The sequence below is a fragment of the Pleurodeles waltl genome, chromosome 7 (assembly GCF_031143425.1).
Source record: "Pleurodeles waltl isolate 20211129_DDA chromosome 7, aPleWal1.hap1.20221129, whole genome shotgun sequence".
NCBI lineage: Eukaryota > Metazoa > Chordata > Amphibia > Caudata > Salamandridae > Pleurodeles > Pleurodeles waltl.
In genome coordinates, this window is record NC_090446.1 from 893,752,014 (window position 1) to 893,824,102 (window position 72,089).

Here is a 72,089-nt window from a genome sequence, read left to right on the forward strand (position 1 = left end):
AGGGTTGATGTCCTCCCGGGGGAATCTGAAAGGCAGAATTAGAGTTCAACATGCTGTGCTCAGATTATGACTTAGACAGGAAATAGTCCATAAATCCTAGTGGCAATATGATAGCATTATTCTTGTACTTCACTTTCCTCGTCACCATTTTAATATTGTCATGTTGTGTCGTCCTGGTTATTGCAGCTCACGCTTTGCTATCTAAAATGCAGTCATTTTATTAAAGTCATTAAAGCTCATACTGCTTCTTATTGTCATTTATATATGAGACTGAATTGTGAAGGAGCGAACCGGATGCGACCTGAGAAGCCTACTATGTCATGCACTTGGCTGCCCAATCATCCCTATCTTCTGGTAGAGATGAGGCACTGCTAGTTAGCCAGAGCAAAACCCGGATTTAGAGCGACAGGTGTCACCCACAGTGGGTCAGACTCAGTCTCCCACACCGTGGACGATCTTGCTGCTCAAAATCCAGACGATTCATTAGAATAATGAGAGCCTACGCGACACTGTTGTCCGGTGCCTCTGTCCCCTGAACTGTGTGCCCACTGCCACTGACTCCAGGCCCCTGATTGCCTTGTGGGTGAGGTGTGCCCTGGGGTCCCTGTAGTGGTAGACACACTGCTGATTGGCAGGTCCTGGGGACGGAGGTATGGGTACGCTGGGTGGGTGCTGTGGTGGTGTTTCCTGAGGGGGGAGGCTCTGTGGTGGTGTGTGGCTGTGGCTGGGTTACCTACTGTCCAGAGGTCCCTGATGGGCCAGGTTGGTCATCCTGATGCAGGCGTCCAGAGTCGCTGTCATCATTGTGGGCCTCTTCTGTGGGAGGACTGTGGGAGGACTGGATATTGCTGGCACCTCCTCTCCGGTGATATTGGCTGGGGTACCTGTGGGGATGTGAATGCAGAGTTATTGTTTCTGTGTGTGACATATTATACATATTATACATCTGTGGGTTGCCCTCTTTGGTTGTATTCGCCCTGGCAGCTTTCACTTGTGTACGCTGGTGTATGGAAGGATGATTTGTTCTCTCTAGTGTGCATACTTTAGTGATAGGTGTCCATGCAGGTTAGTGGGTGGTGCCCATGCATTGGTCTGGCATGTAAGGCTTGGCATTGGATGGGTGAGATGTGATGGTGGGGTGTGCGGGAAGTGGTGGAGTGATGGGAGTGAGGGTGAGGGTATGTGATGGCATGCAGGTAGGGGGGGGTGATAGGACTAGTGAGTTGACTTACCAGAGTCCAGTCCTCCTGCTACTCCTGCCAGGCCCTCAGGATGCATGATTGCCAAGACTTGCTCCTCCCATGTTGTTAGTTGTGGGGGAATAGGTGGGGGTCCACTGCCACTCCTCTGTACAGAGAGTTGGTGTCTTGCTGCAATGGAACGTACCTTCCCCATAGGTCGTTCCACCTCTTTCTGATGTCATCCCTGGTTCTTGGGTGCTGTCCCACAGCGTTGATCCTGTCCACAATCCTCCACCATAGTTCCATCTTCCTAGCAATGGATATCTGCTGCACCTGTGCTCCAAATAGCTGAGTCTCTACCCAGATGATTTCCTCCACCATGACCCTTAGCTCCTCCTCTGAGAATCGGGGGTGTCTTTGTGGTGCCATGGGTGTTGTGTGAGTAGTGTGGGTGAGTGTGTGTAGGGTGATGTATTGGGGTGTGTGATGTAAGGTGCGTGGGTAGTGTATAGGTGATGGTGGTGTGTGGGTCTGGTCTTGTCTGTAGTCTTGATGTCAGTCTGTTGGCAATGATTTGTATTCGTAAGGGGTTGTGGGTAATGTGGGTGTGTGTTTTTCATTAGTGTGGATGTGTGGGTGTGGTGTGTGTATGTGTGTCAGGTGTGTGTTGTTTGAATTGTCCAATGTGGTGTTGTTTTGTATGTATGTGTGTATTTTGAGCGCGGCAGTGTGTACCGCCACTGGTTTACCACGGTTGAATGTCCGCTGTGGTGATTCGTGGGTCATTATGTGGTGGGCAGAGTTCTGTTAGCGTAACCGTGTGGGTTTTGATACCGCCAGTTTATCACTGACCTTCGGTGTGGCTGACTTGTGTCTGTGGCTGAATAGTGACGGATTGGTGTGTGTGTGTCATAATATGGTAGGTGGATGTCTGCCGTGGCGGCGGTAGGTTGGCGGCAGTCAGCGTGGCGGTAAGTGGGATTTTCCACCAGTGTCATAATGAGGGCCTTAGTGTTTAGTTTTCTTTCTCTGACTTCAAAGTGAGAGGGTTTATGCGACAATCTTGCTGGATACTGGGGTTACGAATGCGTTTTTTCTATCACATGACAACATTTAAATAAACTTCATAATATATCAGAATTAGGAGTACAATTGAAGCCCATTTTGTTAATTCTGAACTGTGCTGGAAACAAATACCTTTATATGATTAAAATAAATCATTGCATTAGGTGATGCAATTTCCACACATCATCGTCTATGCACTGTATAGTTTTATTTGACAAACTTTATGTCTGTGCAATGTAATGGTCAAAAACGTGTTGTCTGTAATGGCAGTGTGTTACCACATCATGAATACTCCACTCCACTCTGCTCTGCACCACTCCACACCACTGCACCCTACTCTGCATCACTCCAATTTACACCACTCCATGCCACTGCACTGTGGGACACTGCACTCTTCTCCACTCTATGCCACTGCACTCTGTGCTACCTCACACTACACCTCTCTACTCTACTCTGTACCACTCTATTCTATGCCAATGCACTTTACCCCTCTCTACAACACTGTGCTCTGCGCCTCTGCACACTATACCACTCCAGTCTAGGCAACACCAATCTGGTCAGCACAATTCCACTGTATGCCACTCTGTAACACTGCACTCTATGCCACTGCACTCTATGCTAATACATTCTATGCTAGTGCACTTTACTCTGTAACATTCAACTCTATGCTCCTACACTCTACATCAGTACACTGTCCGTCACTTTAACCTACTCTATGCCACGGCAGTCTACACCACTTCACTCTATGCCATCACACTCTGTACTACTGCATTTTGCACCAATACACTCTATTCCACTGCACTCTATACCACTCTACTGTGCATAACTCCACTCTACGTCACTGCACTTTACAGCACTTTACTCTGCTCTTCACTGCACCATTCTACACTACTCCACTCTGCACCACTCTACACCACTGCACTCTATGCCACTCGAGTCTACTCTGCACTCTATGCCACTGCACCACTCTACACTACTGCACTCTCTGCCACTCTATTGTATACCAATATACTCCACTGCATACAATGCCACTCTATCCTGCCAATGCCACTCTATACCACTGCACTCTATGCCAATGCACTATAAACTGCACTGTGCACCACTTCCCTCTACTCTGTACCACTGTACTCCACACCACTGCTCTCTGCCACCTTACACCACTGCACTGACACTCTACTCTGCAACATTGCACTCTCTACCACTGTACTCTATACCACTCTACTCTGTACTAGTTCACTCTACCCCTCTGCAATCTACAATACTGCACTCTACAGCACTGCACTCTACAGCACTATACTCTACTCTGCACTGCACCACTCTACACTACTCCACTCTGCACCACTCAATACCACTGCACTCTCTGACATTCTAGTGTATGCCACTCTACTCCACTGCACTCTGCCGCTCTACTCTGTCCCATGCCACTCCATGCCACTGCACTCTAAGCCACAACACTCTACACCAAAGTACTCTAAACAACTGCACTGTACCCCACTGCACTCTACGTTGCACCACTGTGCTCTATCCACTGCTCCTAAGCTACTGTACTCCACTCTACACACTATGCCACTAACGTTTAGCCATGCAGAGCAGCAGCCACTCTGGTGTATAACATGGTAAAACACATTGACAAAGCCAATTACTCTTGTGTGGACGAGACCTATTGGCTGTGCCAATGTTTGTTAGTACTATGAGGTACCAAGGTCCCTGAAAGAACTGTAAATGTGTAAGTCCTTATTTTACACATGCATTACACATAGCATAATATAGGCTGCTACAAAATGTGCAAATACATTTTGGTTAAATTGAAAAAAATATTCTAAAATACAGATTTGAATAAGATATAGTTTATACCTAGTACTAACATTTTTTATAACAGTCCAATAAAACCACACACTCCACAGTTCACCTTGCAACAGCCTTAGAGTACCTCACTAAAAGAAAATATCTTAGTCACCAGAAAGCTTCAAGTGACTCCTTTGATTAAAGTCAATGCAGGTTTCCAGGCCCCTTTACATTTGCAGATTTACCAATTGCACACATTTGCATTTCTTTAGGGAAGGAGACACCCTGGCAAGAAGGCCTTTTCTTCTCTGTCTGCCCCTGCCTCCCGCAGGGCAGACACATATCTCCCTGCCTTTCAATCCAGCTGAGAAAACTGATCTGTGCTAATTACATTTTGTCCTTTAGGTGAAAGGCTAAAATTATGGACAAATGCTGTCCGTTAAGCCTTTCACCACGGACAACGGATGGCAGAGCGCAATTACGAGCAGTCCGTGAAAACTACGGACGGGTGGTCACCCTAGTAAGGAAAAGTGGGAGATGAGACATCCACCATTTTTAGGTCTTGTCTGTGACAGTGTATTTGCTTCATGTGCTTTTGGTTGCAAGGGATATTGTTAATGATAAAGGGCTTGGAGCCATCCCATTGCTTACCGTTCATTGGCTTTATTGCCACACTTATTTGCTACCTTCCAATTGGCCAGGAGTGCCAGGTATCTCTTTTTTTACTTTCTGTGGAGCATGGACCAAGCACAGATTGATTCAATGTAATTAATGTCCATCTGCTGATTGTGCTATGATTCAGACATCTGTTGCAGGTAATTTCCTCTTCTTCAAGTTTTCCTGCTGCTTTCTCCATTCATTATTTTTTCAAATACATTTTTGGATCTTGACAATCTATGCCTCCATCTTTTGGCTGATTCATGCAGCTACAATATAATGACATTTTAAATGGGTTGATTTAAGCAGTTATAATGCATAAATGCCACATTAACAATCTATTCACACCTTCATGATGCTTGCCACTGCATCCCTATTTTTGGTACCGTTTCAGCTATATATCCCTTTTATGCCTCATACCATTGCATTACGTTTAGGTTTGGCTCCTTTATTAAGTTGCAAACACAGCTGTACTAGTCTACTCAACTCTACTACACCCTAGTCCACTCTACACCACTTCACTCCACTCTACACAACTCCACTCCACTTGCACCACTTAACTCTATACCATGCCACTGTATGCTATTCCACTCTATGCCACTTTATGCCTGTTTACTGTGTGTCACTCCACTCTAGTCTAACCCACTTTACTCTCCACTACACCACACCTCTCTACACAACTTCACTCACCACTTTGCCATTCCACTCTACACCACTAAACTCTACACTACTCCACTGCACTCTACTCTGCTTTGCTTTACACAACTCCATGCCACTCTATGAAATGCAGTGCCAGTCTACTCCATGCTACACCACTCAACTCTACTACACTCTATGCCACTCCACTCTGTGCCACTCTAATCTACACTACTCCACTCAATGCTACTCAACTTGGCACAACTCCACTCTACATCACTTCACTCTATGCCATTCTGCACCACTCTACTTAACACCAATCCACTATATGCCACTGTACTCTCTGCCACTCTACTTTATGCCAGTCCACTTTATGTCACTCCACTCTACACTATGCTTCTCTAATTTACTGTATGCCACTCCACTCTCTGCCACTTCACTCCAGTCACTTCTCTCTTCACCACTCTATTCCACTTTACACAATCCACGCCGCTCTGTGCCATTCTGTGCCAGTCCACACTAATCTATGCCACTCCACTCTACATCACTCTACTCTTCACCACTCCACTTTATGCCACTCCAAACTTCTCTATGCCACTCCATTCTAATATATGCGGCTCTATTTCCCACCATACCACTGTATTCCAAACCACTCCACCCTACTCTACATCACTCTGTGACACTGCATGCCACTACACACCACTTTACAAAACTCCGTGGCACTCCACTCCGTGTCACTCTACTTTACACCATTCTAATCTACACCACTTGATGGCACTCCACTCCACTCCACTCTACACCATTCCATCCAATGCGACTTCACTCCACTCTATACCATTCCACTCTACACCACACCGCTCTACATTACTTTATTCAATGCCACTCTACTCTACACCACTCCATGCTACTCTATGCCATTCTGTGCTATGGCACTCTACTCCAACCCACTTCACGCCACTCTATGCCACTCCACTCTACATCACCCTCTATGCCACTCTACATCACTCCACTTTATACCTCTCCAGACCACTCCACTCTATGCCACTTCACTCTACTCAATGCCACTCCACTCTACCCCACTACATGCAGTTCTACACCACTCCATGGTATGTCACTCTACACTACACCACTGTATGCCACTCCACTCTATGCAATGCTAACCTACTCTGCTCGATGGCACTACTCTATGCTACTCTATGACACATTACTCTCTGCCACGCCACTCTAAGCCACTTCAGTCTATGCCACTCTATTCTTCTATGCACTCCATGCCACTCTACACCACTCCACTCTATGCCACTCCACTCTATGCCATTCCACTCTACATCATGCCACTCTGCACCACTCTCCTCAACACCACTTCACTCTACACCACTCCAGGCTACTCTATGCCATTCAATGTCATGCCACTCCACTCTATGCCACACCACTCTACATCATTTTACACCACTTCACTCAATGGCACTCTACTCCACTCTATACTACACCACTCCAATTAACGTCCCTCGACTCCACTCTGTACCTCTCAACTCTATGCCATGCCACTGTACAGTCTGCTCAATACCACTTCACTGAACTCAAAGCCACTCCACTCTAGGGCACTCCACACAACTTTACGCCACTCCACTCCACTGATTGCCATGCCACTCTACACCACTCTTTTCTACTCCACTCTACACCACTCCACTTTATGCCACGCCATTTTATGCCTCTTCACTCTATGCCATGCCACTCTATACCACTCTAATCTACACCACTCCACTCTATGCCACTCCAGTCTATGCTATGTTACTGTACTCCACTCTACTCTATGGCACTCCAGCACTACTTTACACCACTCTATAACACATCACTTCAGTCTATGCCACTGTGTGCCAATCCCCTCTTTGCCACTCTATACCACTCCTGTTGTGAGGCATGAAGCTACAGTTTCCTGTAATTTTCGGCAAAATATGTAAAAGACACACTCACAGGATGGGGCAAAGTTTTGATTATAGTGGTGAAATTCCTGAATTACAGGATACAGGAATAGTGCTACATTCCTCATAATATGGCATTACCCTTAGCAAAACGTGCATTATTTCATGACACATTAGATATCCCAGATGCATCATCCAAATGCAGACGGTGGACCTCCACTTCGTTGACTGTTGCCACTGGAAATCTCAACATACGCTCTTGTATTAGGAATGGTTGTTGGAACAGTACCATAAAGCTTCCGACTAATGTGTTATTAAAGTGTTCAGGACATGGTGGGCGTTTGTGACTGAATATGGTTGTCCTTAGTAGGCAATTAATGAATCCCTGTTTAGGGCATTAAAACGTTTCCTCTTCTATGTCAGTTATTTATTTTCCTTGTCACCACCTAAAACATGGCCTCACATGTATGACTACTGTGATCCCACCATGGGAAAAGCATCAAAAATCAGACTCATTTTTTTTTAGTAAGGGAAGTCTTACTTGGCAACAGACCTGGCTATTCTACCTGAACCATGCTTCTCTAGGTGCTGATTTTTATGGTGTACCCATAGCCCAGGTTGTTTGTGCTCAGGCTTGGACACTACTCTCTTCTCTACTCCTCTTCCCACTGTTTTCAGTTCTGTAATTCGTAATACCCACTGTTTGGCGATTTTGTTACACTGTATTGCGGTTTACAATTCAGTAATGGGTGCTACGGTATTTTCCATAGAACTGTTCAATGCTCAATTTAATTCTGTAACTGCAGCTACTACTGAATGGATATTTGTTGTTTGTAATTCATAGATCCAAATAAACAGCTGTTTACAAATAAAACTTCCCTACTCCTAAAGTTCTCCAGACATGCCTCCTGTCTGACCAGTAAACTACCCTCCGCTCTCAAAGGCCCGTCTATCATAATCGGACACCTCTGACATAGGTCATGCCGCCTTCCCCTATCCCTCTCAAGCTACCAGGGCACACAAGCATGAGGGCCTAGAGGCAGAAAATGGCGAGTCAGGGTAAGGGTGGACTGAGGTGACAAAGGGGGAGAAGTCTGGAAGGAAACAAAAGTATTAACGAATTTGAAGTCTGCAACTGAAGTGCACCTTTTCAACACAACACTTTCCAATCACCCTATAATAAATTGGAAGGCAAGGTCACTTCATAGCCTTACCTGTTTTTCACTCTGCAAGAGTAAAGAGGGGGTCAATCTCCACCCCCCAAAACGGATACATTTAGACAGTACGGGAAAACCCTTTCCTATGTCTATCCGTAATAATGACCTGTACTTTTTACGCAATCTTTCAGGGGCCCTTCTAATCCCATAAGGTTTTCCCAGCATCTCCGCCACTGAACTAATTAGAGCAGCCTTTTCAGTTAATAGGCTCCTGCGGTAATGGATTTCTCCGCTTCTCCTAATTGAAATGCGAAATAATAAAATAATTATTTTTTCAATGCACACCAGAAAGTGAAATGCCAATCGCGAGGACGAGAGGCCCTCAGGAAGAGCCGTGTGTGTGTAATCTTCAGCAGCATAGGCTGCCTTTCTTCTCCTTAATGTCACTTGTGATGTTAATAACACCACGGGGGAAAAATCGTTTGTTCCCTCTGTACTGTGAATTTTCAGCGCGCTCGCCAGACATCAATAGGAACAGAGTGGCCCGTTTCAAGCACTTTCTCTCAGGGTCCTTCCGCTCTGTTCCCATCTCTGGGTGCCCACCCGTCTTCCTTGCTAGACTGTCGCCAGTGTGCATGCCCTCCTTCCCTCTACTACCAGTTCTATTGTTAAGGTGCACAAAATCTGGATAATTTGCTTTGGGAGATTTACATGAAATTCTGCAAAAATACACACCACTATGAGAAATGGCATTTAGCACTTTATTTTCATGTGAAATATCTCACTATATCCCTTTTGTAGATGAGAGTGCAGGCTGAGCTAAAACAAAATAGCACAAATACCTGGCAGTCACTCCTGGTCTGGTCATTTGCATTGTTCAAGTGAGCCTGCACTAAAAGTTTGCTACAAATGTGGTGTAATTCTGTCGTGTGTCACAATGGTGTAATTTAAGGAATTTCGCATAAGAAGGCCAGTACGAAATTAGTGAAATTACATAAGATTGCGCTGGCATAATGGAAATCTCGCGCAGGCCATTTTCATTGGTGGCGAGTGCTCTTGCTCCTTTCCCGAACACCAGGCATGAGTCTCCCCGTGAAAGCAGGCATACGTATTGCCCTTCAGTTGTGTCCTCTTCACACCTTTAAACGCAGCATCTTGACAGCTGTCTCAGAACTCCTTAACTGCAATTTTGTTAGGTAGAAAGTGGCCCAGAACAGTTGACACCTGCCCAGTCAATTGGAAACAGAAAATTGGAGGAGCTGAGAGCTGGCCTGTAGCCTCATCTGTAAATGGGAGCAGGGGTTTAGGGAAGCAGTCAGCTATTCTTCACACTAGGAAAAAAAATGGCAAACCCAATAGGCCTCACCAGCACAATATCTATTGGCTTTGCCTAAGTATTTTAGCCACGCTGTACACCAGTGTGGCTGCTGTTCAGCATGTCTGAAAGTTAGTGGCATAGAGGAAAGGAGAGTGGCATGGAGTGGCTTTTTGTAAAATGGAGTGGCATAAAGTGGAGCACAGTAGTGCAGAGTGCAGTGTAGAGGCATAGCGTGGAGGGAAGCATAGTGGAGTAGAGTAGTGTCATAGAATGGAGTGGCCTGGAGTTGAGTAAAGTGTCATAGGCTAGAGCGACATAGAGTGGATTAGAGTGTCATAGAGTGGAGTGACATAGAGTGGAGTGACGTAGAGTGGCATGTCATAGAGTGGAATGTCAAAGAGTGGAGTAGAGTGGCATAGAGTGGAGTAGAGGAGAGTGTTGTGGGGTGGAGTGACATACAGTTTTGTAGAGTAGAGTTTTGTAGCATGTTGCAGAGTGTCGTACAGTGGAATGGTGGAGAATGGCGTAGAATGTGTTAAAGTTGAGTGTCGCATAGTGGAGTAGAGTAGAGTGGCGAAGAGTGGAGTACAGTAGAGTCTCATAGAGTGGAGGAGCACAGAGCAGAGTGTTGTGTTGTGTTCTATCATGGCATAGAGTGGCACAGAGTGGAGTTGAATAGAGTGACGTAGAGTGTCATAGAATGAGTAGCCATGAGTAGAGTAGAGTGTTGTAAAGTTAAGTGTCATAGAGTTGAGCAGATTCAAGTGATGTGGAGTTTAGTTGAGTGTTGTAGAGTGGAGTGGTGTAAAGTGGAGTACAGAGGTGTAGAGTGCAGTGGAGTGCCGTAGAGCAGAGTGGCATAGAGTGGAGTAGACGCTCATACAGTGTACTGAAATAGAGTGTCAGAGAGTAGAGAGGCATAGAGTGGAATGGCATACAGTGTTGTAGAACAGAGTGTTATCCAGCAGAGTGGAGTGTTGTATATTGTTGTATAGTGGCATAGAGTTGCATTGATTGGAGTGTCATAGAGGGGAGTAGATAGAGTGTAGTGAAGTGGCATAGAGTGGAATGGAGTAGAGTGTGATATAGTGGAGTGACATTCAGGGCCCGATTACGAGTGTGGTGGTCTGGACCACCACCAACGCAGCGGTCCGATCGCCACATTACAACCCTGGCAGTGGGGCCACCAAGGAACCACCAGCTCCACCAGGATCTCAGATCCCGGTGGATTGGAGGTTGGTGGTGGTCCTAATCCATCAGGGGTTTCATGGCAGTAGCCCCACCATGAAAAGGTTGGCAGAGAACAGGGCGGTACAGAGGCCCTCCTGGTCTGCAGACAGTGAACCTTGCAAGGTTATTGATGCACCCTCCAGCACTTCTGAAGCTTGATTATGACCTGCAGAAAATGCTGTAGCCTGTTTCCTGCTAGGCCAGGGGACTGAAACTCAGGTCTCCTGCCAAACTCGCAGGAAACTCTTAATAAATCCAGCAGGGAGATTGCAGCGTGGGCGGCGACCACCCTGTCGAGAGTTTGGCAGACAGGCTTTCCCATCCGCCAAGCTTATAAAAGGGGCCACAGTGTCTTGAAGTGGAGAGCTATATAGTGCTATACAGTGGAGTGGCAAAGAGTGGAACAGAGTGCCATAAGTGGAGTAGAGTGATGTAGAATGTAGTGGAGTAGAGAAGAGTTTCATATAGTGCAGTGGCATAGAGCGGCGTAGAGTATATTGCCTTAGAGTGAACTGAAGTTTGGTGTTGTAGAGCGGAGTGTTGTATAGTGTTGCAGAGTGTTGTACAGTGGGGTGGCAGAGAGTGGAGTAGAGTGTCATAAAGTGGAGTGTTGTAGAGTGGAGTACAGTGAAGTGGCGCAGAGTAGAATGGAATAGAGTAGAGTGTCATAGAGTGAAGTAGCATAGAGTGGCATAGAGTAGAGTGTTTTAGAGTGTTGTATAGTGGCATAGAGTAGAGTGTCCTAGAGTGGAGTAGAGTAGAATCACATCGAGTAGTGTGGTGTAGATTAGAGTAGAGTATACTGTCTTAGAGTGGAGTGATGTACAGTGCCTTAGAGTGGAGTATTGTATAATGTCGTACAGTGTCATACAGTGTAATAGCAGTGAGTGTCATTAGGTGGTGTGTCATAGAGGGGAGTAGAGTAATGTAGAGTGGTGTAGAGCAGGATTTCAAAAAGTGGAGTGGCATAGAGTGGCATAGAGTGGAGTGCTATATAGTATTGTGTAGTGCCATAGAGTGCTTTGAGTGGAGTGTTGTAAAGTTGAGTAGAGTGGAGTGGTGTTGTGTTGTGTAGAGTGGCGTGGTGTAGTGTAGTGTGCCATTGAGTGGAATGGTATATAGTGGAGAAGTGGTTCTTTTGACTGTTGTAGAATGGAGTGTCGTAGAGTGGAGCGGCTTAAAATGGAGTATAGTGGAGTGATGTAGAGTGTCTCTGAGTGGAATGACATAGAATGAAGTTGAATAGTGTGAAGTGTCATAGAGTGGAGTGGAGTGGAGTGGATTAGAGAGTCATGGAGTGCCAGAAAGTGCAGTGGAGAAGATTTTAGTGGAGTGGTGTAGAGTAAAGTAGAGTGTCCTAGAGTAGAGTGCCATGGAGTGGAATGTTGAAGAGAGTGGAGTATCTTAGAGTGGAGTATCCTAGAGTGGAGTGTCATACTGAAGAGTAGAGTGTTGTAGAGTGGAGTGGACTGCTGTAGAGTGTTTTGGCTTGAAGTGGAGTGGCATAGAGTGGAAAAAAGTGTCACAGAGTGGAGCGGCATAAAGTGGAGTGGAGTGGAAAAGAGTGGAAAAGAGTAGGGTGGCGTACAGTAGAGTATCATGCAGTGTCATAGAGTGGAGTAGAGGGTCTTAGAGTGGAGTAGAGTGCTGTAGAATAGAGTGGAGTGGTGTAGAGTTTAGAGTTGAGTGACATAAAGTTGAGTGAAGTGTCATAGAATGGAGTTGAGTGTCATACAGTGGAGTGACACAGAGTGGAGTAAAGTGTTGTGGAGTAGAGTGGCATAGAGTGGAGTGAAGTGGTATGGAGTGGCGAAGAGTGGAGCAGAGTACTGTTAAGTGGAGTGCCATAGCGTGAAGTCCCCAAAGAGTGAAGTGGCACTGAGTCGAGTGATGCAGAGTGGAGTAGCGTGGAGTAGTGTAGAGTGGCATAGAGTGCAGTGTCATAAACTGGAGTAGGGAGTCAGAGTTGAATGGAATAGAGTGGGAAGGCATAGAGTTGAGTGTCATGGACAGACAGAGTGGCATAGTGTGGAGTACTGTAGAGTGACATACAGTGGACTGGCAGAGTGGAGTGGCATAAAGTGTAGTAGAGTGTCATGTTGTGGAGTGGAATAAAGAAGAGTGGAGTGGCACAGAGTGGAGTATAGTGGAGTAGTCTGGAATGGCATAGAGTAGCATAGAGTAGAGTAGTTTATAGTGGCATAGAGTAGGGTAGCACAGAGTGGAGTAGAGTGTCATAAAGTAGAGTGGTGTAGAGCAGATTAGAGTGGCTTAGAGTGGAGTAGAGTGCAGTACAGTTGAGTGCTATAGAGTGGAGTGCCGAAGGTGGAGTACAGTTTTGTAGCGTGGGGTGGCATAGAGTGGAGTGGCATAGAGTGGCATAGAGTGAAGTGGCACAGATGGAAGTAAAGTGTCATAGAGTTGAGTAGAGTAAAGTGGAGTGGAGTAGAGTGGAATAGAGTGAAGTGGCATAAAGTGAAATGGCATACAGTGGAGAGGTATAGAGTGGAATATAGTGGGTGGGTTGGCGCAGAGTGGAGTAGAGTTACATAGGTGGAGTGGCATACAGCAAAATGGCACAAAATGGAGTAGAGTTTACTTGAAAGGGGTAGCATTGAGTGGAGTGGCATAAAATGTAGTAGAGTGGCATATAGTGGAGTGGAGTGGAGTGGTGAAGAGTGAAGTGGCATGGACTTACATAAAGTGGCAGGGCATAGAGTGGAGGGGTATAGAAGGCATTGAGTAGAGTAGAGCATTGTAGAGTGGAGCGGTTTAAAGTGGCGTAAAGTGGAGCAGAGTGTTGTAGAGAAATAGATTGGTTTTTAAATATTTGCCACCACAATTCAGAATTGCAACAAAATGTGCTTCTTTTTTGTGATTTCCTAATTCTAATTCTGATATATTATGACGTTTTTGTGCAGTTGATTCACTGCCATTTACATTTTTGTTGTGTGCTAGAAAAAAGCAACATGCTTTCCCTTCACACCCCTACTACCCAACAAAATATATCCACTCACTTTGCAAAAGTAAACACCAAACGCCTTCAGAATACAGAGCCTAAGATTTAGCATTTGTCTTTGAATGTACAGCAAATTTGACAAGATAAATACAAAATGTTAAGGCCTGTTTATTGCTTATCCCTTTTGAACTCTAGCATGGTTATTTTTGGGTAGGTTCAGCACCCCCAACCCCTGACTTCCAGATCCCATGGCATGGGCATGAAGTTGAGGAAGAGAGTCATTTAAGTTATATTTATAAAGAATACTGACCAAAATAAACAAGCTTGTGGGCAGAACATTGTTCATCACAGACATGCAAGACTGATGAACTGATAATTCCAGATATAAGTAGAATTAGTCAAGCAGAAACATCTGAAGCAAGAAACCTTTAAAAAAATACAGCACGTTTATGGCTTCCTGAACTAGGATACAAAGGAGTCAAGTAAAAACACATGTACTCTTATGGAGTGCCTCATGAAAAACAAAAAAGAGTTTCCAGAAAGCGAGCACTCGCTTAAGAATACAAGGAGCTAGTCAGTGAGGTGGTAAACAGGCTATGCTCCATGGGAGTGACAAAGAAATATTGGACAGCCTAAAACACATAAAGCCAGCAAAAAGAAAGCAAGAAAATGTAACTTACAAAACACAAAGCCAATGGTAAGCAATGGGAGTAATGCATTTCTTGGGAAACTTTCAGTGTGTCACCAATATGCTTTTGCAACCGGATAGTTCCCTTGTCTTTTAGGCTTTGACTTAATGCGTAAAAAAGAGAACTCCTTCAAGTAACAGCTGCCATAGTATCCTTTTCACAATTTTGACCCACGCATAGGTGCAATTGTCAGCTGTTTCCAATGTGCATGACCATATGCCTCCAACACAGCAAGTTATGTTAAGTGTAATGTAATATATGATGTCTCTCATGGCATCTCAATGTCATTTACCATGTCCTCTCTGAGGTCATCAGCAATACATGGGGGGATTGTAAGGTTCCATTGCTAACCACAACTGGTGAACTTCAATGTTTGTGAAACTTTAGATTGCACTAGAACAACCTTTCAAAGAAGTTAAGTTGTTTCAAGTGTATGTGTTTTTATGAAACAATTATTTTATCCTTCTATGGTGTCCTTAATGAAAATAATTTCCCTTTCAATAATTTTTTTAAGCAACTAAATTAACACAAGCACTCTGACTAGCACACACAGACTTTCCTCTGCATACGTAGCCCAAATACACATATAAACAGAGCTGGTATATACATTAAACCAATATAGCAAGAGAAAGGCCTACAACACCTACACTGCCGGCCAGTAACATTTACACGCCTACATAGATCTTCTGTATAAGCACTTAAGCATTCACAACCTGAAACACAGAGCTTATTTTGTAAAACAGCTTCTATATACAAACGCCAGAACCCGTTCTCCTACACAGTCCAACATACTTTTTTTCTGCCATAATTTACGAGTATGGCTGCAGCCCTGGATGAGAAAGTGTGACTCCAGCCATTAGCTGAACAGTTTCCTAATCAATCAATATTAATAATAATAAGCATCCAACCAGAGCTCTGGTAAATACAATAACAAGTAAATCAGGCTGTCCTGCTGGCAGCCTGCGGACACTGCTGAAAGTCAGCAATACAGGCTCTGCAGGACAGTGCGGCAAGTGGAGGCACCGAGCAATGCATGTCATGCCCTCCTCCAGGCACACTGTGTATTCAGACAAACGATATGCGTATGACACAGTACATATTCTGCTTAAGGACCACTGAACATTAACGCACCCTACACATTCAGGATCAGACACAATGCAAGGTCTATTCATCAACAGCACTTTGTACAATTCTTAGTACCATAGTAGTACTCATATTACAACAAGCTATTCCTAGTCCTATGTGCCGAGGCCTCTAGCTCCCTTATCTTTTCAAAGTGGGGGGTCCCTACACACCTAAGTTACAACAGACAACAAGCACTGGCAAAGCCAATAGGTCTCGCTAATGGGTGATCTATTTTCTTTGGCAATCGGGTGGGGGTGGTGAACGGTAGGGCGGGTGTAGGTGATGAACAGGACGCACTTAGGCCCATATTTATAGTTTTTTGTGACACATTTGTGTCATTTCTTGATGCAAAAGCAGTACAAAGTTACAAAATATAGGCCATATTTATACTTTTTGATGCAAACCTGCATTAGCGCAGGTTTGCGTCAAAAAGTATATTGCTGACTAGCGCCATTCCAGGACGCCAGCCGGGCGCCATATTTAAGTAATGGCGGAAGACGGTGCTAAGGCCCGGTTAGTGTCAAAATACATTACGCTAACCGAGTAGGGGAGGCGTAGGGGAAAACTGGAGTTTGTGCGGGAAAGAATGGCGCTAGTCAGGTTAGAGTAAAAAAAGGACTCTAACCTGACTAGCGTAATTTGTTTGATGCACAACCCCCATGGACATGACTCCTGTCTTAGTAAAGACAGGAGTCATGCCACCCAGCCCAATGGCCATGTAGGGGGGCCCACGTTAGGCACCCCTATGGCACTTCAAAAATGAAATAAAAATACTTACCCGGACTTACCTGGGATGTGTCTCCCCATCTTTAGGTGTCCTCCAGGTGTGGGTGCAGGTGGGGGTGTCCCTCGGGGCAGAGAAGGGCACCTGTGGGCTGTTTCCATGGTCTCTGACCATGGAAAAGGCCCACAGGTCCCATAACGCCTGCCCATACCAAGGCGTTAAACAATGGCACTAAGCAGGCTTAGCGCCAATATTTAAGGCCCTCCTCCTCCCGTGAGTGATTTTTGCACAGGAGGATAAATAAGGCGCTAGGGCCTTAGAGTAATTTTTTTGCCCGGGAACGCCTACCTTTCATCTCATTGACGCACTGTAGTTTTCCACAGGCAAAAAATGACGTTAACTCCAATGTTTTAGCGCTAGACATGTCTACCGCCAAAATATAAATATGGAGTTAAGTTTGCGCCGGATTTGCGTAAAAAAACACAAATCTGGCACAAACAGAGTATAAATATGCCCCTTACTGTCTGCAGTCTCTTCACTACCTGTTGCAAGATTTATTCTTGCACTAGTGCATGCAATACTCAAGGTCCCGCACTTCTTGTCTGCAGCCTCTACATTGTTTGGGCTCTTTGCTACCCATTGTTGGGTGCGTTCTAGCCCTGTCTAGGCCTGAGAGGCAAAGTAGAAAGTAGAGAGCCAGCATATACACCATTAGCAGGACCCTGGCGGGAGCAACCTAGCTCCAGTTCATTCACCCATTCTAACTGTAACTGAACAATGTCATTAATTGTTTTCTATAGTCAAGCACTAAATATGACCTTAGCTTCATAAACGAATCCCTGTCTGTAACATTAGGATTTTTTGTACTTAATACACATTTACTTAACATTTGATGTAGGAAGAATTTTACAATAACCACCTTATGGTTCTCCAGTAAATTCAGCATGTGCTATTTGTATTGTACGAACATAGCTGAAAGGCCTGGGGACACAGTACAAGTGATAGGTGCTGAGAAGAAGGCCTGCACCATTTACGACTTCACTGTATATTTAAAAAGGAAATACTGCTCTTTTGCCATTTTGTAAACGTAGTAAATAACATTGTCACCCAATGTAACAGCCCATCCTTCAAAGAGTGGTAAACAGTTTGGCAGAGGCAGCTGTGCTGGGATTCTAACTGATGTGCTGCAGATCACACTATGAAACATCGAGCATTTAAGCGACTTTCATGCCAGCAGGATGAGGGACTGATGTATTCCAAAACACCAGAGTAGTCTTAACCAGTGGCAGAAGTTTTGACACTTGCCAAAGTAGGCCCATTTTTTGCTGGAGTACTCACAACATCCTCAAGCAGACTGCGACGAATGGATCTGACTACAAACTAACATGGGTGAAAACATCATTGCTCATTGAGAGCAGCAGCTTAAACAGCAAGCTGCGGTGAACTGATGCCACGCAGGTGAAAGGGTCTCTGCTGTCAATCATCAAGGGGTGGTGAGGAGCAACAGAGGAGACATGCAAATAATTTAACCACCAATACCAGGTTACTATGTGATGTCACGTCAGAATTGTGAAGCCTCATGCAAGCCTTCGGACTCAAGAACCATGTTCGAGTTTCACTGATAGGCTCACCACCATGTGACTCAGGGCAAATCTCTTAAGCTTCCTGTGCCAAGAAAAATGAATGTGTCCTTGTGTAATGTACTGGTGCTCATGTAAAGCACTCCAATACCTTTGGGTCCAGTTTGCACTATGTAGAAATAGCCACAAGACAAAGGGATCGAGGGCGAGCTGGCCCTGGAAATACTCCCAACTGTTTAGTTTTTGTTTGAAGAGGGAGGGTAGGGGTAGGGAGAACTGGTGGAGGACTTGCTGTTAGTTCATGCTCCCCCAGGCTTGGCGCTGACAGTCCTGGAGGGGAACATTTGGGGGCAGAGGGTTGAGAGAGTAGCACACAGGAAACAGATACAGGGGCTCAATCAGACAATGCCAGCCCTCCCGCCACACCACACCTATGCTACTTTCAGTTGGCCACTTGTCTCCCTTACAACACTTGAAAGGGAAAACATCATCCAGAAGTTGGAGCAGTGAAGCAATTAAATGAAACTAAGGCAGCAGCAAGCTGCACCAGTCACTGAATTCACCTTCTAATAACAGCAATTGCTTAACCCCCACGTCTCCAACACAGGTGGCAATCACAACCACTTGAAAAGTTGTCTCTTGGTTCCCTAAGTGGAGGCTGTCATACAGCATGTGGAGGAGGTTAGAGGCTGGTGGAATTAACTAGATCCACACACTGAAAACTCAGAAATGAGGCAATGTACAAGAACGCTTGAACCACTTCCACTGCACCAATCGCATAGCAAATAAGATACCGCTATCTGCAACTCAAATGGCGCTTCGAAGTCAGCAAACAAATGTGGATGGGCAAAACAACAGCTAGTGTCTAGCAGCAAGTCTGCATGGCATAGCAACATCAATAAGAATAGCAGTGGAGGTCTGTAGGAGGCACAGAAGAAATGTCATGCACTCATGCCCTTTTTCATCTAGAAGCGGGTAGTTAAAGGCCACCAAACCAAGCAGATTTCATTCATAAAAATACTAATAATAAGACAATAACTGCAACTATGTAGCAATTACTGCAATAAATGTAGTTATATTAATCCAGCTGGATGATCAACCAGCTTGAAGGGTGGAGTACAACTATCATACTGAGGCACATAAGAAAGTGGACACACTCGGGCTATTAAGCAAACACAAAGAGTCTGAACAGAGTACACACGTGGGAAAACATTTTTCAAATAAAGGGAATCAAAACCAAGACACAGTTGGGGCAAATGTGGTGAGAAAATAGAGCGCATCTGCCCTCACCAGCTGCAGAGCACCCCCGTCACAGTAGCTCCGATCAGAGCATAACAACTAGTCTTTTCTGTCTTGCGAGGCAGTGGGAGGAAGACACTGCAATGAAATTCAAGTAGCTATGGCCTGAAGCACCCACGGTATAACAGGAGCAACAAAGAAATGATAAAATAGTCCCTCAAAGCAAGAGATAAAGAACCAAAGTGGAAATTTACAGTAGTTAGTTACTGCTCCCTGGGACGAACAAAAGAGAAAAAGGAGGGACAAAGTGGTAGGACTGACCAAAAGCAAGCAAGGATTTTTAAAGGACACTGAAACAAATGAGAGGCAGGGATGGCTTTAAGCCCACAGAGATGTATACTAAAGTGTATATGAGGTTATGCATGCTGCCTAGAAAGGACCCAAAACAGTCCTAAATGTACTCCAGTCAGTCCTAGAATTAGTCCAGCACTACACATGATCAATCACAGGTACTGCAACACACCTGAATAAAAAATAATGGAGTTAGGGTCTTAAAACAACCACTGGAAACTTTGTCATACCACATATATATTGTGAGACATGCCACACATTCAGCATCGGAACCACTGGGCATTTCAGCACACTGCACATTCAGTGTCAGACACAGAATATATACGCAGCATTACGACCACTATGCATTTTGCCACACTGCACATTCAGTATCAGATACATAATATATACACAGTATCAAGACCAATGTGCACTCTGGCATAATGTTTTTTCTGTACCGGACACACAACTTATTCAGCTTCAGGATCACTATGCAATTCATCACATTGTCCATCCAGTATCAGATACACTATATATTCAACTTCAAGACCACTTTACCCTCCAGCACACTATGCATTCCATGTCAGACACACTATATATTTACCTTCAGAACCACTATACACTATATGACGTCCAGCACTTTAAGTGGGATGGGTCCAGAAAAGTCTGAATATCAACTTTGAAATGAGTCTCTCTCAGGCTCGATATGCATGTCATTAATTTCACTAGCAAAAACATCCAACAACTGCTGTAGAACCCCTTAATGTGTTTCATGTCAGCACTGCAATCCCTGTTTATGTTTCTCTTTCTTTACTTCATCCCATATTCTCTTTTTTTTTTTTTTTAAACATGTAGTATTTCTGTAGTATTTTTGTTCAAGCATCATATTATATATTGCACACTTTGAACTAAGGCTCCTGACAGTGTCTGGGTGAGAACTGGTTGTGGGTCAGTGTTTATGGCAGCCAACAACTGAAGGCTCTGAAGGTGAATTTCTGACTATGCCAGTTAGTGGGTTATGGAAGGGTTCAGCCTACAATCCCATATAATCCTTGACCTCTCTACAGGACACATAGGGGGTTATTCTAACTTTGGAGGAGTGTTAATCCGTCCCAAAAGTGATGGTAAAGTGACGGATATACCACCAGCCGTATTACGAGTTCCATAGGATATAATGGACTCGTAATACGGCTGGTGGTAAATCCGTCACTTTTCCGTCACTTTTGGGACGGATTAACACCTCCTCCAAAGTTAGAATAACCCCCATAGAGTGATAGTTGCATGTGACTGACCTAATTGTTAGAAAGTGTGAGATATGCAGATGGGGCATTTCAGAAAGATATGTCGAGTAAAAGGGTATATGTGTCTAATAGAGGGACTGCAGAAGTAAGTTTTGTGATAGACTGAACAGGAATAATTGGGACAATCTGAAAATGCCCTCTTCCACAGACCTTAGCAATGCCTAATTCAATCTCATATTTTCAGACTTGAAACATTTTCAGTTCTAATTAATCACAATGCCATCACTGTTTTAATTCATTTATCTGACACAGCAAATATGCATTGCTAAAGCTTACAGGTCTAGCTTGTTTTGGGGATACATGTTTGTTGCTGTGTGACATGTCTTAATGCAATAAATGAAAACTCACATAGAAGCATCCAAATACTGGTTAGGAACCAAGCTGTGCGAAGCACAGGATTTTAGTCTGCATGTTTTACGTCATGCCCTTAATTACATAAGCCAATGGTTTGGATGGAATTCCTAGTTATGTTTCATTGGTCATGCCCCTTTTAATCCCTTGGTCGCCAAGGATGTAACGGTTACATCCTTGGCTGCAGCACTCAGGCGCCAAGGATGTAACTGTTACGTGCTGGGTCCGGCACATGGGGGGAGCGCTAGCACTCCCCCTCATGAGCCTCCCACCCACCCCCCCAGGGCAGGGATGAAAGGCGAATTGCTTCCCCTTGCACCCCCCCTCTCCCAGGGGGACAGAAACCACTGGGCACCAGGGATTTAAAAAAAATGTTTGTACTAATGGGGGGCGACTCCTCAGGCAAGGGTCGCTCCTCTGTGGGACAATTTTATTTTAGGCCATTTCTGCCCCCTTTGGGTGCAGATCAGCCTACTTTTCTTAGGCCAATCTGCCCCCGGGGGGGCAGACACCAGGGATTTTTTTTGTGCCAATTTCACTCAAGGGTAGCAACCCCTTAGGCAAGAGTCGCTTCCCTGGAGGGGCAAATTTATTTTAGGCCATTTCTGCCCCCCTTGGGGGCAGATTGGCCTATTTTAATTAAGCCGATCTGCCACCAAGGGGGGCAGAAAACACTAGGCACCAGGGAATTTTTTAATTTTTTACAGATAGGGAGCGACACCTTATGCAAGGGTTGCTCCTCTGGAGGCAAATTTATTTTAGGCCAATTCTGCCCTCTTTGGGGGCAGATCGGCCTATTTCTATTAGGTTGATCTGCCCCCGGGGGGTAGAAACCACTTAGGCACTAGGGATTGGTGTGTGTGTGTTTTTGGGGCAACCCCTTGGGCAAGGGTCACTCCCCATGGGGCCACATTACTGTTGGCCATTTCTGCCCCCCTTAGGGGCAGATTGGCCTATTTCTGTAAGGCCCATCTGCCCCCAATGGGGGCAGAAAGCCCACCAGAGAACAGGGAAGAATTGTTTTTAAAAAAAGAGGGTGGGGGTATGGCTATACCCCCACCCCAAATAAATGGGGACAAAGTTGTTCTGGCCACCGGTGAGCAGATGGGGCAATTACCCCCAATCCATTCCCTTGGAGGCAGAAAGCCTACTAGATGCCAGGGAATAAAAAAAAAATAGTGGGCTGGTGGCTGCCAAACAGTATGGGCATGGTTATGCCCCTACCCAACTAGAGGAGGTAACACTCGTTCAGCTCTGCCCTCGCATACTAAAAGATTTTATCCCAATGGCAAGGAAGAGGACGTCTGATTATTTTGGGTTTTGGTTTTACATTTGGGCCATGAGAGCTTGTCTACCTCTCAAAATCGTCCCACTTGGAATGGTGAGGGCTGCACTTTTTGGACTTTGGGACGCTGCCATGTAGAAAAATCAACGAGACGTAGACACATCTGAAAACTAAACATCTGGGTAAGTCCAGGGTGGTGCGCTTCACATGCACCCCGCACCATTTTCTTACCACAATGCCCTGCAGCCTAAAAACATTTTTTTTCAAACTGTCCTTTTGGACCCGCTTTGGTTCCCTTCAATTTCAACTTGTTTTTGGCTCTTCCCTGTCACAGGCAGTTGGCCCAACTACACAAGTGAGGTATCATTTTTATTGGGAGACTGAGGGGAACGTTAGCTGGTAGGAAATTTGTGCCGGTGTTGTGATCCCACACAGAAATGTGGGAAACATTTGTTTTTTTTAGCTACATTTGAGGTTAGCTGAGGATTCTGGGTAAGAAAACACTGAGGGATCCATGCAAGTTACACCTCTCTGGACTCCCTCGGGTGTCTAGGTTTCAGAAATGTCTGGGTCTGGTAGGTTTCCCTAGATGGCTGCTGAGCCCAGGACCAAAAACACAGGTGCCTCCCCCGAAAAAACAGGTAGTTTTGTATTAGATCATTTTGATGTGCCAACATAGTGTTTTGGGGCATTTCCTGTCACGGGCACTATGCCTACCTACACAAGTGAGGTACCATTTTTATCGGGAGACGTGGGGGAATGCGGGTGGAAGGAAATTTGTGGCTCCTCTCAGATTCCAGATATTTCTATCACCGAAATGTAAGGAAAAAGTGGTGTTTTTGCCAATTTTTGAGGTTTGCAAAGGACTCTGCGAAACAGGACCTGGTGAGAGCACCACAAGTTACCCCATCCTCGGATCCCCTTAGTGTCTAGTTTTCCAAAATGCATGGGTTTGATAGGGTTTCCTAGGTGCTGGCCGAGCTAGAGACCAAAATCCACAGCTAAGCACTTTCCAAAAAACACTTCAGTTGTCAATGTAGAAATGTGATGTGTCCACGTTGCGTTTTGGGGCCTTTCCTGTCACGGTCACAAGGCCTACCCACACAAGTGAGGTACCGTTTTGATTGGGAGACTTGGGGGAATGCTGAGTGGAAGTGCATTTGTGGCTCCTCTCAGATTTTAGAACTTTCTATCACCGAAATTTGAGGAAAAGGTGTTTTTTTGCCAAATGTTGAGGTTTGCAAAGAATTCTGGGTAACAGAACCTGATGAGAGCCACACAAGTCACCCCATTCTAAATGTCTCTAGGTGTCTAGTTTTTAAAAATGTATAGGTTTGGTAGGTTTCCCTAGGTGCCGGCTGAGCTAGAGGCCAAAATCCACAGCTAGGAACTTTGCAAAAAACAGGTCAGTTTTCTTTGGGAAAATGTGATGTGTCCATGTTGTGTTTTGGGGCATTTCCTGTTGCGGGCACTAGGCCTACCCACACAAATGAGGTACCATTTTTATTGGGAGACTTGGGGAAATGCTGGGTGGAAGGAAATGTGTGGCTCCTCTCAGATTCTAGAACTTTCTACCACCGAAATGTGACGAAAAAGTATTTTTTTGCCAAATTTGAGGTTTGCAAAGGATTCTGGGTAACAGAACCTGGTGAGAGCCCCACATGTCACCCCATCCTTGATTCCCCTAGGTGTATAATTTTGAAAAATGCACAGATTTGGTAGGTTTCCCTAGGTGCCGGCTGAGCTAGAGGCCAAAATCCAGAGCTAGGCACTTTTGAAAAAACACGTCAGATTTCAATGTAAAAATGTGATGTGTCCATGTTGCATTTCCTGTTGGGGGCACTAGGCCTACCCATATAAGTGAGGTACCATTTTTATTGGGAGACTTGGGGAAACACAGAATAGCAGAACAAGTGTTATTGCACCTTGTCTTTCTCTACATTTGTTCTTTCCAAACGTAAACTAGTGTGTAAAAAAGATGTCTATTTGAGAAATGCCCTGTAATTCACATGCTAGCATGGGGACCCCAGAATTCAGAAATGTGCAAATAACCACTGCTTCTCAACACCTTATCTTGTGCCCATTTTGGAAATATAGAGGTTTCCTTGATACCTATTTTTCAGTCTTCATATTTCACCAAATGAATTGCCGTATACCTGGAATACAATGAAAACCCATTGCAAGGTGCAGCTCATTTATTGGCTCTGGGTACCTAGGGTTCTTGATGAACCTACAAGCCCTATATATCCCCACAACCAGAAGACGCCAGCAGACGTAACAGTATATTGCTTTCAAAAATCTGCCATGGCTGGAAAAAGTTATAGAAGAAAATGTGAACAGAAATGGCTCTTTCTACACCTCAATTTCAATATTATTTTATTTTAGCTGTTACTTTCTGTTGAAAAACCTTGAAGGATCTACACAAATGACCCCTTGCTGAATTCAGAATTTTGTCTATTTTTCAGAAATGTTTAGCTGTCCAGGATCCAGCATTGGTTTCATACCCATATCTGTCACTAACTGGGAGGCGGCTGAAAGCACAAAAAATAGTAAAAATGGGATATGCAACAGTAAATGCCAAAACTGTGTTGAAAAATGTCGTTTTCAGATTCAAGTCTGCCGGTTCCTGAAAGCTGGGGAAATGGTAATTTTAGCACCACAAACCATTTGCTGGTGCCATTTACAAGGAAAAAACCACAAGCTTTCTTCTGCAGCCCTTTTTTTCCCATTTTGTTTTTAAAAAACAAAATTGTTGCTGTATTTTCGCTAATTTCTTGAACTTCTCCAGGGGAACCCACAAACTCTGGGTACCTCTAGAATCCCTCGGATGTTGGAAAACAATATGTGAACAAAGTTATGAGGGCCTGAGCACAAGCTGCCCCAAATAGCCAAAAAAAGGCCTGGCACCTGAGGGGGAAAAGGCCTGGCAGCGATGGGTTAAAGACCACCTCCTGTTTTCATCCCCTTAAATCACTGGTCATGCCCCACAGTCGGAATCACTCTCCCCTCCTCCCCTCAGCACACTACACATTCATTGTCAGTCACGCTACATATCCTGCTTTGGGACCACTGTACATTGAGGCCCCCGCACTTTCAGTATCATACAATCAAATTTTCTCAACATAAAGTAGACTACTCCATACACCAGCACCATGTACATTCAGTGTAAGACACATTATATATTGAGCATCAGGACACGCTGTATACTCTGGCACACTTCTTATTTTTAAGATCAGAAACACTTCATATTCAGCACAAAGACCACTGTGTACTCAGGCTCACTTATTTTTCAATATTATACATGTTGTATATTCAGCTTCAGGGCCATTGCGCACTTCTGTACACTGCAAGTTCAGTGTCTAGTTACACCCTATGCTAGGCTTCAGGACCGCTATACACCAAGGCAATCTGGTATTCTGTGTCAGTGACACTATGTATTCAGCATTATCCTCGTTGTACCATCAGGGACACTGCACATTCAGTAACAGACACAGTACATATTCCGCACTGTACGTTCCAACATACTGCACATTCAGGCCCAGATTTGCTAACACTTTGTTCAGGGTTTTTCTTACTTTTCTTTTGTAATGCAAACCTGACACAAAGTGTTGTGGTGGTATTTACTCTCCAATGAAAATCAGGATTTATGATGGAATGTTGGCCATCATAATGCAAAGTAGTGCATACTTTGAGTCAAGGTGGCATTAGGTGGTTGGTACATGAGTGTTCTCAGGCAACAACCCAGGGGTTTTGATGCAAAACCCTTAACTACTTATGGCTATACTTATGGCAGTCATATAGCTCCACTTCTATCTACCCTGGGCAAGACTCTGGAGGGTGCCCCAGCCGTGGTTCAGGGCCCTCATTTCTGTTTCTACAGTTCGCATCCAGGGGTTCCTGGTCCTGCTTCTCTTCCATTTAACTTCTGGGGTCCAGTGAAGAGCTGTTCTTGTGATGGAGTCTTTTTCTCTGCTGATGGTGTGTCCTATAGATCTCTCTCTTTTTCTCATAAATATGGTGTCCATTATGTTTTGCTTGCATTTGGAAAGCAGTTCATGGTTGGAGATGATTCATGGTCAGAACATGCCCAAGATTCTTCTCAGATACTGTTGTGGAAGGCTGACAGTTTGATGATTTTACTTTTCGTCATCTGCTAGCATTCTGATCCATACAAGAATGTGGATAGAATGCAGCTCTGGTAAACACTCAGCTTGGTGTTGGTGCTGTACTGAAATGGCCTTCATACGTTGTTCAGCATCCTTAGCAATTCCTGGGCTTGTTCAGTCTACTCTTGCTGTCACTTGCTGCCCTTGCATCATGTCCGATAGTACTGCCTAGGTAGGTGAGTTCTTCAGTTATGGCTAGGTCCTCTCCATCCACCCAGATTGGTGAAGAGTTTAGAATGTTGAGTGGCAAGATGTCTGATTTCTGCATGTTGATCTTCAGGCCCACTTGCTATGCATAGATGCTGTGGCAAGACGTTGCAAATCCCTATGTACTAACATTGCCAGACTTGGATTTGCACCAATAACTTATGCCTTTGCGAGGCAAGTGTAACTGTGGAAGAAAATGTAAAACTCTCCATATTTTTCCAACTTTGCATGTGGACAGCATACATATAGAGTAGGAAAAGTATTAAACCATAGTTTTTGTACTGGACGGGTCCCCTTCTAGTACAAAAAGTATGCTTGATAGAACGTGCACATCCTTGTACTACGATGGAAAGATTTGTGTACTGGTGCATGACAGGTTAAGTTGTGCTAGCACTAAAATGAGAGGAAAACAGTGCCATACTTTGTTTTTTATTGTGTTGTACTCTCTATTTCATGCAGTTCAGCACAGGAGCTTTGGTCGCTGTATTGTGTTATGAGAAAAGTTAGCAAATTGACCACACACTTTCAGACACGCTACATATTCATCATCAGGACTTATGTACAGTTAGACACACTGCTCAATCAGCAATATGTGCACTGTGCATACAGCATCAGACACACATAGCATTCATCTGCCAGAATTGTGCATACACAGCAGCAGCCACACTGCCATTCTGTATCAGGCAAATGTTTAATTAGCACCAGGCACACTGCACTTTCATATTAAGGCACAATGTGCACTGATCGTCTGTCACACTGTGTGTTCCTTTTCTACCTTACTGTTTATCCAGCATCAAATATGCTGCACATTTAGCATAAATCATCTCTGTCTACCAACCACCAGACCATTGGGCATCCAGCATTAACGTTGTGTACCTATCATCAGACAAACTGAGTACAGCATCAGTCAATTCCTTGTACCCACCAAGAACACACTGTGCATTCAGCATCAGTCAAATCTGTGTACACACTGTCGGACACATTGTGCATCCAGCATCAATCAACACTGTGTTCCCATCAAACACTCTATGCATTCCGCATCTGACCCGTTGTTTGTTGACTGTATCACCTAATTGTATGGAAAAGAAAGCACTCTATAGGTTATTCTATCCTAATTTCCTAAAGGTTAATCTTTTAAATGTTAGTGATTTTATGATAGTTGTTTCATTTTACTGCCTTACTACCAGTGCTTAATTTGTAAAAGGATAAGTACCGTTGCCCAAAACTCTGCTCAGAGGTTCATGGCCAGTAAAATTAAATGTAAGCACATCCAATACCAATGCTGCATAGTCTTGAACCCACCACATGCCTTTTTAATCCACTACCAGACACTCACTCTCCCTTTATTTGACTCGCATCTTCTTGCTTTTTCCATTTCTGAAGGTTTTTCCATCTTTCTCCTCCTCCATCTTTCTGCTGTTTGTTTTTCCCTTTCTTCCTCTCTGTAATGTGTGTTGCAGAAAAATAACTGCCCCTCCCCAACAAATGAGTGGACAGCAACCACCTGCTCAAATTAAGCACTGCTTATCACTATCCTACTGTGTCATAGTCCTTTCTTTAAGGTTCACCTTTAGGAAGGCATAGAAGTTTACGCATTCTCTATATGGAGCATAACGCACTAAGGGGCTCATTTATAAGCCTCTTGCGCTGATGTAGCATCATTTTTTCTGGTGCTAAGGCGGCACAGAACACTCTCCCACCCACGCTATATTTACAAGCTGGTGCAATGGTACCAATGCTCCAGTGTGTATCCCGTTTGCCACATTATACCTGCGCCAGGTATAATGTATGCAGAGGAGACATTCCCCTGCAAGGAGGCCCTTAGGAATGGCGCAGTGAAATCTACAAGATTCTAGTGTCATTTATTAACGCATGCTCAGAGCAGGAGGTAAAGTGATGCTTTGCTTTGTTCCATGGGCCTCCCTGCACTTTGCTGGACTAGCGTCAACATTTTTGATACTAGTCCATCGATGTGCCACAACTGTGTTAGAAATTCTGATGCAGCTGTGCTAACGAGTGCCATGGTGCATTGTATTGTAAATACAGCACTACCATGATGTCGTTAGAGGAGCGCAGGGTGGCGCAAGTAAACTGGCGCATAGTGAGCAATTCACCAGTTTGCAGTATATATGAGGCCGTAACTCTGCATATTCTGCATCAGTCACTCACCCTGTAGACTCAGTATCAGGCACTATGTGTCACATTCTGTACCACACACTCAATCTGCACATTTAGCATCAAACACTCACTCTGAATGTCCTACTTCAGGCACTCACTTTGCACATTCAACATCAGTTACTCCATCTGTAAGTCCATCATCAGGCTGCACTCACTTTGCAGATTCAGCAAAAGCAATTCACTCTGTCCATCCATCATCAGGCACGCAGTTTGCACAATTAGCATCAAGCACTCCCACCACACATTGAGCATCAGTCACTCACCATATACATCCATCACAGACGCTTTGCACAATCAGTCAGTCAGTGTTTGTATAGTGCTGCTAATCATCTGCATGAGTAGCCAGATACTAGGTAGCAGGGTTCATTCGAAAAGCCAGGCTTTGAATCTCTTCCTGAACTCCTCCAGCAAGGGTGACATATGGAGGGGAAATCCATTCCAGGACTTGGAGTTAGGAGAAGGCATGGCCTCTGCTGTGGTTTCAGCAGATGTGTGGTGTCTATGCGAGGGCGAGGGTGGCAAAGCGAAGGTCTTTAGACGATTGATAGGTCAGGTGGCGGTTGATGTATGCTTCTCCTAGGTCATGGAGGGCTTTGTAGACATGTGTCAATATCTTCAATTGGCACCCTTTGTGGATGGGGAGCTAGTGAAAGTTCCTCATATGTGTGGTGATGTGGGTCTAGTTGGGCAGGTTGAGGATGAGTATGGCTGCTGAGTTCTGTATCGTTTGTAGTCTGTTCATAAATCTGGCTGTGGTTCCTGCCTACAATGGTGGCTGTGGTCCAGCCGACTGGTGACTGGGGCTTGAGTGATGGTTTTCTTTGTGCCAATCGGGAGCCATTTGAAGATTCTTCAAAGTACTGAGATGGTGAGAAAGCAAGCAAAGGAGACTTCATTGATCTGTCGCTTCATGGTGAGTTTGTTGTCTAAGATGATGCAGAGTTGCGGGTGTGGTCTGTTGATGTGGAAGTGGGTCCTAGTTTGACGGGCCACCAGGTGTCATTCCAAGGTGAGTCTTGTTGCCATTGTTCAGCACCTAGGTCTTGTCAGTGTTGAGCTTCAGACAGTTTGTCTTCATCCAGTCAGTGACATTCTTCATGGATGCAACGAGGAGAAATGTTTTCATTTCTCTCATTTTTTGCTCTTTCTATGTGTGCTGCATTTTTGCAGTGCACATAGAAATGGCAAATCACTATACAAGATTGTTTTTGTGCAGGAAGGTGTTCTTTGCTGCACAAAAACAATCTCCCCCTCAACACAGCCATCCTTGCACAATGGTGCACGGGTTGCTGCGTTGGTACACGGCAGCCAAGTCAGCATCGCCGCAGGGGTATTCTATTAAATACAGCACATCCCTGCATTGTGAAAAAGATAGTGCCTGATGCTGCCAAAGCTGGCTCAGCGATGTGCACCTTCATTTTCCCTCAAAGCTGGCCCCAAATTTGGGAGGCGTTGAGCAGGTTGTTTCTCTCTAGGTATTCAGTAAGCTGCTGTTTAATGGCCTTTTCTAGGAGCAGCGAGATGGGGTGGTAGTTCTTGAGTTCCCTGGGGCCAGGGGAGGACTTCTTGAGGAAAGGTCAGACTTTTGCGTGTTTCCATGCATCGGGGAAGGTGGCTGTGGTGATGGATGCATTGAGGATGGTGATGAGTTGGTGGCTGATATCCTTTCCTCTGAGGCTGAAGAGGTGGTGAGGCTCCTGGGTGGATGGAGTTCATGATGGCTGTGGTGTTCTGTGTAGTGAGTTGGTCCCAAGCTGTGAGTGGCTGACTGGAGGAGACTTCCATTGTAGCAAGAAGGAAGTGGGGGTTAGTGGATTGGAGCTTGAAGTTCTTGTAGATGGCGGATATCTGGTTGTAGAAGTGGTCTGCTAGAGTGTTGCAGATTTCCTGTGAGGGAGGCATCATGTTCTCAGTGGCTGTGGGGCAGGAGAACTCTCTGACGGTGCTGAAGAGTTCCTTGGTGTGGTTTGCACTTGCCTCACTGCAGTTTGCCAGGGCATCTTTTTTGTGTCTTTGAGTAGCCGTTGGTATTTGTTGTGGGCTGACTTGAAAGTGGTTCGGTCTGTGGTGTCTCCCCTGCAGCGCCATCTGCTCTCCAGTTGTTTGCAGATGCGTTTCATTGTCCTGAGTTCTGGTGCATACGAGCTGGTTTGTTTGGTGGCTCAGCCTGTCTTTGCTTGCTTGATGGGGCAACTCGTTCAGCGGTGTTGGTGATCCAGGTAGTGAAGTTCTGGACTGCTTGTTCTAGGTTGGTTGCGAGGTTGGGCTGGGTGGTGTTGAGGGCATCCATCCATTAGGTCTGTGTCACCTTGCTTGAGGAGACTGGTGGCAGTGCATGGTGATCCTCCAATGGTGAAGTGAATGACGGAGTGGTAAGTCCAGGTGAGTTCTGTGGCATGGCAGTATTTGACTTTCTAATTAAACCCAGTTCAAATTTGTATAATTTCTATTACGTGAATTACAGGAAATGTCCAAAAATGATGCTAAATTTACAAAATTTCAGATCAGTTACTTGTTACCAAAGTGTAGGCGAGAATACTTTCATGCAAAAAATAGCTTAGAATTGCATTTGATGATAACAGCAGTTGTTTGTATTCAGTTTGTTAGATTTGTTCCCATGCCCCGGTGATAATTTGTTTCATGAAACAAAATCTTGTTAAATGTTCGTCTGGTACCCACATACAAAATGGACATGAGGGTTAATTCTGTGGTATTTAGAAAGAATATCAGAAACAGAAATATCGTGGACCAAAACATTGTGTCAAGAATTTCGAGGACACAAATATTGTGAAGGTAAGTTTCTATAGGTAAGAAAAGTCTGACTATATATAACTCCACATGTATGTATCATGATGATATATATCTTTAAGGTAAGCAGATGGGGAGTTAAGAATAGTAATTCTATACTTACCTAGTCGCACTCACCTTCTCGATATTTTGGTTCTTTATATTTTCAATGCAATATTATGGCCACACAATATTTCTGTTTCTGATATTCTGTCATTGATCTGAGTTTCATGCTTAAAATTATTGTGAAACTGCGCCTGTCTCAAGCATCTGCCCCTCACAATCTATTCATTTGCATTGTTCCCATGCTCTTGCAAAAGGATTTTTACCCAAAAGAAACTCTGTTTACGTTATGTGTCATGAACTCAAGCATTTGGCATACTAATCCTAATGCAAAATGCTAGAAATTAAGTGACATACATCACTGTAAACTAAACTTTTGACTGGGCCTAGCTCTAAAATCTAAATGTAAATCAACTTACCACACCACAGAATCTTTATTATACTTAAATATACCTAGGTTCTTGAAAACATCATAACCAAATATCATAAGGGAGGGGTGCACAGAACTAGCACCAAAAAGTTAAGATGTGAAAGGGATGAAAATATTTAGGGCCTTATTTATACTTTTTGGTGCAAAACTGAGTTAGTTCAGTTTTGCACCAAATAGTTTTGCACCGGCTTGCACCATTTTTTAGCACCAGCTGGGCACCATATTTATGGAATGGTGCAAGCCGGTGCAAAGGGTAGGATAGCTTAAAAAAAAATGACGTTAGGCAGGTTTAAGTCAAAATAAATGATTCTGACCAGATTAGCATCATTTTTTTTACGCTAAGGGGCATATTTATACTCTGTTTGCACTGAATTTGCGTCATTTTTTAAAAACTCTAATTCAGTGCAAAACTATCTCTATATTTATACTTTGGTGCTAGACCCGTCTAGCGCCAAATTTATGGAGTTAAAGTCATGTTTTGGAAGTGGAAACCTACCTTGCATTTATGAGATGCAAGGTAGGCGTTCCCGTGCAAAAAATGACTCTATGGCCTTAACGCCATATTTATTCTCCCATGCAAAAATGGTGCAAAGGAGGGAGGAGGGGTAAAAAAATGGGGCAGAGCTTGCTTTGCCCCATTTTTTAAGACCTGGGTCAGGGCAGGCGTTAGGGGACCTGTGGGCCTATTTCCATGGTGGAACACCATGGAATAAGCCCACAGGTTCCCCCCCCGGGCCCCAGGGGCACCCCCACCCACACTAGAGGGACTGCGAGGATGGGGGCACCCCAGGTAAGTACAGGTAAGATTGCATTTTATTTTTGAAAGTGCCATAGGGGGCCATGAAATGGGCCCCCATACATGGCACAGGATGCAATGGCCATGCCCAGGGGACCACTGTCCTCTGTGCTGCCCATTGGGGTGGTGGGCATGACTCCTGCCTTTTCTAAGGCAGGAGTCATTTGGCGTGGTAGGTTTAGCATCATAAAATGACGCTAATCTGGTTAGAGTCATTTTTTTTTTCTCTAACCTGCCTAAAGCCATTTTTTGGTGCTAAACCCTCTTCTTCTATACTGCCGGCCCCACCCGACTAAAGTAATTTTTTTTAACTCTAGCCTACCCTTTGCACCGGCTTGCACCATTACATAAATATGGTGCCCGGCTGGTGCACAGAAATGGTGCAAGCCAGTGCTAAACTTTTTGGTGCAAAACTGAGTTAGTGCAGTTTTGCAGCAAAAAAAGTATAAATAAGGGGCAATATTTTGTGAGTTTGCGCCACTTTTGCGTCAAAAAATGACGTTAATGCGGTGCAAAAAAAGTATAAATCAGGGCCTTGGTGCTAGACTGGTCTAGCACCAAAGTATAAATATGGAGTTAGATTTGCACCGAATTAGAGTAAAAAAATGACGCTGATTCGGTGCAAACAGAGTATAAATATGCCGCAGAGTAGAAATATGCCCCTAAATATGGCGTTAAGGCCATAGAGTCATTTTTTGCACGGGAACGCCTACCTTGCATCTCATTAGGGCAAGGTAAGTCTTCACTTTCATAAAATGACTTTAACTCCATAAATGTGGTGCTAGAGGGGGCCAGCACCAAAGTATAAATATGGAGTTAGTTTTGCACCGAATTAGAGTTAAAAAAAATGACACTTATTCGGTGCAAACAGAGTATAAATATGCCCCTTAATCTCAAGAACCGAGTGGTGAGAAGTGATAGCACGTTTTTGACATCTGTTTTTGATTCAGAATAGGGTTGGACACTCCAGAAAGGGTGCGCATTGTTTAATTAATTGTACCCATAGAATCAAACCCAGGAAATGAGTTTCAACCAGTGTTTAGATAGCATCCACTCCCCAACCCCACGCTATATTCCTGGACATGAGGCGATTGGGCACATATCTTTCTAAACAGCCACCTTCTGAAGTGCCAAAGGAAAGGATTTAGACTCCTCTATTCAATTAAAAACTATTCCTTTGTGAAAAAGCTATAGCCTACATGGTCGGAAAGTACATAATTCGGCCACAAAGATGCAGATAGGTGGTGAACTCTCACCATTTGTTGTCTGATTCCACAGAAAGAATAAATATTTCAGCCTTTTCATAAGAGATCTTAAACATCATAAAATGGTTTGAATGTGGAGAGAAATTTACAGAAACAACAGACCCTGCGAAGGGGGAATGGAATATGAGAAAGAAACAGAGATAGTGGATATTGCCACTCTGACTCATTACTGGGCACTAACCTCTCCACTCTGGATGCAAACTGCTTATTCACAGCGGATCTCTAAAGGCACGATTAATAACATTATTTGAAAACACATCTCCACATGGAGCCATCTTCCCTAGCTGCTGCAAATGATAAGGCTCCAGCGTATCTCTAAACCTCAGGCTCTATTTATTGATGGAATTCTGGTGTTCCTGGATTCGAACATAAACAGATTTCTAGTAAAGTAAATACTTACGTTTGTCCTACTTGTACTCCCTTTCTTGATAAGGTAACTAACTACCTTTGGTTATGTAGGTACAGCTGATTGTAATATATAATCAAGGTGGATCTGTAAACTGATAATCAAGGAGAAGTGTCTATCTTCCTTAAACATATACAACAGCCTTAAATACAAGACAATCATCATGAGAACGTCAAACATTTTTAAGGTATTGAGGATCCTTCCCTTACCTCAGAGTGTTACATTCAAGTGCAACAAAAATATAGTTTAAGCACCTTTAAGGCTAATCTTGGAAATTGCATTTTAAGTACTCAAATTTTCCAAGATACAATTAAATTCCTAAGAATGCTTCTCTGTAGTCAGTTTTGACTTCACAGTGCATTTAAAACAAATTAAACCGTCTGTGGGGGTTTAAGAAGATCTGTCAAATAATTCTGGCTACATCAACAAAGTATCCTGATTGCCCAGCATGGACTCTCTGAACAATGATGATACTTATATTTGAATAACTTCAAAACTGCTTCTATACATGAGTGCCAGTATATAGTGCATCCTCTAGCCTGAAGCCTTTCGCCAAGAGGCATTCACGCTCTGAGAGAACTGCCCGCCTTTCCTTCCCCACAATGAACTCTGCCGGAGCACAGTATGGGATGGCAATGTCCCACAAAACGAAAAAGGCAAATAAAGGTTGTGTCTGGGAAAAGACAGTTACATAGGGCATTACTGCTCCTTTACTCATTATGAATCAGACTCTGCACTCCAAAGCATGAGACACACTACAGTTGCTTAGCAGTAATTTGGTTTACGTAGTTTGTAATACAATTCAGCAAAACATAATGTTAATCTATAAATTAGTCCTCTGCTAGCACTGAGGTATCTTCTGTGCCGTACAGACACAGAAGTTGCAGCCTGCTTGGCTTTCCAGAAAAGAAGAAGTGGGCATGAGCGAGAGATCTTGGGTTAAGAAAACACAAGCAGCGCCTGTGCCTTTTCTGGCAAAACTTCATTGTGATCATGTGCAGAGACAGTGACCCAGCCTCTGGGACCCTGGCTCCACAGTTCCCACTTAGGCGTTAAACTTCATTTCCCGTGCATTTTGGGGGCTTTAGGCACATCCAGGTTCATGTGTTGTAGCTCCTGGTCCAGCTGTTTGTGATTAGTGAGGAGGCTTGAGTTCGGGAAAGAGGATTGCCTAATGAAAGTTCACTAAATGATCATTTGTGCATGATCAAGAGTGCTACTGCAGCGAATGATGCAGGAGTTTAAGTCCATTTTACCTTTGATTGCCTCTGGACCTGCTCCTCAGTTGAAATGATTGCATGGAATTTTCATATCTCATCTCTACTTCCAATCAGAGAGCTCGCCTCCTCTAAAGTCCCTCCCCACCAGACTGCTTCAAACATGCTTGCTTGTTTCTTTCATGATCGCATCCGAGCCCTCGGGTCCAGTTCGTCTTCCTTTTTAACATGCACTTTCAATTGTTACATCTCTTTGGAAGAATCTCTTAGGTCCTTCGCCGGAGAGCGGATAGGATTCAGTATCTGTGCCTCAGAGCTCCCTTTATAGATAGGGAGAAGGATCCAGGGGCTTATCAGTAGCTACTGAGGTATCAGAACGTGTGGAGAGATTTACAAGAAGGTGGCCCAGGTCGGCGAAATATTGATGTCTTGTTAATGCTTTAATGATATAGGAAACTGATGAGAGATACTGGTGACAAGCGGGAAGGCAGCTATCGTAGCATCACTTTATCAAAGTCAGAAGAACTTAAACGGCGTTTATTGATATGCCTGTCCTATCTGCAGTGCATTATGTTACACCTTTTCTCGTGCTATCAATTTTCTCCTATATTGCCTGTTTTCCTTCTGTTGCAGCCTTTCTCTCTTATTCCCTTTCTACCTTCCCTTTCTCTGTTTGTTTGTTTCTTTCTTACCTCTCACTTTTATGTCTTTCCTTCTTAATGCGACTTGCTTTACTTCTTTCTGTATTATTTTTTTCTCAATTACTCACAGTATTTATTTTCTTTATCTTTCCTCTGCCCTTCAGTTCCATTTCCTTTTAATTCACTTTTTCCATAATTTGTTTCGGTATTCTCATTCTTATTGGCTTATTTATTTTCAACTGCCCTTTCCTTAGTTCGCTTTCCTTTTTAAATTCTTCACACTTCCATTCGTGATTATTTCTTTTCTTACAGTCATTTTCGTTTTATTTGCGTCCTGGTCTTCTCCACATAATTTCTCTTCTTGCTATTTTGACTGTTTCTATTTGTTATTTTATTTCTTCTGCTCTTGTTTCTTTATTTACTCACATCGTTTATTTATTTAAGATCTTTTTTTTCTTTTTATTCTTATACTCAATCATCACCGTTGAGATTAAATTCTGATTATCTTTTTCTTTACAAATTAGTTGCACAAAATATTAACCAAGCCAATGAGAAGGTACCACATATTTTCCCTAATGATTAACGAGCTACCGCATTAAGTAGATCTTCATAGAATGTGTTTTACTTGGATGCGCCTATGATGCTGCACGAGTAAGCAAAGCATGTGAGATCTGCAGATCGCCATGAAAGACCCCTCACCCATACTTGTAATACTTGAACAGAATGCAATTATTAGGCTCACTCTGTTTTAATGATATGGTCATTCCAGGTAAAATATCTTCTTTATTGGGACATTAGTCAAACATGAGGAATGTAAAGTACTTTCTTCATCACCATCTTCTTACATGATTTTGAAGGAACATATTATCAGAGCCCGCTTCAGCTTCTGCATCACATTTATACTGATCATCTCTATCACAAATTCTGTCAAACTGAAAAATTATCCTTCCATAGCCGTTGGAAAATATTTACACCTGATTCGGTGTCTGAGGTAGTCACAGTGTCCCAGCATCAGAGAATTTTCGACAGAGAGAACCCAGTATAAGGGGACACCTAGTCAAGAAAACAAGAAGCTATGAAAAGATGTTACAATCTTTCTCTGGTTAGGTGAGTGTCGGTAATATAGCAAAAAAAGGCATGTGTTTGTGAGGCCGTGTAGATGGATCAAACAAAGCAGCAGCGACAGTTAAAGAAATCAGGAAGCATGCCTCCCACAAGTCTCACAAACTGCATCTAAACATGATATACCTATGGGGTTGTACAAGGAGACTAGGGATGAAAAAAGGTTTTACCGACACCAAGGCAATCTGGCAAATTTGCATATTTGACACTGGTAGAGTTTTCTGATTCTTCATGACTGCTGATGAGAAGACCCCTCGTCCATGGATCCTGCTCAAATTTGCTGTTTTCCAGCACAGGATGCCCAGCCCATGAAAGGTAGGTCATCGTTTGATAGGAAAACAACTTTGAAGTGTAAGATCTGGAGGAGTATGGGGCATGTTATGGGGCTGAAGGTTAGGCAAGGGGAACCATAGCTCCATCCCCAAGCATGGGGCAAAAAGGGGTGACCCATGTGGACCTGTCGTGGAAATGGGGACCGGGATGCTGCCATAGACAGGAAGAGCTGTAAGAGACATCTAAGGGGAAAGGAGTCTGACAGGTAACAAGTTGCAGCATTCCACCTGCAACCCCTCATCAAAGCCGAAGTGATTTCACACTCCTGGATGAGTTGCTGAAATTGCACTCTTTCAACTTTTTCAAATCCTTACATGATTTGTACTTCATGAAGCTTGGAATTCTTTCAACAAGAAATTGCAATGTTGCAAGTGTATGGACTTTGCACACCCCTGATAGAAATTGGAAGCTGTGGGATGCTGATCCCACATTAGTGATGCACTCAACTATACCATGCCGGAGACACTGGATGAATGTCCAACCACGTACACTAGGTATGTACCTTGAGGCGAGGATGTGTGTCTCTGTACACCATAAAGAGCTCAGCTGTGAGCCAGCCACCAGCTGCATACCAGGGCAGGCTTAGACAAGGAACAACCGTGACCAAAGCTCATCGGGCCAAAAAGAACACCAGAACCTTTATTTGGAGATTCAGGCAACCAGATTCAGCTTTGATCACCACCACAGGCCTCTCTTCAGATGTCTCAAATACATTTGCTGCTGGAACATTGAGAAAGGAAATAGGAAGTACCGGGGAGGGGCTGACACCGGATGGCAATCCTCCAGCAGCACCTCTAAGTCACTCTTCTCAGTGGTGATAGAGCGGTCCGTAGTAATAATTTACTTACGTTTGGACGCTCTTTAGGCTGATGAATCTTTTGACTAAGTGGGAACTCTCTGTACTCTTATATCGATCAGTCGCATCAAATCAATAATCAATAACGAACATAAGCAACACCCTGAACAACATAACACTTAACAATTAATCCAGAATACATTTTGGCGAACCCTGACCTTTCAGTCAGGAATAACCACACCAGTTTATTGCAAAGTTAGTGAATTTATTTCCCTATATTAACAAAGCTAGCACAATATAAATGTGTCTCAACACCAAATGATAAACATATATGAACATTAATAGCTGTCCATAGCGTCGGAACAAGTGTAATCTATGTAGCATTTGAATCACAAGGCATTCGATAATGGCAATGCAAATCACTAATACGATAATCTGTAATGAACTAATGGCATACATTTAGTCAGCATAACAAGATCTCAAATTGCATCGTGCGACATATGGAATCCTCGTCTAACCTCAAATTAGCATCGGCATGTGGGACTTCATGCAAAAACAATTTAGCAACATAAATTTAGAAAACTCCTAGATAGGGACCTTATCAAAATCAGCAGTTGGTTACCTAAAAGAAACACAATGCAATTTTACAATTTCCTTTCATATTTACCAATTACGATCAGCATACAAGGAAGTCTTCGTCTCACAGGTACCGTTCTTCGGTCAGCATGGGTACCGTTTCTCGATCAGCATGGGACGGGACAAAGGGGCAGGGGTGAACGGGGCAAATGCCTCACGGCGGCAAGGTAAAACTAATTACTTCATGCAAAGGGATCAAAGTTAAAGTTAAAGTCTCTAGGGCAAGAATCAGTTAAAGTCTCTTTCTCTCGATTAGAGAAAGCATCAAAGTCTCTTTCAAAATGGCGTCGCAGCAAAGTGGGCCATAATAGCTACGAAGTCTGCAAAATGGCGGGTATCGAGCTGGTAATGGCTTCAATAGCTCAATGGCCACCTTCTTCTCGTGCACCTGGGTTTTATAGACAACAGTTCGAATCCAGTAGGGTCTCCATTGGAGGGTTCATAGGTTAGCTTCAAATTGACCAATCAAAAACGACAGTTCTCAAGCTTTTACTTAAGCATACATTATCCTTGGAGATGGGTACGCAAATCGCAACATTGTCTCCCAATTAGCTTACTCTCAGAGCCTCCATTGTCCGCACCTGCAAGTCGACCTTGAATTAAAGAGAAAATATGCCAGGCTGGCACTAACTTTAAGATAAGCATGTGAACAGTTTCTGTGGAAAAGTACAGCTTCAAGCTAAAATACACGTTTATTAGCACAGTAAAAAAATACGAGCATCTAAACCGTGAGACCAGGCAACTAGGCCAAAGCCTCCGCTAAAGTAATGCTAAGCTAAAACATTTCAAACAAGCAAATCGTAGCACACGTTTATGATTATGTCGGATTAGTGCAATTCTAATTCACCATGTTATATAAAGCACGCGTATAAATGATGGCAAACTACTCTGAGGGCACATTTTGTCCCCGTACAATCTTAATTAGTTCGGTTAAAGTCACACATGATTATTTCAGCACTACGTTTAAGCGTTAATAAATCAAAACCTTCATTTTCTGCTTCATCAGTGGCGAAGCCAAACTTTTGAGGGCTCCCCTTGCAAAGTGCATGCTTGACCCACCACCTACCGTTCTTGTTCAGGGGGCCCTTCGGGTCGCAGCCCTCCCCCAACCCCCGCAGGGAGGGAGCTGCGGGATAGGAGGGGGGTTATTACGCCACTGACTCATCTCCCTCGTTCTGTGGGTTTGCTTTCCAAACGTAGAATCTTGACTGAAGAAGAAGCATGCCTGCCTTCTTCCTATCTTGGAAGAAGGGACTCGGAGAAGAAGCAGAGCCATTGCAGTCAATCCACCCACAATGCCACCATTTTAATGTATTCTTTTGGAGTTATTTTCTTTTCATGTTTTCTTTACCTTTCCTCCTGTCACTGATGTATTTTACTTCTTTTTAAGTCTACTCTCTAGTGTTCTAACTCACTCTCTTTCTTTTTCTGTATCATGTTTACTGTCTCCACACACTCTTCTACTCTTTCTCTCGCACGCAGCTTCTCTTGCGGGTTTACCAGCCCCCCGTCTTGTGATGTCATTTGTCATTTTCTAAGCAAGCGTTGGCTGAGTGGGTACAAACATGCAAACGCCTTGACGGGTCTCATCCTGCTGAATACAGAGCTACACAGGCTAATGACGAATTGTACTTGTTCTCGTGACAGGCATGGCAGGGCTTTCAGACTGCGACACGCTGGGGCTGTCTTCAAAGCAGACAGGCATATTACTTCCAGGACTTCATTTGAATGTTTCAGGCGAACCATCATTAAAAAACGAATGGTCGCGTAAGGCCACCAGTCTCTGATTGTAAAGGGCCTGCTTTTAAACAACTTCTTTCATTTTGCGATCTGCTTTACTGTTGTTCATGAGCCTGATGACAATACAGGATAGTTCAAGGTTTTCAGGTTCCTGGAGTATAGGCTTTTTTGGGGCAACGTACGTATTTTTTTTCAGTTCCTTTGCATGATCTCTTTATCGGATAGAATAAGTTATTTGTCAGGAGTACGGTTAAAGTATACATGACACGTGCCCAGCCACGTTGGCTTTACTGGTGAATGGATATGTTTTAACTGATTTACCTGATTGCCACTGTGTAACTATAGTTTGGTCAGAATTTCCTTAGAAAGAGTGCTTTTTGGTTTTCTATTAATTTTATAATTTTGGCTCCCCCTGACAAATCTGCATGAAATTGTGCATACAAATCATCTATTTCGACACATAACTATACGATCATTTGGTCTTTGGGGTTTTCAGTGATTTTTTATAAATATATATATTATATATCTGTATATGTATAGATATAACTATAACTCTGGCAAAAGGTAACTATAACTCGCAGCCCGCCATGCACAGTTTATTCTTCAATAATTTGATTTCTAATATTTCATTGCTATTTTTATTGACATTAGAAAAGTTGTCATGAGTGTTGTAATATCTGGAGTAATTAGCAGTGCATGGTGAGGGTGCAAGTCATAGTTACCTTAGGCTGAAAGCTATAGTTACTTGAAATAACTGTAACTATAACTGTTGAAAGTTCTCTGGTTTTGTGAGAGTAAATTCAGAACCTATCTATAACATGCCTTTGTGTTTTTTAAGTGAATTTGTAACATTTTTTAAAATTCTGATACCTAGCTATAACAGCGTTGTAACCAGTGCTTAATTTGAAAATAAAAACGTGCCAGTGCCCAAAGCCCTTCTCTTAAACAAGCGGCTGCTGCAATTAAATGTGCGAATACAGAATACGGAGGCAGCGTAATCCTGAAGCCATCTCGGGCTTCTTCAATCCACTTAAAGCCAGTCCCTGCCCTTCAGCTCACTCTTGCAGCTTTCTGCTTTCTCGCATTGTGACGCTTTTTCGTTTTTCTCTTCCTCCGTCTTCCCCATATGTGTTGTTTGCTTGCAGTAAATGCTTGAGGCAGAAAAATAAGTCCCGGCCCTCAAAAATAAGTGCTGGTTCTCTGCACTGGAAAAAAACAAGCACAAATTAAACACTGCCTATATCCTTTAGCTTTTTCAGGGAATGTCTATGTTTATTTAACGTAAAGTTAATCCAGCCACCGCCAAGCACTGCCTTCGGCCGTGTGTAGCAGAGGTTGCCCGCAGGAGCTGCAGCCAGAACCTGCAGCCAACTCCCTGTAAACACCCAACCACGTGCCACACATGTCCTTCTGCTGTGCATAACAGGGGCTGGCCGCAGGGCCTGGTTTTCCCCCAGTCCATGCAGCCAATCCCCTAACCACCCACCTGAACACTGTGCACGGCGGTTTGGCCGTGTTGCAGCAGGAGTTGTCCACAGCGCCTTTCTCTCTGGATGTGAGAATAGGTGTGAGAGGGTTTCGCTGGGTGGGACAATGGCTGTGAGTGTCTTCCTGGGTGTGGGAGAGGTTGTGAGAGGGAGTACTTTCTGTGGGTGAGTGACAAGTGAGGGGGAGGTGGGCCGTTGCACCACCCATTCCTCAGCCGATTTCGGCCCAGGGACCCCATCCCCAGGGCCTAATACATTTCAATGGCAGGGGGTTGCAGAGCCTCCCCTCCCCATGCTAACCATGGCCCCAGGGACCTTAGCTCCCAGGCTCCAGCCTTCATTAAATCTAGGAGGGGCCATGTGGTCCCCCTACCTAGCCCATTTTGCTGCTGGAGACCCCATCCACTGGGGCCCAGCCGTAAAAGAAATTTGGGGGAGGGGGAAGGGTGCCCACCCTCCTTGGGGCAATTTTTGCCCCAGGGACCCAATTCCCCATTCTCCTTTGCTGCAAGTGGAGTGTTTGCTCTTACTTGTCGGGAGCTGTCAAAGCTCCTGCCAAGTGATAGCAAACATTTATGTCCCCTGGACATAGGTGGAGCTGGCCCTCAAGGGAGGGCCACACGGCCCTCCGCCAATGTTAAGTAGCCCCTGGGAAGTGGTTGCCCGAGAGGTCCATGACAGACTCCCATCATTCTTTAAGTTCATCCCTGTGGAGATGATTATCCTCAGGGATGCACCCTGCATTTATTATTACCTAAGCCCAAGGGAGGTGGTTGTCCCCAGGGCTGCTGGGGGGATGCATGCCCCCGCATTCTATATGACTTAAGCCCCATGGATGTGGTGTACCTAGGGGATGTGGGGTGACTGCACAGCACCCCACATGCAATGAGAGTTAAGCCCCTGGGAGGAGGCTGTCCCTGGGGCATAACAATGCCCTAGGAGGGGGACCTCATATGCCCACTTCTTTATATTAAAATGTCCCCGGGGCCTGACCCATCTAGGAGCTTTATGAAAACAAGTGCAGAGTCTGCACTTGTTTTTTCTTTTACATTTTTGCCATGGATTTTTAAACCTGTGCCATTTTGCAGCAAAAAAAAAAATATATATGTTTGGTGCCCTGGGGGGTTCCTATGGGCTGCCAGCACCAGAGCTCAGGGGCCAGGGTGTCCCTACCCTGGGCCCTTTCCTTTTTTTTAACCTTTTTTTTCTGACTCGGCTAAAGCTGAGTCCCAAGATGGGTGCCAACCCTTCCTTGTTGAAGTGTTGGCAGCCTCAGATCTCGACGCAAGATCGGGAGGGCTCGCGGAGCCTTCTCATCCCTGTATAGTAGTTGTATATACAAATTTGTTTTTTCTATAATATTTAAAAAACTACTGAATGGATTTACACCAAATCACAAAAAGGTCCCTTTGTCCACCGCAAGCTACCTTTCTGCGAAATTTGGTGTAATTCTGTCCAGAGGTTCAGACAGTATTCCTATTCTAAATCCCCACGGAAATGAACATGGAGAAAACACATTTTGGGACCATCCCTTTTTCTCGGTTAAATGGATCACCACGAAGCTTTCCAGACAGCAGCTGACGTGAGCATCGTATTTTTGGGGGAAAATTTTGTGATGATTTGTCAACCGGTGGTTAAGATATAGGCAAGTAAAAATCACTTTTTCTACAGAAACTAGGTCCTAACTATAACTACCTAGTCTAGCTAGTGGTGACCGCCACTAGGAAATATATATATATATATATATATATATATATATATATATATATATATATATATATATATACTCCTTTAATTATTTTATTCAATAAACATTTCACAACTGCACAGACACATTTCAACCAAACGGGCTTTCTCGTGGCTGGCAAGTCCTTTCACTATGTTTGCTTTAACCTACCACTCCAAACTACCTAGAATAAGACTTCATGGAACTTGTAGTAAAAAATCAAAATGAAATAATCTTAAAGCAAATACACACAATAATAACCCACTATTCCCAAAAACAAACAGGACATATGTGTCAGATTCCCCTAAACCTTATCACCTTGATGTCCTCAATTCATGTAATGTGTGTTGCATGACTTTACTTGTACACACTCCTGTACACTCGTACACCCTACTAAATCTACTAATTAAATCCATTGGTACATCCTAATTGCTATACTAATAACACTTACATTTTGTAATTAGATCCCCTATTTTGGTATAGTACTCATAAGAGTCAGTTATACATAGATTTAAGGGTCCAGTGCACACTTACAGTCATGACTCACTCTTTATATCAAGAGTTTTAGTTTTTTCATAATCTAGCATCAATTTAACAACAAATCTAATCACACATAATCCTTTTACCTACAGAAGCTTCAAAGCCCATCTTTTCATGATCAATTACATATTCATCCCCATGTAATATTCCTGATTCCAGTAAAATTAAAACAAAGTGATAAGGAAATTATAAGTGAACATGTAAATCTTCATCATAGTTCAGACCAAAAGGGACCATTGTACGCAACTGAATTATAAATCTTGATACAAGCTGTCACAGTTTTTTTGTTCTATCACCACCCATCTCATGCTCAGGCACGTGATCTATACCATAATATCTCAACATTCATTTGATGTGTTTGTAGTTGCGTGGCAACTGCAGAGGTCTGAACATTGTGTGTAATTGCTCTAGTATGTTCCAAGATCCTTTTCCATACTCCCTGTATATTTGAGACAGTAATAGCATTCAATAATGCCCAAGTTAATTTGATCGCACAAGTAATTCTGTGTTTGATCAAAATTTGCTCATTTTCTTGATTGTGAATGTCTTTGTTTTTAACCTAATTTTGCATGCTTTACGATTGTTGCACTTTACAAAACCTTGATGTTGTTGCAGTAGCCAAATATTTACTGGTTTCTGAGAGAAATAGCTCCTGACTAATATGTCTCTTAAAGATGGCACTTTTCAATATGTTAGAGATGTTTTCTCACCCACCCGGGGTGCCAATATCAGGGTCTCAAGGTTTCCGATTCCAATGGTTCTATAGGATTTTCTTAATTATCCCACTTTCCTTACTGTAAGTTGTGATGACACTCAAACAGTTCTCCACATCTGTATTTTTGCTGTTCTCAAGCTTAGGAATCAGTACATCATTTTGAGTTTTGTCCTTTATTTTCTCCATTAATTTATTGAGAACACTCTGGGCCACATTTATAAGGCCCTAGCGCCACCAGAGCATCACTTTTAGTGACTGTCCAGTGCAGTATTCACTGCACCATATTTATAAGGAGGCGTTAAGCCACTTTTTGTGGCTTAACGCCTCGTTGTAAATAATGTCCCAACGCAGTTTTTTGCTGCAGAGGGGCGTGCAATGGGTGTTGCTGTGGTGTTCCACTGCAACACCCATGCTTTTGACGCTGGCCCAGGAAGGCCGTCTGCTGATCTGTTTTATCTGTTCAATTTTATTCTGTGAGAAGGAAATCAAAGGAAAAAGAAAACAATGTTTTCCCTCCTGTCATGACATAGCTCCCCTGTGGAGTTGAGGGAGGTGGTCTTTTATTGGTGTTTATTCTTGTCTCTGTCCTCCTCTTTTCTTTTTAGGTTGGAACTCCTTCTTTGGGTCGGATGACAGGAAGCTCTCTGCACCTCAGGAAGAAGGTAGAACGATATGAGGTAAGTAGTGGGGTTTCTATAATCGTAGTGCTCTAAAGGGGGGGAAGGGAAGGGACTGATGAGGTCTTGTAAGGGCACTGATTATTCCTCATGATCCCACTCTTGTTTTCTGTTACTGCTTTGCCACTTGTTTTATATCAGTAGCGACCAGGAGTCACGCTTTTACTCTTGTGCTCAGAGTCAATACCGCTGCAGGTTTTGTGAACCCAGAGCATGCAAACAAAGAGGAAAATTAAAAGGATACAGTGTTCAAATAAGGAATAAATCAATTATTGGTGTGTCAACCTGTCCACTCCTAAGTTTCCCCCTTCAGCCCAGAAACCACCCATACCCACTGCGTATGCGGTCCCGTACCATGGAGAGCCACGTCCCTCATGGTACACAGCTGGAAATCGCTCCCGTCTTCTCTTCTGGGCTGTCAAGGTTGCTTTTTTCACAGTCGGTCCTCAGACTAGTCTGGGGCATTTAGGATCAGTCCTCTCACTGCAATCCTCCATCACCTGTCCGTACTGTTGGTGTCTCCTGGACGTCGCACTCTTCACTTCGTGGCTCCTCTGACCTATCAGCGCTGCCGTTGGTGCACGCTGCCTCTCTTGCACTCGTATTCTCCCCCTCATAGGTCCCCCTGGGGCACAATTGGCAGGATTCCACAAGCGCTGCGTCCTCAACGTCCCGTCACACTGATTTAAATAGAGATTCTGATTCAATCTCTCTCAAATCTTTTAACAGGAGGCTCCACAATTTAGCCTCCAACAGAGAGAAAGCTCCTCCTCCTAATCTTGCCTTTCGAGCTGTGAGAACACATAGTAAACCCTGATTGGAGGAAAGAAGCTGTCTTCCTGGAGAATTTTCCTTAAATCTTTTCTGCAGATATAGAGACCCCTTTTTATGCATGGCTCTAAAGGTAATCAACAGGGCCTTATATGTAATCCTTTTGCTTATTGGTAACCAGTGCAGTTTATTTAAGCCCGCTGAAATAGACTGCCTCCTGTTACAGTTCAGGATCAGAAAAGCAGCTGTATTTTGACCCAGCTGTAACGCATTTAATAACCCTGATGGGTCCCCCATATGAAGAGAGTTCACATACTCTCATCTGGAGGTCACTAGCGAGCGCTTAATGTCTTCTTGAGTGTGGTCAGGTAGAAGTTTCAAGATCTTTATCAATGACTTGAGGACAGCAAAAGATCGCCATCAAAATGTATCTGTAGACTTCTCAGTATTGAAGTATGGGGCAAGGATTCTCCAAGATGTTTAGGTCACAGTCTCAATCAGTTAAGGGGGCAAGAGTTGCCAAAGACCATCATTTTGTATCCCTGCCACTGGAGTTAAAATGGACCTCACTATCTGAAAGTTCTCCCGTGGAGAATTGTCTGCCTAGCCAATTTGGTTAGAGAACACTTCCCACTCACGTCTTTCTAATCCTTTTTGAAAAAATCTCTTGGGGCTGATTTATACAACACCATGGGGGTTATTCTAACTTTGGAGGAGGTGTTAATCCGTCCCAAAAGTGACGGAAAAGTGACGGATTTACCACCAGCCGTATTACGAGTCCATTATATCCTATGGAACTCGTAATACGGCTGGTGGTATATCCGTCACTTTACCGTCACTTTTGGGACGGATTAACACTCCTCCAAAGTTAGAATAACCCCCCATGTCCTCAAGACAGTGGTACTTCTTCCATTTCCTTTCTAAATATTTGTTTCAGTGTTTTTCAGCCTGCAACAGGGTGGAGAACCATGCATCTGACTGCAACTTCCTCTTTGCTTGGCCTCTTTCAGTAGAGTCAATTTTCAATTGCCTGCCCAAGCGAGAAATTGAAGGAACTAATTGCTTCTTCCAAGATTGCATCCAGAGAGATCCCTGTTTGATCTAGGGTGTCAATTAATTTGACTCTATAATTTTGCACAAGAGCCGTATCGCTATAACTGGCTTTGTTGCTATTACAGTTTTTTCCAGTATTAACCAGGCAAATTAAGAAATGGTCTGACTGCATCAATGTGTATGCTTTTTAGTAGTAAGTGATGGAAAATTAGTAAAGATAAAACCTAATGTTTCTGCGTAGGTCCTACCACTTTTTGCTGAAGATTGAGATGTGCCATCACTTCATTTAACTAGCCAGCCATTTTGAATTCAATGTTGTCCATATGGATGTTAAATCACCCGAAACTGTAAAATTAGCATACTGCATGTATAGAGGGACAACTGCCTTACAAAGTAGCCCCCCAGGGGTGGATGAATATTCAGGCAGGTGATGTATCAGAGCTCCTCAGAAGGAACAATTGTCAGATAGCTTAAGAGAAATATTAAGTCCCTCAGCCCCATACAGATCCTCTGAACTCTTTCTTGTACAAAGAAAATCTGAGGGCTAAATCACCCTGCCCCTCCCTCCCATTCTGTTATTGTTGGACCTGACCCTTTTTCAGGGTCATCCCCAAACTTTTTGCCTCTTTCCACCTATTTTTTCTGACCTCTTGCTTTCGGCTCTAGCACTTTATCACTGCTGATCAGTGCTAAAGTGCAGGTGCCCTCCCTTCTAAAGCTGGTATGATTGGCTTACACTTAATTGCCACATTTCATTTATCTAGAAGTCCTTTGTACAGCGGTGTCCCCATACCCAGGGCCTGTAAATTAAATGCTACTAGTGGGCCTGAGGCGCTGCTTGCGCCACCCACAGAAGTAGCCTTTCAAACCTGTATCCGACCTACTAGAGGAGTGCCTGCATGAGCAGTTTTATGACACAGGGATTTGGCATCTAACTTTACTTGCCAGGCTCAGAACTCCCATTTTACTACATGTAAGTCACCCCTAAGTTAGGCCCTAGGTAGCCCTGTGGGCAGGGTGCTATGTATGCAGAAGGCAGGACATGTGCCTGGTTGTGTGGTCTGTCCTGGTAGTGACAAACAGCCTATTTGGTTTCTCACTGCCGTGAGTGCTGCCTTGCTCATAGGATTGCATTGAAAATGCCCTGCCGTATGTCTAGGGGGTATTGTCTGATTTATGAGGGGTAGCATAGGCATGTTTGGTATGGTTGTACTGGTAGTGAGAAATGCTGCCTACTGGTGTAGGTGGATTTGTTATTATCATTATAGAAATGCCACTTCTAGAAAGTGAGCATTACTCTGTGCTTGTGATTCTGGTGCTTTGCAGCTTGAGTCCATTCCACACCTAAGGCAGAGTGACAGCTGGGCCTTGTGCATACTTTTCAGACAGCCTGTACACAGGGAGGGTGGAGGTGTCACTGAGGTGCATATGCATATTGAATGGTCTTCCTGGGCTGAGAGAAGGGGAGACGGGGCACACCTGCATGTATAAAGGCTGTGCCCTGGCCTCACACAAAGAACTTGTTTACTGCCAACTGATTGTCTGGAGCCTGTGCTGAAGGAGAGAGGGGACACACCTAGAACCAGGTGTAACTGGTTGAAACCTCCTCTCCCCCTCTTTTGAGAGTGTTGTGCAAAACTGAATATAAGTACAGGAGACACACAAGAAATGGACACAGAATGCTGCTGGAGCAACTCACCAAGAACCGCCTTGGACTGCTGCTGCTGTGCTGACCTGTGACCTGCTGGGTCACTAGGAGGAACTGCCACTGACTGCAATCCCTTGTGCTGGCCTGTGTTCTTGGGCCCTACCGCCCTGTGCTCCCACCTGTTGTCTCCAGGGGCTGGGTGCTGTGACCCCTGGTCCCTTGCCATTCTTATCCTTAACACACTGGAAAAGTGCTTTTCTCTCCCTAAGTGAGAGGACAGCACTATGTTTGGATGCAGGAGCATAGCGACTGACGATTATTCTACTTCATTTGCTTAAAAGCGCACTGGAGCACTTCTCTTTGCCTCCCCGAGGGAGATATCACCACCACAGTCCAGGTGGACTGTCAGGATCAAGCACGTCTGAAACGTTCTTCTCAGAGTGCCCCCAGGGCAGGGAAAGATGAAGGCTGGAGGGAGCGCGCTCTTTGTAGTGCCCCAGGGGCAACAAGCACTGAGCACAGTGCCCCCGGGGGCACCAGCAGGCACCCACTCTGGCCGGAATCACTGCTGCAACCCGGAGATTGATGCAGGCACTCACACACCAGTTCTGGGGCGGTGAGTGTAGAGGAGCAGCCCCAGGAGGGAGGGAGACCTCATTGGAGGTCCCTCCTGCACCCTAGGGCCCACGACGATGACAGTGTGCTCGAGGGAGATGAGTGGTCCCCCAAGGTGCCTAAGGCTGCAAGAGCCCCTGTTTCCCCCACTGGGTGACGAGGAAGCCTCAGTGGAGGCCCCCTGGAGAAAGGGGGTTACACAGTGTCCCTGGTCGAGGAGGGGGCACCCAGAGGGCAGGACACAGGGGAGACAAGGGTAAGCCGCTCTTCCCCAGTTGCTGCATGAGGAGAGCAAACGCTCCAGTATTGCTTTACTTTCTGTGGCTCCCCTGCCCCGGCGAAGGCCAGTCATATCCCCTGGGGCAATTTGCACACCTTGTTGGCATTATCTCTGAGAGGGGAGAGCCCCCCCCCACAGGATCGGAAGGGGTGCGTACCACCCCCCTCCCTCACCCATATTCAAACAGCTTCCTTTAGCGCAGAAGGAGCGCTGAAGCCCCCCTTTATGTGGCCACAGGGATTTGGCCTGTAAACAGGCAAGGGATGGTACCTCGTTATGGGCATTCCTGATGTTTTGGTGTCATTTGCAGAAGATGATTCTCACTGTGCATTACGTGATACTGTTTTTACAATTGTTGGTGATATATGTTTTCATAATATATACAAACCTGAAGGTATGGTGATTTTTGGGCAATAAAAGTGCTACCCTGTACATTCATGACTTGCCAGGTGTTATCTGATGTTCCTTTTATGGGCATTTATGATAATAGAATGACATGTGCATTTTTTTTGTAATGTGTACCTGACTACTGCTTATGTTGCAGAATAACCAGTAACCTATGTGTTGTATGTGATTACTGCTGGCTTTTGCAGAGAAGTAGTATTGTGTAATGTTCTGACAACTGCTTGAGTAGCAGGGTATTACTAACATGTTGTGTTTGGTCTAATGATGTTGTATACGATACAGTTTGTTCTTTTATAACTTGGTGTTGTGTTTCCTCTGTGGTGGCAGATAGTGCATCATGTGTGTTGTGTGTGTTGTGCAAATGCTTTACACATTGCCTATACAGTAGGATAGCCCTGACTGCTCGTGCCAAGCTACCAAGTGGTGAGCAGGGGTTATCTTGGGTGTGTAACTCACTCACCCTGACTAGAGTGAGTGGGTTCTGTCTGGCCTAAGTGCATACCATAGCCAAGCAGAAACCCCATTTCTAACAGTTATCAAAATGCAAATGTAAAATAGAATATCCATCAGCTATGCCTACGCAATATCGAGGCCCACAAGACATTCCATGTCAGGTTTCAGTTTCAAACAAATCATCCCAAGTATTGTCATTCAAAACTCCTCCTCATATTACACCACTCGTGATATTGAGGGCTACATGTACTAAAGTTTTGCAAGTCGCAAATTGGTCGCAGCGATATTTGCAACCGTGCAAAAAGTGAAATGGTATGTTCCAATGCCATTGCGGAGTCCCAAATAGCGATGCGACCAAGTACCGACTCGCAAAATTTGTGACTTGAGATTGTGACTCGCAATGGAGAAATCGCAATTTGCCAGTCGCAAACCACATGTACAAGGTAGTCGCAAAATGCGAATAGTCGCAAAAAGGCCGTTTTGCACACCAAGATTAGCACTGATTCCAAACAGGTGGTAACCAGAACCAAAGTATAAAAGCAGACCCAAAAGGCATCTGGGTTTCTCAAAATGGCTGCACTCTACATGATTGCATGGAGGAGGAGAGTCTAGGCTGCCCAGCAGAGGAGGAGGAGTCGGAGACAGGAGAGGATATACAGAACCAGGCAGACCATATTTCAACAAACTGAGGAGGAAATATATGACAAATACAGACTGAGCAGCACAGTTATTTTAGAGATTATTGAACTGCTGAAACCTCAGCTAGAACACCAGACCTTGCGCAGCTGCTCCATCCCCACACATGTGCAAGTGCTCTGCTCACTGCACCTCTTGGCCTCGGGTAGCTACCAGGAGGTGATTGCTGTTGCTGGTGGGGTGTCCCAAAGTGCCCTGTCACGATTCTTTAGACGGTTCTTAGATGCCATACTCACACACATGTCCAGATATATGTACCTTCCCAGGAATGAGGAGGAAATACACAACACCAAATTGGACTTCTACAGAATTGCAAACTTTCCCCATGTAATAGGGTGTGGGGACGGGACACATATACCCATTTGCCCACCTGCAAATCTGGAATATGTGTTCTGCAATAGGAAATGTACTCACTCACTCATCCAGGTGGTATGTGATGCCCATAATATAATAACTGATATAGGGGGTCATTCTGACCCCGGCCGGCGGCAGAAGCCGCAGGCCTGGTTGGAACCGCCAGAATACCGCTGCACGGTCAAAAGACCGCCGCGGGTATTCTGGGTTTCCCGCTGGGCTGGCGGGCGACCGCCAGAAGGCCGCCCGCCAGCCCAGCGGGAAACACCCTTCCATGAGGATGCCGGCTCCGAAGGGAGCCGGCGGAGTGGAAGGGGTGCGACGGGTGCAGTTGCACGGCAGACACTGAAAATCTTGGTGGGGCCCTGTTACGGGGGCCCCTGCAGTGCCCATGCCATTGGCCCACGACACCCCATACCGCCATCCTGTGCCTGGCGGCCAAAACCGCCAGGAACAGGATGGTGGTATGGGGGTCGGAATCCCCATGGAGGATTCCCCAGGGCAGCGGGAAACCGGCGGTACACCGCGGCTGCCCAAGGGAGCACCGCCAGCCTGTTGGCGGTGCTCCCGCGGTCGTTGGCGGATTTTACCGCCAGGGTCAGAATGACCCCCATAGTGGCAAAATTTCCAGGGAGCGCACATGATGCATACATATTCAGACACAGTGGGATACACCAACGCCTAGAACGTGGAGAGTTTGGTGAAGGATATTTATTAGGTACTGTGTAGTACACACCGATGTCATAAATACATATCACTGCATAACCATGTGAAGCCATGCTCATATCTGCTGTTTTGTTCCACAGGTGACAGTACATATGCTCTAAGGCCATGGATACTCACACCATACCTAACACCTGCCAATCAGAACGAGAGGCGCTACAACATTGGACATCGGCGAACCAGAACCGTCATTGAGAGGACCTTTGGCATGTTGAAGTCACATTTTCGATGCCTGCACAAAAGTGGAGGGGCACTCCAGTATGCCCGAGAGACTGCATGCAAGATTGTGGTGACATGTGCCATCCTACACAACATAGCAACCAGACGTGGACTACATCTCACTCTAGATAACACAGATTCGGAGGATGAGGAGCAAGAACTACCACAGTGACAGCCTGGGGATGGTAACATCTCAATGGAGGGCAGAGGGAAATGGTACCACACTGCAACTCACTAATTTGGCAGGTACGTGGCAACCGTTACAGCACTCACAAATGTAAGACACACATAGCCAGATTATGCAAAAAAAAATATCCCTTTACTGTCAGGAGTTTAATAATGAACTGTTGACGTTAAACTAGCAATAAAAACGTAAAATGTAACAGCGTCTGACACATTTACATCATGTGCCTCAGGCAAATCCCAGATAAGCATAATCACACCCTCCCGCGACAACAGCCACCATGGCCCGGTCCTGGTGGGTCCCCTGATGTTTGTCAGGCACTGCTACTTCGCAGGATGCATGCATCTGAGGCAGAAACGCTGCTCAATTTGGAGATGTCCTCATTATCCTGAGGGGTATCGCCAATGCCATTTGCTGCCTGGGTGGTCTGTATTACGTCCACAGCATGACTGATGCACCCTAATCCCCTTGCGACATCTCCAGCAAAATGCCCAAGTTCCACCTGTAGCGTAACAGTGCGCCTTGACAGGCAGGTAGTTGTGGTTGCGAGACGGCCAATCCACTGACTCAGCAAGTCCAAACGGGCAGCAGTGTTGTGCTCTCTGCACATTGCATGGACCCTAATCGCTACCATTTCCCTGCACAAGTCATTGATGGCAGTGGTGAGGTTTGCCATGTTGTTGTTCATGGTGGTGAATTGTGTGTCAACATTGGCATATCCCTGTGAGAGGGTCTGTTGCAGTCTGTGCAGGTTCCTGTTCATCAACCGCATATGTTTATTTTGCAGACAGTGACTGCTCAGTAAGGATGTCTCCAGTCCTAGGAATTGTTCACTTGTGACATCCTCCTCACCTGCTGACTATGTTTGACGTCGCCGTCTCTGCCCAGACCCAGCTGATCTATATGGCCGACACACACTCATCTGTGGCCCTGGTGTCAGGTTGCCTGTCTCAGTGTCCACATCTGTCTCCTCAGTGGTCTCGCATGCATGGTGGACAAGTGGTGTGGTCATCCACTCCCCTGCAGATACACTGGCCACCTTGTCTTCTGTGATGGTGGCATATCATCTCCCTGCACACTAGGGTCATCGGTGGGTACTTGTGGGAGACCTGTGGGACACAGGGGATACACTGTCAGTGCCTCTCAGATGTGTGGTGTATCAAAATAAATATTCCTCAAAAGTTTGACTTCTGTACTACATTGCTCATGATGCATTGTTCTGTAGGTTGCAATATAGGCATGGAACAAATTTGGATGATGCATGTTTTTGTGTACTGTGGTTGTGTGCATGGTGCATTGAATGGTGTAAGTAAGTGAGATTTGCTTTTTACTTTTGGATGTTCCCGGTGCTGAACTGTCCAGGTCCCCAATTCCTACAACAGCCTCCGGCTCCAGTGTGGTCTCCACCATGCTTTCTATGGCTGTAGGAGGTGGTGCTGTTGATGGTCCTCCACCAGTTCCATGCGCCTCCCTCATCCGCTCTGCCACCATTTATTTGGTCCTGGACCTGAGGTCGTACCACCTTTTGCGGACCTCGTCAATGGTGCGATGGCTGACTCCTATCGCATTGATCTTACTCTGAATGTCCAGCCAGATCTTCTTCTTCTGTGTGTCAGGGACACTCATTGATGCCTTGCCAAACAGGACCTCATGGTGCAGGCAACACTCCTCAGTCAGGACCTCCAGCTCCTTATCAGAGAATTTCAGTTTTCTCTTCCCCCCTGCATTGGGTGTCTCCTTGGTCTGAGTTGACATGGCTGCAGTTGCTCCTCTCAGCTGGGTGTGCCTCTGCTGTCTATGCTGGGTAGAGTCCTCCCAGTTCCATGGGAGTACTTCCTGGTTCTGATGTCATCACTCAGAACCAGGAAGTGTGTTTTCTTCTTTTTTTTTGGCACCCGCTTGCAAATTGTGACACCGTCGCAATTTGCGACTCCGGGCTACACCAATGTGCAATTTGTGAAATCGCAATTTGCAATTTTGCAAATTGCGATGCGGCTCTGCACCAAATCGCAAAATGGGATTGCGATTTCCAGTTACATCACGTTTTGCGAGTTGGAAATAGCGATTCGCATTGAGTCGCTATTTCCGACTCGCAATTCTTCAGCTTTGTACATGTAGCCCTAGTTGTTCTCATTAATGACATCACTGAATAGCTGGAGTTTTTGTAATGAAAGCTAAGATCTTAATAAAATTCCTAACGCTAACATCGCTTTAACATTTGTTTTTAATGAATTTCTATTTTTGTGATCATATATGTGCAACACCCCCCTTTGTGCATCTGCCCACGTACCCATGTCCTACCAACCACCCCTGTGCACATCCTTCAGCTATGCACAGTTGTAGTTTGGTCACAAGGTCAAACCTGCCAGGGGTGACCAAAACTCCACCATGCACTGCCTCCTGCTGTGTGCAGCATGTGGTTGGCCATAGGGCCTGGCCTATAGAAAGGCCATGTACTCAGCCCCTTGATGGACACCCAACTCCTCGCTGTGACTGGCCTTTGCCAACGTGTAGCAGGTGATGGCTGAGGGATTGGTTGCCGGACAGGCTCCCAAACCCACACAGCTGGACGGTTCCCCCACTGTTCAAGTTCACATCAAACAGCTTTCACAATGTGCTCAATTTTGCACTATGGATTCTATTTTTATTCTTCATGTTTCAGACGTGTCTCTCTTTCATATGAAAGAGATATGCACCAAGGATTTAAGTGGTTTGTGGGGAAGATGATAGTGTGACCATGTATTATAAGGAATAAAGTACCCCCGGCTATAAACCATAAGGATATTGCGAGTCAGAAAGGAGTTCCATAACCTTATAAAGCATCTTGGTGCTTGGCCTCGTTGCTCTATATAGTCATGGAACTCCTCAGCGACATGCAATTTCCTTATAATATACATCAGGGATTACTTTATCTCATATATCTCCAAAACCACTACTGTTCATCTTTCATTGAACATAACATGATAGTTCTATTTTCAAACAGATAAAGACATATTGTATTTGCATGAAACACAAAACAATGGCACATGCTTAACAAGCCTATATTTCCAGATGTCTGGTAATATTAATAGCACAATTTCCTCTTAATGTTCTGTATAGCCTGGTTGTCAGCTGCGAATGTCAATGGTTTTCTGTGATGTGCCATTGGGAAGGAAGCAAGAATATGAAATTTAAATTTGAGTAACTGCTCATGTCACATGATCTGTGTGACCAATGACAATCATGTAGGCTTTTCTCTAACAAGATAAAGAGTGCCATTGATTAATCATACCACCTGAATATAAGTTCACTTCTTTACACTGAAGAGAAGGGGGAGCGCACTCGAGGAACCCTTAATTCTAGCAGGACACGTGCTTCTGATCACTCTCGCCTTCATTCTCACCACAGAATGATGGCTGATTGGTTTGACAAACTGTTCACGGTCGTAAATGCAAGGTTTAAGTTAAAAATGTACTTGAATAAGCAGGGCGTTCCCGAGGTGAGAATTTAGACCTTAAAAGCGCAGCCTACCCTCCAAAAGAGTAATCTGCTTGCTAGAACAATAGTCTTTCTCCGTAACAAATCAAGTCTCTTTATTATTATTAAAATATAATATCATTCGGCATTGATCTACTCAGTGAACTAAAGGAAAATTGTAGATTCACGTGTCTATTCCGAGACCTGCCTTTCAAGTATATGAAACAATGGAAGTAAAGCACGGCACTCATGCATCCATCTAAACTATTCAGTCAGTCAGATGCCCTCGTGAATTTAAGTACAGCGTGAACAGGTCTTAGTCCTCTGGGGCCTTTCTTTTCTTGCCTGGTACTTTAAATGGCTTCTTTCCCGCCATTGTAGGGCAGCTAGCAGTGAGAGGCCTGCATTCACAGTAGGAACACTGGCTTTTATCAAAGACTTTACTCTTTCAAACAAGAGAAGGGAGCATCAGCTGTGTGCGTGTTTGCGCAGGTGTGTGTTTGTGCACGTGTGTGTTCGCGCAGGTGTGTGTGTAAGAGAAAGGAACTGCTGCTGTCTGTGAAGTGCATTTTCGGTGCGAGTGAAGGCTGTGTGTTTGGGTTATGTATATATGTAATAATAAGCTACACCTGCAGCTTTTTAGCAAATTGTATGATGCTCCTATGGGTTATTCCCCAAAGCGCTTTAGTATAAACTATGCCCGACGGGGCTCTAAATCAGCGACTATGTAACATGAAAGAGGGGGGAGAATGAAACAGCAGAACTGTGGACACGATGACAAGATAGCAGAAAGGCGAAGACAGTATCAATTTAATGGTCATAACCAAACGATGGCTTCCATACGAACAAGTATCAAAGACCCCGTCTAAAAATAAGAGGGAGATAAAGTTTCTCGTGAATACTAATGCCTTGTCCGAGGTCTACATGTTATACTTATGTAAACTGTACACTATTTCTAACTATGCTGGATACGTACTTTTTATGAGCCAGCCTCCAAGGCTGGGCCTCTTCAGTATAGGGAAAGAAAGAAGTGATGGGAGAAATACTAGAATTCATCTCACCTAATGGCAATTACTCAGGGCCACATTCCAGTCCATCATTTTTTGCCCACCTTTCCTCTCTAGACAGAGACCAACCTGATGCGAATCAGCTAGGATCTGTCCAAGCCGAACTGCCGGGTCACGTGCCCTCCAGATTGTATCACGAGCAGCCACCTCTAGCTGTGACCTATGTCGGCCCCATCAGTGAGGTCTAGTGCCTGCGATTGATTCTGGCACTGCACCGGTTACCTTATTTTGTTTTCTTCTGTGTGGGGGATTTGCAGTCCTCCGCTTTGCGCTGTATGTTCGGTGTATGAGAAAGTTTACACAGAAGTTGCTGTTTCATAACCACTGTGTGTTGTATGGAAGTTTGTGTTCAAGAGTACCCAGAAGCTACTCTGACACCTTTATGTGCAAAAAGTTTGCATTACTGTTGTCAACTTGTACTGTATGTTTGGGAGAGTGTTTTGTGTTGGATAGCAAGAGATAGTATTTGCGATGGATGCAATGTGTTTGTGATTGTATGTCTGTGTCTCTCTCACTAAAAAGTAAATGTTGGGAGTCAAGATTGTTTTCACCAGGAGTCTGCTGACCAGGTGTCTGCTGGCATCACTGTCGAATGGCATGCTGCCACGTATCAGGGATGCCAAAACTTAATTCCACCGCAAACCTCTTTCTTCTGCTACCTTACCCTTTCTGTCTCTTCATCTTAATCGTGCAAGTTCTTTTGCATCGCTGTTCCTTGCTTTTTCGGTGTTTTCCTAGCTGTTTTTTCCTCCTTCTCTTTATCCTTTCAGCTTTTCTCTTTCTCTTTCTGGATCAAAGTGGAATGATGAAAAATGGGTTCCGAGCCACAAAACCGAACTCCGGTGCCCAAAGGCTGCAGACAGTGACTGGCACAAGTATCTGCACCTTTTCCCTATGTAAGAGAACTTTCCCCTATGCCTTTGCCTAATGTTTAAGGAGGGGGGTTCGAAGGAGCTGTCCTAGGGGAATCTCCAAGTTTTCCATTAGGCCAGTGTGCCTAAAGGGTTGGGAAGTTAAACGTGTGTAGACCTTTTTCTTCATCAGAATGAAAACCGTGCTAGTAGGGACCACCTGCACCACATTAAAAATATGTCCCTTCTATGCTTCACTTGCATTGCATAGTAGAGGCCCACCAGTCGTTTAGCGCCGCAGCAAGGCTTGCGCAGTCACAGGGGGGAAAGTGGGGAGAGAAGGGGTCCAATGGCGTCGCTTCGGTAATTCTCCAAAGCAAAATAATCCATTTTAATGAGAAATCACAAGCTTCCAGGGGATGGGAAACAATGTTGTCAGCTAAGCTGTTGCATTATTCACTTTTATTTGTACAAGGTTCTGCAATCGAGGCCCTTCCATTAATATTTGACTACAAGAGAACGCAATTAAAAATTTTCTAGTTGAATAAGCCTTCCACCCGCTTGTTACTTAAAGGAAAGCCAGAATGGAAGATTACTTTTTCGGCGTTCTCTCTTGTTGAGCTGTTCATGGTGCTCTCGGTTAGGTGGGGGTACGCGGGCGTGATTTTATTTGACTTCCCAGCTACAAGCCTGCGTGGGTGGTGATTACATGAAGGCACAGGTATGTTCTTAGATGATGCCGGGGATGTGTGGCAAGCATTCTAGCACCACGGAGCCTGCTCTACAGCCTAGCAACAGAGAAGCCAAGGAAGGGGCTGTCCCCTCCCAACCAGAGCTGGACAAGCGCTGGACATAAAAGATGGGGATATATATTTGCAGGAATAAATCTACAGTTTGACTAAACCCCAGCACTCATCTGATTCTCAAAGGTTCCCTTGAAATTACCGATACTCAAAGGATTCATACTCATAAACAAATCTGCATGCAGAAATGTAGCAAGCCTCCCGAAGAAACGTGCTAATTATCTTTTGTTTCTTTTGTTTCTTCCTGCACCAAGCCATTGTGACGTATTCCCTTCAAATTCACATCCCAATTACAAACTTACTTTTACTCTTAATAGAAGTAAATATCTGACTGTAACCAAAGTACAAAGTAGAAACCAGTTTGCCAAACGTTTGGAATAATATACATTGGCAACATTATGGGTGCTTACCTTCTTTTCAAGTATTCCCCGTCCTAAAATGTCAAAGCCCACCGCACAATGGAGCCACAATCAGACAGTGTTTGCACACGTAAGTGACATATGTTTGCACAAATGCTTCATTTAGAAGTGCAACTTAAGTATTCTGGTTAAAAAAAGTGATTTGCACCTGTAAAAAAAGTATACATTTTAATAAATCTTCCCACAGGGTGATTTGTGGACTGTACATGCTGGACGCGCATGCAAACACAACAAACACAAGTGTGAAGGTGTCTACCAACCTTTTATGTGGAGTTTTCCCTCCCTGAAAAAGAAGGTTAGACAAAAGAATTGGTAATTCCTAGAGCGAATTTCCAACTTTCTTTTTTAAGTGACCCTCATGTGAACAGATTTACTTACATAAAAAATGTTGCTATAACGGTGAGTGAAATACATTAAGAGTGTTTTTTGTTGCAGTGTGAGGGGTATGCCTAGAGTAGGGTCCATGCTTAGATATGCCACAAGACTGCATATTTCACTGTAACGAGGTAAGTAGGTCTAAACCTGTCTGGGCTTCCGTAAATTCCCATCCGAGAGGACCTAACCTGGCAGTTCAGACTAGATTATTCCTATGGGCGCATAAGCAAGAGTGAACTGCTTATGGCTGGTTTCTGTCTTGAGTGGTATAATGTGCCATATAATGTGCAAAAAACAATGGAATATGATTTGGCCTTAAGCAATTGTTTTGGGCTGAGATTGATTTAGGCATATTGTCCATTACCTTGTTTTTTGTTGCACAAAACATTGAAAGCACCACTTCAGATCAATCAATCAATCAAACATTTGTATGGGACACTTGTCACCAGTGAGAGTATTCAAGCGCTGTAACTGCTGCATGGGTCTCAGACTGATCTCAGTCAAAAAGCCAGGCCTTAGGTTGCGTTCTGAAATCCTGGATGGAAGGAGATGCTCTTAGTTGGATGGGGAGATTGTTCCAGGATTTCGCTACCAGGTAGGAGAAAGCTCATGCTCCGTAGTTGCTCTTGCGAATGCGGGTGTGTGGGCAAGATAGCAGGAGGCATAGAACAGGTATCTGGAAGGTCTGTGAAAGTTCACTCAGTGGTTGAGCAGGCTGTACAATGGTTATGTTGGGCATTGTAGTTGAGAGTCATCAGTTTGAATTGGCATTGATTGTATACGGGGAGCCAGTTCAGGTGTCTGAGGTGTGAAGAAATGTTGGTCCGCCTTGGGAGGTCGAGGCTGAGCGTGGCTACTGTGTTCTAGATGATTTGAAGTCTTTTTGTGAGGTGGGTGGTAATTCCAGCGCACAGAGCATTTCCGTAATCGAGGCAGCTGGTGACAAGGGCCTGTGTGATTGTGCGCCTGGAATCAGTGGGAAGCCATTTGAAAATCTTCTGTAGTAGTCAGAGGATGTGTAAGCAGGAAGTGGATGTCATTTTAACTTGGTTCTGCATGTTTAATTTGTTGTCTATGATGACTCCCAGGTTCCAGGCATGTTCTGTCAATGAGGGGGGTCTCTAGGTCTGTTAGTCAACAAGAGTTGTCCCACAGAGAGGTGGTGTTGCTGAATGGGAAAACTTTAATGCCGATGTCCAGTTTGAAGCAATTATTTCTCATCCAGTCAGCGATGAAGGTCATGCAGAGGTGGAAGTTAGTTTTAGTCGAGGCATAGTCTTCGGAGAGCGAGAGGATCAGCTGCGTGTCGGCTGCATAGGAGATGATATACAGCCTCATACGATTCAGGCCAGTGGGGTCATATAGTTGTTGAAGAGGGTCGGGCTGAGGAAAGATCCTTGGGGGACTCCACAAATGATGGGCTTGGGTTGCAAGGTGAAAGACGGGGATCAAAACTCTCTTGGTTTGTTTGGAGAGAAAAGATGCAATGTATTTCAGGGCATCACCTCGGATGCCAATATTATGGAGTCTCTTGAGCAGGGTGTGGTGAAAGACTGCGTTGAAGGCTGCTGAGACAGCTAAGAGGATGAGGGCAGATGATTCTCCTTGGTCTAGGAGGGTTCTGATGTTGTCTGTAGCCGCAATGAGGTCCTTATCCGTACTGTGTTTGGAGCGGAATACAGACTGGGACAGGTCCAGGTAGTTGTTGACTTCAAGATGTTTTGAGTGTTGCTGGCTGATGTCTTTCTCCATCAATATGGCTGGGACGGCGAGCAGGGGGATCGGTCAGTAGTTTTTGAGGCAGTTGGGGTTGGCAGACAGTTTCTTGAGGAGGGGCTTGACTCCCGTGTGTTTCCAGTCGTCTGGATAGGTGGCTGAGTTGATCAATGAGTTGAGGATGTCCGTGAGTCTGCTGCTGATGCTATTGATGCCAAGGTTGAAAATGTGATGCAGGCAGGGGTCGGTGGATGTAGCTGAGTAGATGATCTCCATGATGTCTGTGGTGTTTACGGTGGTGAGCTGATTCTATTTGAAGAGTATGTTTTTTGGGGGGGGATCGTCATGGTTAAAAAGGTTGATGATGTCTGCTGCGGTGGGATGGGATGCAAAGTTTTCATAGATGCTCAATATTTTCTCATGGAAGTAGGTGGCAAGGGAGTCACAGAGATCTTAGGTTCCGGGTGTTGAGTTTTCTCGTACTGTGGGGTTGGCACACTTCTTGATGATGTTAAAGAGTTCTTTGCTATGGTTGGCGCTGGCTTGGATGCGGGTGGTTAGGGCATGTTTCCTGGCAGTTTTTAGGAGTTTGTGATAATGTCTGAGTGTGTTTTTGACGGCTGTTCAGACATTGGTGAGTTTGGAGTAGTGCCATTTCTTTTCTAGTTGTTTGCAGTGTCATTTAGCGGAGCACAGATCTTGCATATACCAGACGACTTGCTTGGAGGGTCTGTTGGCCTTGGAGGATTTGACGGGGGCGACTATGCCGGTGCAGCTGGCTATCCAGCAGGTGAAGTTTATGACAATTCTGTTGATACATGGGGTGGAGCCAGGTGCTTGTCGTGGGGGTCTGGGTAGTGGGTATTGAGGGCGTTAGTCCATTGGTCTTCGGATAACTTGCTCCAGTTACAGTGTGATGTGATGGGAGGTCTGGGTGCTCTGTCAGATGTGATGAGGTAATTGAAATGGAGTATGAAGTGGTCGGTCCAGGTGAGTTTGGTGGTGTGGTTGTATTTGATCCTTCTGCTAGAGGTGAGAATGGGGTCCAGAGTGTGTCGGCGATGTGAGTGGCATTGGTGACGATCTTTCTGAGGCTTATGCTTTCCATGTTGTCTATGAGGTTGTTGCTGCTAGCATCATTTGGGTCATATAGGTGAAAGTTAAGGTCTCCAAGGAAGATGTAGTGCTCGGTGTCAATGGCTTGGGGGGCCACGATTTCTGAGATGGCATGGCAGAAACTGGGATGTAGTTCGGAGGGTCTATAGGCAAGAGTTCCTTAGATAATGGTGTTGTTGCCTTCAAAAGAGGAAAGTAAATACTTGCTAACTTTCAAATGCATTTCGACTGTGAATTGAAGTGCGTAGTAGGTGACTGCTCCTATCTTGTCACATGAATGGCACCAACAGATAACTGCATGACATGATAGTGAAACATGAATGTAAAATACATTTTTATTGGCATAATTGTGTTATAGGTGTCTTATTCTGTTGTCTAACAGGTATGGAAAGGACATTCAACTGCACAACATGCAAGTTTCCAATAAATATATTCACAACACAAGGTTTTTGAAATGAGCAAAAGTTTGGGAATGCCAGCTATGGTGTCCCTATTTTGTAGTTGAAAGGCCTGAAGTCTTTGCATCTAGTGTCATGCAAGGCCTGTATAAGATATGACAGCCACGAAGGGCATGCAATGGCCTAGATGGTGCATGTAAAAGGCCAGTTTAAACATCTTGAAGTTTCAAGTTTATTTTTATTTATGTTAAAGAACTCTCAAAGAGATCCACATAAAAGAATAAATAGATAAATAACCCCCTACATACATTACACATGCATAAGCTTAAAAATCACAATAACCTGATACATTACACTTGATACAAATTTAAAAAAACACTTTAAAAAGTTAAATATAATGTAACAAAACATTTAATGGAGATGCATACAATGACTATAGTTACTCCGAGGCAGAGAGAATAGACAACTGGAGGCAAATGGGTCCCAGCCATTTGCGCCAAAATGGTAAAAGTGCAGGACAGATAAATAAAACGTGATTTAGATCTTGAACTTTAGATTGACAAAGGTAACAATCCACTGCAGTACCATACCATTTCGACAGAAGGGCATTCAGTGGAAGCAAACCCTGCCGCAGCATGATCCAAAACTGCCTAACGCATGTGACAAATTCCACATAATATAGGGTTGCATTTTATTTTTACTAAGATGGAGTCTATTAGATTCTATCACTAGAGGTGAGATTTCTAAGGATTCTACCCTCCATCAAGTTCAGAAAGCCCCATTTAGATATGTCAGTCAATTCCAGACCATAGAGGAGGGACACTGGAAGTTTAGCATGATAGATCTCAAGGAGATTCAAAAAGTGTCTCCTCCCAGTCACCCTGTATAAAGCCCCTAAACCTTTTGCCTGGGAACTGGCTTTACACATATTATTTTCCATATGGGCCTCATCACTGAGATTTCCATGCATTTTCTTTCCCCAGGAAGGTATATGATCTCAAGATTTCTAACCTTTGTGATATGGTAAATTTAAAAAGAAATAATATAATGAAGTAGGACAATAGTAATTTGTGTGTTATTGATCCACAAAATGTTAGATAACTGGTCCCTTGAGAGTCAATTTGTTCTTATGAGTTGATTTAGAATACCAGGCAGCAAGCCCCACCCATCTAAGCTGTCATTTCGGTTTTGGATGGGGGAATTTATCAGTTCCCTAAGTGTCACCTGCCTAACATTCTCTATGAGGAAGACTTTCAACCCCTGGAAATCTACAATGTACTTGCTGTTATTGGGGGTCTGGAAAAGGGTTAGGGCCCTTTATCCCCCTCGGTAACTTGGGCTAGGGCCCTCCCCACCAGCGTATTTTCCCTTCTCTCCCAGGAATGGTACAGCATCATTTCCCCTAAATTGCATACATTCAGCGTTTTGTAAAATCATATTAACTGTAAGCTTGGAATAAAAAGTCACCCTTGACTTGAATCCCAACCTAGAGTACAACAAGGAAACCACATATATATTGCTGCTTTGAGTTAACCTCAAAGAATCAGACTCATAAAAGCATTTGAGCAAAGTAGATCTGTTCAAAATTATATCTGCATCAAAGATGGGTGCAAAATCTAACATGCGCGTGTCCACATTGCACCAAACAGTGATGTTTCCTTCTGATTTAGGTAAATCAGTGAAGCCTTTCTTCAAGTGAGGGTCCACCAAAGAAATAGCCAATGCATTCAATGCAGGCACCACCTCAGGGGGTTGTTCAGCAGCAGTTTCTATTGCTGAACCTCATCTGACTCCTCTATAGATGGCCTTGTGGACTCAGACTCGGTACCTACTACCAGGGAGGTAAGGCAGACAGATCGCAGTAACCCCTCTGACCTTTGAAGGGGTTCTGCCTCGTCTCTAAATTGCATTATCCTTCTACCTTTCCTTGTAATTCTACAGATTGGTCTTTTCATGCCCCTCCATTTTTTCCTTTTATTGTTGCAATTATTTTTGGTATTGAGGAGAGGCGATCATAACACCTCAGCACTTTTCGCCGCGATCATAACACCTCAGCACTTTTCGCTTGCTTGGTCAGTGTTTTAAAGATTGGAAACACTTCCTGTTCAATGGAAGAAACTTTTATCGGCCACTCCCTCCTGAAAAGGAAATTGTTGAAAAAGAAGTGTATTGAATCCACTGGGCTTCCGACCAAATCAGTTTTAATGAATAGCTCTTCACACTGCGGTTTACTTGCCTAACGTTGATGTGAGGCCGAACAGGTATGCTCTCAGATGCTCTAGCTGACAATGGAAATAAATTCAGTGGAGCAGACAGTTCTTGCTTTGAGCCCCTGATTTGATCATCCTTAGTCAGTTCTTTCAAGATTGCAGTCACAGTCTCAAAAATACAATCAGACCCTCCTACACATTTCTCCAGCAACTTTAAAATTGAGAAACGAAATCTTTCTAAGATAAGTAATGAGGCAGAGACCTTTACTCCCTAGTCAGGAGGCTGACTTGGCAATTTATAGCTTAGTTTCAGAGCTAGCATCACAGACAAACTAGAATACAATGATGCACGGGATAAGAGTGCTGCTAAAAAGTTGCAACCCTGTAGATAATGGCAGGGGCATAGTCCCTGCAAGAAGCACATTATGATTCTTATCCTGTTGCCATATCTCCTGCATAAGTCTAAATCCAAATCTGGCAATGTAAAGTCCTCATGCAGGGACCCCGCATCCAGAGACTGGTGGCTGTGATTTGGGGGAAACCCTCTTGAATGGATGAAGAGGGCTTAACCACCACCACGGGGCTAGAGGAAGGGGGCCTGACTCGGAGCATATGGGGAAAGAAAGCAAAGAAGGAGAGCCTGAGGGCACCCCAAGCGAGCCGTGGTCTTCTTTTTGTGAATGGTTCTGTTGAAATTATATGCTTGCTGTGCCCCCTGCCCAGGGGATTGTTGGTGAGAAGACACCTTTTAGGCAAGACAACCTTGGGACCACCAGCCTCGGGACTCCCTTAGGCTCGTTCACCGAGGATGAAAGCAAATTTCCAAACCTCTTGAGGAGTGTTCTCTCTTTCCCACAGGGTGAAAATTTGGTTCTTACCCTTCAATATCGTAGCAGGGTTAACTCTGTTCCATAAAGGGTTAGGTTTAGTTTTCATACATGCCCTCCCTGTGAGCAAAAGCTGAGATCTTAGTTTTTTTACAGCCTTCGTATTCCTTAGATGTAAATAAGATGAGCCAATTCCTTGTTACTCTCTTGTACCTTTTATATTTCTGAGCGCCACCACACCATGTCAAACTTTTCTAAGGGGGCACAAGCATGCTCTACTTGATATCTTTAAATATTTTGTCATCTAGGGTAGCAAAAATGACTGCCAGGCGTACCATCCCCCATATGACCTAGGTGGACTGTGCAAAAATTGTGGCGTGGCCTGGTTAGGGAGGGAACAGTTCAGGTAAGCGGACCCACTGTGAGAGCAAGCCACACTGGACTAATGCCGACCACTTCCACCCCACGCAGTGGGGGACCGCAGCCAGACATACGGGCACTCTTCATAGAATGGTTTCCATTAGATTCAGCATAGAAATGTACTCCCTCCTTCTCCCTGGTTCCCCTTTCCCCTTTTTGCATCCTTTTACTTTTTTCAGGTCCAAATCCAATACTCCAAGTGCTCCAAGGGCTGACCAGACCGGTGGGGCCCTCAAAGTTATCAAGGTAGGCCTCTTTAATGTCAGGGTTAGCCACATTTAATTACAGCTCACATCTGCCCATTTTATAAAAATGAGCTCTTGTCCTTCAGCCATGATGCCTCAAGAACTTTCTATAACAGCGGCTGAGGACTCCCGGCTTTGGATGTTAGCACCACGGGCGGTAGGCAGCAAGGTTTGCCGCCAAGAGAACTCCTTTGGTTGCCTGTTGTTCTGTTCTTCCTGGCACCTCTCAGCTGTGCCTCAACCCTTGAAGCCCTAAAAGGCTTGAGCAACCCAGGTCGCCCAGGCGGCGCACCACATCCTTGTGGTGGACTTCTTTCCACTGCCGCACCACAGTTGAACCACCATGGTGCATCACGGTACATCGCTTCTGCTGGTCTCTCGCAGGGTCCCTGCTCTTGGATTTCGGCCCCAGACCCCACCTTCCCGGTTCTGGCTCCCACACTGCCACTGCCGGCTTCCAATACAGCACCGCCTCCCAACCCTAACTTCCAACCTCCACCGCTGACTTGCGATCTTGTGTGTCTTTCTGTTCTTTATCAGGAGTCATAATTTTTTTTAAAGTGAAACTTCAGCTGAACAGTAGCAGTAGTATGCAAAAGCTGTACATAAAAAGGCAGTAACAGTAATGCTAGGAAACATTGCAAAATGTGAATCATGTCAATTGAAGAGCTGAGACATGTCAAGGCTATCAAATGACTCTAATTCACACCTTTTTTTCCTTCAAAGACACGTTATTCTGATTCCAATATTGCTATTATATGTCAGCCTCTAATACATATACATTCACATCAATGTTTTGTTTTTATTACATAGCACGAATTCGAGGCAAGATTAATCTAAGATTGCATATGTAATCCATCCACATACAACAGCAGGACACAAAAACACAGCAGAAATGCAAGTTTACAGACTGGGACCTTGAAATATTGGTGAACAATAAAACTTCTATAGAACACCAGATAATAGGATCTAAAGCCCATCACAAGCGTATTTTGTTAAAAAATTATATTTGGCTGAAAATATTGTGTAAAGTCAATGCAGTTTCACGGGTAAGGTGAAATAAGTAGTATTGCGAAAGAAGCATTGACACAGCTTATAGATCTCACCTTCACATTGCACGACTTAAGCTACTGGTTTGCCATTGCATGTTTGTAAAACATTTTTAAAATACATTTTTTTAATACTCCTTGTAATTGTGACACAACACAATATTGTTGACTCTAAGGTTATTAACTTAACCCCAGTCAGGCCTGTATCTTCTCTGGCTTGTCCCTAGAAATGAATGAATTGCAGATGACATGCTTCAGTCCACCATGAGCAAAGAGCTAATGGGATCAATTTGGAAATAGAAAGGCACAATGTGGTAACTTTTAAGACCAACAGTGCAGGAACTAAGGCCCAAATTTATACTTTTTGATGCAAACCTGCGTTAGCGCAGGTTTGCATCAAAAAGTATAGCGCCGGCTAGCGCCATTCCAAGACGCCGGCCGGGCGTCATACTTATGGAATGGCACTAGTGTCGGAGTCACCAGATCTTCGGGGTCTGTGCATGTTCCCAACACTCCCACCACAAGACAGCTCCAATACTCTGATTAGAATTGTCACAGAGTCTAAGAGAGTCCAAGTGGGGAAAAGGGGATTAGGAAGGGAACAGCTGGGAAGGAGACCTGTAGGAAGCAAAAAGGTTAACACACACAATATCAAAATTACATCATATGAATCAGTACTAGGCTATGACTCTAACCATTGTCATTCTGAAAACATGAACAACCTAAGCATAAACTTAAAATGACTAGGCTTCAAGATGACTGGATACCTGTGAGGGAATCAAGAAAAGTTAAATGCAATTTTCAGATTCAAGTATTATCCTTTGCATGATGATTAGGAAACAATCTGAAGGATTTTCTAAAGCATCATATGAATCGTGTTTGAGAAGCATATTAAGAACACATAACATTACATCTAGAACTCTGGCTTTTTGTTCTCACAAAATTGCCAGAACATGAATTGCGCACTTTGCAGATTTTCACATTAATAGTAAATACCACAGAATGATTGTGCACCATGAATAACACAAATTAGACTCAAGGAATAAATCACGCGACTTGCCAACTCGAAAGCCACCAAGTAAATGCCTTAACATAGTAGCGTACAATGGGTAACATGAATTAGACTCAGGAAATGAATCGCGCGTCTTGCCGATTCGAATACTACCATGTAACTGCCAAGGAATGGTAGCGCACAATGAATATCAAAGGTTAAAGCACAAGAAAACGAATCGCACGTCTTGCAGATTCGAAGGCCACTATGTAACTGCCGAGGAATGGTAGCGCACAATGAACATCAAGGGTTAAGGCACTAGAAAACGAATTGCACGTATTGCCGATTCGAAGGCCACCATGTAACTGTCAAAGAATGGTTGCGCTTAATGAATAACATGAATTAAGCACGAGGAAAGAATTGCGCGCCTTGCCGATTCGAATGCCACCATGTAACTATCAAGGAATGGTAACACACAATGAATAACATGAATTAAGCACGAGAAAGGAATCAAGCATTTTGCCGATTCGAATGCCACCATGTAACTGCCAAGGAATGGTAGAGCACAATGAATAACATAAATTAAGCTTGAGGAAAGAATTGCGCGTCTTGCCGATTCGAATGCCACCATGAAGCTGCCAAGAAATGGTAGCGCACAATGAGTAACATGAATTAAGCTCGAGAAAACGAATTGCGCGTTTTGCCGATTCAAATGCCACCATGAAACTGCCAAGGAATGGTAGCATACAATGAATATCATGAATTAACACACAAGAAAAGAATTGCATGTCTTGCCGATTCGAACACTAACTTGTAAATGCCATAAAATGGTAGCGCACAATGAATTTCAAGAGTTAACACACAAGAAAAGAATTGCGCATCTTGCCGATTCGAACAACAGCATGCAAATGCCACAAAACGACCAAGCGCACATTTACAGGCACAAGAATAAAGTTGTTTTGTCATGCAAGATTAGGCCCAAGAACTTGAGCGCACTTGATAACGGGGTCCAGGGCCCAGCCCAACCACCGTCTTACCGCCCTGCTTAAGGATCACCAAAGTAGTATGAAGGGCAGAGGCATGGGGGATCAAAGTAGGCCACCGGAACAGGAGCTCAGGAAGTTGCTGCTGCTCTGTACCGGGACCTCTGAATAGTGAGCACGTGGAGTTGGGCTGACTCCCTTTTATAGAGTCTTGGCCCAGCCCATAACCACACCCAGGCATTCTGCATGGAAAGCTTCTAGAAGGCCCTGGAAAGGGACCACGCCCTGACACACTCTGAAAACCTGCAGCAATACATTACAAAAGCACAATATTTATAAGCACCTTAAAAATAGGTCTTCAGGATCGAACTATGCAATGCAAAAGGTTAAACAACAACATATCAACACAATGCATAAATTACGTTGTCTTGAGAGTGCTGGATTTTTGCATTCTAGTCACCCATAGAGCGCGCACTGCCCTGGTGTTGACAACTAGCCAGCACTAATGCCCTGTTAGTGTCCTTGGAAAGACTCTAACAGGGCTGGGGAGGCGTAGGGGGAACCGGGGCTTGTGCGCCAGATTATGGCACTACACTGTTTAGAGGCAAAAAACTTGCCTCTAAGCAGTGTAGCATCATTTTCTGGTGCACAACCCCTATGGACATGGTTCCTGTCTTTATAAAGACAGGAGCCATGCCCTCCACCCCAGTGGCCATTTCCAGGGGACGAATTGGGCATGGCCATTGGGACCAGTGCCGTACAGGGGGCCCCAAGTCAGGGCCCCCGAGCAGTGTTGGGGTAAAAAAAAAATACTCACCCGGACTTACCTGGGATGGGTCCCCCATCCTTAGGTGTCCTCCTGGTGTGGGTGGGGGTGGGTAGGGTTGTCCCTGGGGCCACGGAAGGGCACGTGTGGGCAATTTCCATAGTCTCCGACCATGAAAATATGCCTACAGGTCCCCTTAAGCCTGCCCAGACCCAGGCGTTAAATAATGGCGCTATGCAAGCTTAGCATAATTATTTAAGGCCTCCATCCCCCCGGGCTGGATTTTAGCATGGGGGATAAATATGGTGCAAAGGTCATATTGTCCTTTTCTGGATGGGAATGCCTACCTTGCATCTCAGTGACGCAAGATAGGTTTTCACCTCCAGAAAACCACGTAAACTCCATAACTTTGGCGCTAGACGTGTCTAACCCCAAAGTATAAATATGGAGTTAGGTTTGCTGGGCGTAGAAACAGTGCCTTTGACTCAAAAAAATCAAGAGACTGGAGGATAAACAAGTACGTTTTTTAAGGTACCT